This window comes from Arachis hypogaea, chromosome 17 (assembly GCF_003086295.3).
Source record: "Arachis hypogaea cultivar Tifrunner chromosome 17, arahy.Tifrunner.gnm2.J5K5, whole genome shotgun sequence".
Classification (NCBI taxonomy): domain Eukaryota; kingdom Viridiplantae; phylum Streptophyta; class Magnoliopsida; order Fabales; family Fabaceae; genus Arachis; species Arachis hypogaea.
Window position 1 is genome coordinate 129,035,393 of NC_092052.1, and position 72,089 is coordinate 129,107,481.

The window sequence follows — 72,089 nt, forward strand, 5'->3', positions numbered from 1 at the left end:
CTGTCTAAATCCAATACGGATATATTTAATTGAATTTTCTCATAATTTCCCTTTTCGTATTATAAATAAAAGGCATGATATATGTTCACATATAATTTTTATCATAATTCTTATATTTTTAAATTTCTAATGATCACTTGATTGTCAGAATCCTTTGCAATATCCTCATCGCTATTCTATTAGATCGTTCTTAACTGAAAATTTGCCTCCCTATACTAGTTAATCTAACCAAAAATCCAGTTGGTACTCTTCAACATTTAGCTTATGCACGAAGTAACAAATGAGGCACAATTTTTTCTGGTAGCATGCAAAAAAAAAAAAATATATATATATATATATATATCAAAATTAACTATTAAAATTAGTTATTATATATTTATGTATAAATACATATGTAATATATAACTTATTTTTAATATGTATTTTTTATTTCAATGTGTATTTTATTCTAATGACTAATTTTAACTAAGTTTAATATATTTTGTGTACAAATAAAAGCGTATGTGTGCATATATAGTAATTCTTATATATTTTGTGTACAAATAAAAACGTATATATATACTGCAATTTGGATGTTTATTATCTTTTGGAATTGATATATTCTTTTATCTTGTATGTATTGAATTCTATTTTTGTTTAAAGAAATATAGAGAATAATAAAAATAGAATTTTAGATTTTTAGTTATAAAATTTGTATGATGTGAATTACGTCTTTTAAAAATTTAAAATATTAAATAAAATAGTTATATTATTCATACATAAAAAATTAGTGACTAAATTAATTATTTATACATAAAATATATATTAAAATACATAATATACATTAAAAATATATAAATAACATATTATTTATATACAAATATATGATAACTTTTTTTTTATATATATATGTACATAACATTTTTGTAAATGTCAAATTATATGAATGATCCTATAGCTAGCATGCGTCAAAACACTTAGACTTTAAACGTGAATAATAGTGTATAGAGTAATGTTAATGAACATAATTTAACGAAGAGTGTTAGGAGCCAGCAGATTTTATAATTTGTAGTTATCAATTAGTCATTATTAATACTTTTAATAGTATAAGATTATATTTAATGATGTAAAATTATTTATTTTCTTTTTGCTAGTTAAATATTGGACAAATTTTAATAAAAATGCTATTCTTTTAGACTTTCTTATCTACTATTAGATGAGCCTCTTAGTTTAAATTTATATCTGTTCCATAATAATAAATAATATAAAGGAAAAGTATAGGGTACCAACATATTATCTGTCAACTTATTGCTAACAATAATTAATTATTATATTTTAAACACATATATAAAGAGACACATCCAAAAAATATATCTATAAAGACACTTCTATTGAACACAGCCATAAAAAAGATATTTTTATTAGACACATCCACAAAAACACTTTCATTAAACACAGTTATAAATAAGAGTTGGCAAAAGTTGACAGAAATATTGTTGATAACGTAGCGAAATTAATATATAAATCACCATAATATCCGACAGATGCATCAATAAATACATAACATTTCTGTTTCGGAATCATACTTCTTGAGTTCTTGGTCCCTTGACTCCTAGTATTTTAATAGAAGAATTTTTTAATAAATGACTTGTTTAATATATTAAAACTTTGATATTTCTTTGTCAACATGTGTAGTTAATTTTCTATAAATAATTAATTAAATTCTATGAGTCGGATACAGAGATACTATTATCACAAATAAACAAACCAATTATTAGATTGAGCCAACCACTGTAGAAATATTGCTCAAGAACAACCCACCCACAAAACCGTGTTTCTTTATGGAAACATCTTGAATGTAATTTAGCCGATACAGCATATATATAATTAAAATTGATTTCACACACGTTATTTGGCCAAATTTTGAAACATAATTTGTACTAAGCGATAACCTTTTACTTTGTATTACATTCAAAAACAAAAGGCAAGAGTATATATATACCGTGACCAAGAAAATCTACAAGAGAACAAGGTGCTCGAGGACAAACTACACCAACAAACGCCATTGAAGGTTTCTCAACCGTGAAAAGAAAGAATGTCTTAAGGGTTAACAAAAGAAAAAATTGGTGTAAATTTTGGTGTTTGATGCACCAAATTCTCCTTCACGTCTCCAACTGCACCACCCTCCACAGAGTCAAATGTGAATCACATCCTTTACGTCCTTTTCAGATTTTTGCTTTGGATTATCCTCACTCCTCACACTTTTTAACCTTTAGGCTTTCACTAGTGTAGTTTGTTGGAATAAATTATTTTATTAACTCAGATCATCTATATTGAGTCATCAAAAAATATATCATAATGCGGAAGCGTACTTTTAGTAGTAAAATTAGAAATTAGACGAAAGAATTATTTCAGTCTTGTAGTTCTTTTGATCTTCTTCAACCAAAGTCTTTTATATTTCTAGGCTGAACTGCAACTCTTTTGATGGGAAAAGAACAACAAAGACGGCTTTGGTATATTGGAGACCGAAACCCTGAAGGCCTATTTATATTTGAGCATGGCACCCATTAAATCCCAAAACCCAAATAAAATAGTATCTAAAGTCCAAAAGATAATATATCTAAAGAAAAAGTCTAGGGGGCAGCAACTTTGTTAAATTCTGGCCAACATGTAACCAGCAAAAAAAAGTGAGCCCATTGGATGAAATCTCACACCATTAAAACCATCATTGATGGCTATTTGATGGTTACAAATCACAAAAATTGCTGGTCCCTATCATTACTCATATCTAAAATCCAAAAGATAATTATCTAAGGAACAAAAGATAATATCTGGTTTTATTCTCGTTTAATTCCAAATCAAAAGTAATAATGATTTATTCAATTTAGCATTTATAACAATAAATGAGATCACCATTATATAAGTCATTTAATTTGAAATAATAGCTTAATTTGTGATTATAATTAATATATGTATTGCCCACAAACAAATTAAAAAATTAAAATAATTTCCTAACATAGTTTGTTTGTTGTTTTTTCAAATTTAATTTTGAAATAATGAAATTTAATTTTTACATTATCAATTCATAAAAAATTCATTTTTATATATACAGTTTTTAAAATAGATAAGAATATATATATTATAATATTATATTATATTAAATATTTATGTAAAACCTTGTAAGTTATTTGTGTGTAAAAGTTAAACTCATTTTTTCTTTTTTCTTTTTTGTCTGTGGAGGCTATGCCTATATATCTATTTTCAACAACTTGATAGATTTTTTTCGTTTACTTGTTTAAATATTCTTTTAAAGTTGTGTGGCATGTGTCTATACATTTTACGTGCCAACTTGACCTAGACCATGAATGTATGAGATTTGGTGTGTTTGAGTAAACATGCTAATTATTGTTATTTAACCATCACTTTCACGATAGTTAGTATTCTCTTTTAAAAAATGATATGAAAACGGTATTTATAACAAGACCCAATGATATATACTATACATACTTAAATAAAGAATATTGGTATCTAAACTTCAGCAATAAAAAAATGAGTTTCAGGTGTATAAAGAATACTATACATACTTAATTTACGGTAATAATAGAAAAACAATAACTAAAGTTACTTTATTTAACATAGTATCTATAATTATATATATATAATAATATAATTAAATATTTATTACAAATAAAGTTATATAATTATTTTAATAATAATTAATAAATATTAAATAAAATAATTTTAGTTGTTTAGATTAATTTTTTATTGTTTCTCAAATATTATATATTGTTAATTTAAGACACCATCCTAAAAAAGAAAAAACAACTTTTCACTATCCTAATTTTTCGAATTTCAAAACTAGAAATATAAAGAGTTAACTTGAGTTGGCATTGTAGTTGGCTCCCTAAACTTTTTTTGTTGCTAAATATCCACAAGTGTATGTCCACACCATAGCTTCCATTTCTGATGCGAGCAAACTGTGAACGTGCAAAGAGCAATAACCTGCCCAGCAAAGGAAAGAACAAGAATTCTCAACTAACAAGAAACAGATTCGAAGAATAAGTACTAGTGACAAGGCGGAACTAGATGAAATATTAGAAGGGTGCCAAAAATATTTACACAATAAAATAAGACTAAAATAAAATTTTAAAGGAACTAAACTAAAATTTATATATAATTTACATATAAAAAATTAAAATTAGAGGACCATTGTCCTTTTTTTTATATGTAACTCTGCCCCCTGACTAGTGAGCGGCTGTTGGTAGTTGTGGTGTGTCGAAATTTTGAATACTGCCGGATAAATATAGAGTATTAATTTTTAATTAATTATATTAATTTTTTTTGTAAAATTATTATTTTAACTTGATTTTTTAAGAATTTAAATTTTAAAATTTAGAATTTAAAATTAAAAAGAATGAAGCTAAAAAAATTATCTCCCTAACTAACTCATGATTATACGTTGATCTTTTTCACACAAAGTAATAATCAATTCTAGAAGGAATTCGGATTGAAAGGAAATGGCGTTTGTTTGTATACGGAAATCAATGCCTAGAGCTTGTTCATTCTGAACTTCCTACTATCACCTGAGGGCTGAGGATTGCAATGGGAAACGGTGTCGTAGTTTTGATGGAATGTATATATATTGCAAGAATAAGTATAATAATGGAATGATCTTAATCAATTATTTTTTTTTATTTTTTTTAGGATTTAACCTTTAGAGTTAGGATTTAGAATGAAAGTAGTTTAAAAAAATTAACTTATATATTGGCAGAAAAATGACTTTTAGTTAAACTCTTTTTGTGCAAGTGTATTTAGGATTATTCCTTTATCAAAAGATTTCTTGTAAAATCATCAAATGATATTTGTCCCTTTTTTTTCACATCTTCTTTGTATACTTCTTTTTGTGTATGAAAGATAAATCTTTTATCTTTCAATTTTTTTATTTATCATTTTTAATATAAGAAATTAAAAATATAAAAAATAATATAAAAATTATACATATAACACTTGTCGAATTTAAAATTGTAGTTTTATGGTAGCTATTGAATATTTGAATTCTTTTACTAGAACTATTCTTTTAGTTTGGGGATTATTAATCGGTGGATTTTAATATGATTATGATATGTGGCTATAGTAATTATATAAGTATTATTAAAATTAAAGTTATATTTTTTATTTTAGTAATATTTTTTATTTTTTTAAAATATTGTTTAATAATAAAAAGCGTTACTTGAATTTTAGCAATACTCATACTAGCCGTAACATAATTATACTAAAATATACTTATTAATTATTGCCAATACGTTTTATTTATTTATTTTCTATAAATTGAGAGACACTAAAATAAGTGAGATGGCATAACATAGTTGTCTCTGTTGATTATATGGGACAATATTTTTGTGTGAATGATTATTCTGTGTGGGGTAATAAGGGGCATGAATCCAAAAAGAGAGGACGTGAGGCATTGATGCCATGCAAATATGACGAAAGAGGGAAACAGCTTCCTCTTTGCGTGCATGGGAGGGGTTCCTCCGACAAGCTCTCATTCGCCACGTGTAACGTAATCAAATTTGTTTCTTCGTCCTATCAGTAGTTAGGATTGTGCCATATTCATTTTCAGACTATGTAAAATGATTAGTCCACAATTACCAAACTGCCCTAGTGTCTTATATGAATATCAGACTTCTAATTTCATTTTCCAGTTTCTAAGTGATCTCATTTTCCACACACTTCATAGTATTTTGTCTTAAGTTGCTGTTAGGACAATATATCGTTTTATTATTTTGATTTTTAGTAACTATTTGTTTGGCCGTCATTAAATTAATAATTTTTAAAAAAAAAATTATTTTTTATTTTTTAATGTGTTTGATAAATTTTTAATAGTAAAAATAAAAATATTAAAAAATAAAAAAATATCTTTTTTGAGAAGCTATAATTTATTTTTTTTTTAAAGATTTTTTTTTAAAAAAAAGATGTTTTTTACATAATAAATAAACAAAAAAGTATTTTTATTTATTTTATTCAAATATAATTGATAAATAAAAAGATCTTTTTACATAAAATATCCAAACATAAAATCACTTTTACTGTTGTAAAAAATCTTTTGAAAAAATTATTTAAAAAAGATCTTTTTTGAGAATGGCGCGTAAACAAACCCTAAAACTTGGTTGGTTCGATATTTATGGAATAAAATCTATTCTTTTTTTATGGATACCAATTTTAACGATTACATCAAAGATTTCATTTTTAAATGAATAAAGAAAGAAAAAACTTGAAATGTAAATTAAAATTAAATTGCTTGAAATCGAAATTACAAAAAGCGAAATAAATGTCTTCAAATTAAAAGAAAGTAATAAAATTCTTCTAACACAGTTGAAAAATTTTGAATTCAAAAGATAATGCAAAAATATTAAAAGAAGAAAAGAAAACACTTGCTAAGAAAAAATAAATTGTAGAAAAGGAAAATTCTAACAAATTTTAAAAGAAATGTAAAGATAATGGAAGGAATCCTACAGGAAAGAGTCTCGAGACAAACTCAGTAAGTCATTGGGATATAAGTGTGCGTGAGTATTTTTTGAAAACGACACTATAAGAAAATGGAATATTTGTAACAAAAAATTTGTATCAAATTTAAAATTGTTACAAAAAAAATAGTATTTTGTAATAATAATTAGTGATTGTTACAAAAGGATAATGTTTTGTAACAACCTGTTTTATTTTGTTACAAATTATGTTAGTTTTTGTAACGAGATGGTGTTTTGTTACAAAATATTGTAATATTTTGTAACAAAAAAAATAAGTTGCAAAAATTCAAAATATTTTGTAACAAAATATTTTTTTGTTTCAAAAACTCCAATTGTTTTGTAACAAAACAACTTTCTGTTTCAAAAACTCCAGTTATTTTGTAACAAAAAAATAATTTGTCACAAAATTCAATATTGTTTGTAACAAGTTAATTATTTGTCCTAAAATATAAGTATATTTTATAACAATTTTTTTTTCAAAGTGTTAAACACTTTAAGAGTAAAAAAAATTGTGTATATATTTTTTTAAAATAATTTTATTTTATTTCAAAAATTAAAATTTTTTATATAGTGTGTAAGACGTAAAAATTTTAGAAGATCTTATTAAGAGCTAATTTAGATTTATTTATCATTAAGTATTTTAATCTCTGAAATTATTAAATTATTTTTTATATTTAAATTATAAAATTTAGCAAATATAAAATAATAAGAACTTTATATGATTTGGTTTAAATATTTTAGATTTTAGAATTTAATACTTTAATTTTTATAAACAAAGAAAATTAATTATATTATCTCTAATACTTTAATTAGAATATTTTATTAAAATTAATTTGTAAATTTATGATTAAATAATATTTTTTTTAAGATAAAGAAAGTTAATTGTATTACCATGTATTTTCAATTAGAGTAATTTATTAAGAATCAATAAGTATTTTTATATCACAAATAATATTTTAAAATTTAGAGATTAAGTTAGTTTTTCAAATATTAATACTTTATACTCTAATTTTATTAAAAATATTTTACTCAAATTAAATCCAAAATTTCTAATTCTATACACAAACCCTAACCCTTTTACCCCACCGTCTTACTGCCATTCACCACCGCCATCCCTTCCCAAAAACCCAATACTCAACTGCTTTTGAAAACAAACGAAAAGAAAGAAAGAAAGAAAGAAAGAAAGAAAGAAAGAAAGAAAGAAAGAAAGAAACAGAGGGAGCGAAGAGGAGAAAGGGGGAAAAGAAAGGGAGACGTCGTCGCTGCTGCCACCGTCGAGGGAGAGAGAGCACGTCGTGAGCCAGAGACGCCGACAGGGAGAAGAGGAGCCGTTGTGCTCCGCCGATGACCAGCCGCCGTCGAACTTCGAAGAGAGAAAGACAGTGCGCGAAGATGAGAGAGAGGGGAAGCCGATCCTGTCACCGTCGCCGCACCCAGTCGCTGTCAACGTTACGAGAGCTCGTCGCCGTCACTGGCGAGAGTCGTCGCCGCTGCTGTTGCTGAAGCCACTGTCTTCGTTACTTACTCAGTCTTGTCTCTGTTTTTGGTCCTCCTTGTGTGCCGAAGTCGCTGCTGCCGTGATGGGTGGTCGTGGGGTTGCTTGTGCTTAAACAAAGCTATTACTGCTGCTGCTCCCTGTCGTTTGTTCCTTTCAAGTTTTAGTAAGTTGTCCTTGTTCCAAAACTCTTATTGTTACCGTTCTCTTTTCATGGTTGATTGAGAATGCTGAGATGTTAATATCTTAGGGTTATGTCAATACCACTGCAAATTGTTCACTGGCATTGCCGTGCTGATCCGATTTAAGGCTATTGCTGCTACTGCGGGTTAGAACGAAGTTGAAGTCATGCTTAATTTTGTGGTTTTCGACTAACTGAGGTAGGGAATTTATTTTTAAAATTAATATTTTAAGTTATGAATGCCAATAAAATTAAATGAGTAACTGTAAATGGTTTATGATTGCTTTGTGTGAATAATTGTTAGTATTGAGTTGAATCATAGCTGTAATTGGTGATTGGTTTAATGATTTAATGTAATGATTATTGATGATGTTGTGTATTTTGAAGTTATACTTGCTGCTAGTACTTGTTGATGTTGATTTTGTGTATGGAATGTTGCTATGGCTGCTAGAAATTGATTTTATGAATCAGAACTTGAGATATGTTGTTATAGATGAGATGCTGAAGAATGGATGCTGTGATAATATGGTTACGTTGCACCTATGATATGAAATTGTGATATATTGAATTAAGAGTTCTTGGACAACTTTGGTTAGTCAAAAGAAAGTTAGAAATATGATTTTAGATGAATCCTAGGCTTGAATATAGGAATTGGTATGTGAGGTTGTTGGAAATACTTTGTGCAGAATTTCTGCAGAAAATTGCATAATTGGCAGCAGAATGAATGACTTTTTGGGAGTAGTCCAGACCTAATTTTTAGATGAAACTATTTTTCTGTAAAACTTTAGTGTGTCTTGAATATTCCATAAAAATTTCAGGGAATTTGGCCAAGTGGTTTGGAAGATATGATTTTTGAAAGTTTAGTGGTTGCTGCAGATTTTTCTGGTTTTCTGGTTCTGCAGCACAACTTCCAAACGCTATAACTTTTAATTTAAACAAAATTTTGAGTTGATTTCAAAAGGATTTTAAAGATCTATCAGTCTATTTTAAGTGAGTATAAGTTTCATGTTCATATCTATTTTGTAGACTTAGATAAGTCACTTGGAAGGTCGGTTGTTTGCTGAAAACTCTAAACTGGTTTATGAAAACAGGGCTCCACTTCCAATTGATAATTAATTAATCAAATGAAGTGATATGAACCTGAATCCTGATAATGTAAACTTCATTTTTAATTGATCCAATGTTGAATACTGTTGTTGTGTGCTTGTTAATACCATCGATACTTACTGATTTTAATTGTTCATTGCTTAGTCATGGTGATTCTTTTAATTATTGAATGCCAATGATATTTTTTCTTATAAATGATAATGAGTAATGGTTTGGGGTTTGGCTTGAAGCCTGAAACTTAATTGAACTAATTGTATTTGCCCACCTATCTGCAGTGGCTGAAGATGATGCTTTCTTGGTCAAGCAAATTGGCCAGAGTTTCCGATATTCTAAAATAGAGGTATATTCCTCTTCTTATATTCATGAATAGTCAGTTTTGTTCCTTGTTAACATACATGCATAATCTATGTATGGAAGACTAAACATAGATCGAATCTATTTTCTTATCAAGGCAAGAAGGGAGGAACAAATCCAAGCTGCTCATGACGAAGCCATGTTTGGTGCTTCAGCACTTCCACCTCCTACCAGTACTGACAGTGAGCCTGAAAGGGAGAATGAGAAAGAAGTTGATAAAAAAGCTGTTGTTACAAGCCTCTTAAGTGAAACGGTAAGTGGTTTCACTGCAGACTTATGTGGATAAGCATGATGAGTCATTTAAGTAATCCTTGTATTTGTGTGTGCATTTGTTGTTGAATAATTTCTCATATTAAGTTATTATTGCAGCTCTATACTTGCTGTTGGTTGCTGCTGATTTTTCCCCCTCATTGCTTGCTTGTTGAATGATTGTTAAATTCAATGAGAAAGGAAATGCTGCTGAGTTATTGTTGTTTGTGTTGGAGTAGATGATGGTTGCTGAACTGAGATTAGTTTTATTGATAAATCTGTTGCTGAAATCGTTTAGTTTGGCTTGATTAATTTTCTATTGAATTAATGGATAAACTGCTGTGCCCCTGCTGCTTGCAAGTGTAATGGTTATTGACTTCAATGAATAAAATACTGCCTGAATCCATTATCTTTGTTCATTTTACTATTTTGGGTGCTGTATGATGGGCCATTGATTGCTCTTCTGCTGAGTGCTGCTCTACTTCTTGGTGGTTGGATTGGTTTTAATTGTTTCCTCATATTTTCTTGCTGGAATTGGCTTATTTACTTCCTTCCTATGAATTCATTATGATTTTTTGTGTTTTTAACTCTCAAAGAATTCATATGGAATTTGAATTGATTGATTGAAATTGTGAAATAGGCAAATTTACTGCTGAAATGCTGCCGAAATTTATCTTAAGCTGTTTTCAATATTCATCTTTGATTCTATTAATTGATTGAGTTGGTATTTAATTGCTTTTGGTTTTCAACTGTTGCTAAGCTCAATTGATTGATTATCCGGTTAAGTGCTTCACTGTTTTGGTTGTTGGAAGCTGGAAGCTTGGGTTTTGTTATTCACTATTTGGTTGTTGTCCTATTTGGTTGCTCAATTAAACTGCATTGTGTTGTTTGAGCAAACAAGTTCTATTTGACGAATTTCTGTGTCAAAATAGACCATTGTTTGCTACATGATTTCTAATTGCCTCAAGATATTTCTTTTGACTATGCACTTAACTTTTTGTTTCGGATTTTCTTATTTATAGGAGTGCTGAAATGGTGACCACATGCTACTTTGAGGGCTTAAGAATATTTTGATTTATAGAGACACTAATCTATGTTAGAACTTTTAACTTTTGGTTGAACTTGTGCAAGACATATAACTTGTAGAACTAATCAATGTACTCACTAATGTTATTTTGTTTTAAAACAATTTTAGCTAAATGAGGCATGTTTGAATTATGTATGTTTTTACATATTATATAAATGTAGATTTGCTTAATAAAATAGTTAATATATTAGTTAATTAAAAAAAATGTTACAAAATAATTATTTTACTTTTGTAACTAAAGAAAAAAATGTTAAAATCAAGTTATATTTTGTAACAAAATTTTTTGATAGAAAAAATAGATTGTCACGAAAAATACCTTGAAGATCAAAATTTGTTACCACTTTTGTAACGGCTTTTGGTTTTTTGTATCAGAAAAAATTGTTACAAAACATCATATTGAATTGTAACAGTTCCATTTTTCGTTACAAAAACTTTTTGTAACGGGACTTACTGCAACGGTCCCCTTTTTTTTGTTACAAAAAACTTTTGTTTCAAAATTTCGACGTTTTGTAACAATTTTTTTTTGTTACAAATACGCCTTTTTCTTGTAGTGCGAATTCTAACTCTTTGATGTTTCTGGACCTTCTTATTTATAGAACAAGCTGACCAATCCCATTTTGCAAGATGTCGTCCTTTGAGAAGTTTAAAAATAATTGTTCCCGCCAATTGCAAATTTAAATAACCGTCCCTTTGTATAACTTACTTTTGACCACAATATTCAACTCATTGGCTCTATTTTTCAACAAGCTCAAACAAATCGAGACCATCTGTATCAGTTTTCGTCTCTTAATTCGACGCTCCTTATCGAATCAATCGGTCGGAATGTTTCGACTAACAAATTGTCCCATAGAGTTATTATTATCATCGAAATTTTTAAAAAGATAAAAATAATTAATCCTAGATAAATGTTATTTAAAACCGGCAACAAAAAGGAAAAAAAAGTCTGTTTCCACGCAAAATAACTGCCCTAGCACGATCCCATTAATTGCAAACATCATGCACATCATTAATTAATTATATTTTTGTTTTCCAAAACGATAAGTTTAATAAAAAAATATCTCTTCTTTTAAAATTCAAAAATTCCCCTGTTTATCTTCAAAGAGTTTTTCTTTTCATCTCTTTCATAGGGTCGTCAAAATGGGCTAAACCCATCGGGCCAACCCGTTTATCCATTTAAATGGGTGTAAGCTCGTTTAAATTTCGGGTTAAACGGGCTGAACCCGATTAACCCGAAAAAATGACGGGTTAAACGGGTGACCCGTTTATTTTTTTTTCACATTTTTTTCAAAAAAAAAAAACAGCACTTTTAGCCGATATTTCTCCCGATCCGACCCATCAACTAAAAAATTATTATTTTTAAAAGTTTTTGACCTAAAAGTGGTATTTTTTGTCAAAATATTTTTCAAAAAATAAAATTAAATGATAAACGGGCTGACCCGTTTAACCTATCGGGCTGACCATAAACGGTCCGGACTAGAAAATTCTGACCCATGAATAAAGCAGGTTTAAACGGACTAGCTCGTTTGATAGCCCTACTCTTTCATTTTTCATCACCGTGAAAGATCTCAACCTTCATACCTCACCTTCCTTCTGCATTTTCTTGGTATAACCCCTTTCTTTACTCACTTTACTATTAAGAACTAATATCTTCCTCATTCAAAACTTCTAACTCATAGAAATTGAATAACAAAAGACTTTAATCTTTAGGGTTTATATACCAACATATGATTATCTTTTTCATTCTACTAAATTCAAAAATTAATAATTGAATTTACTTATTTTCAAATTGTGCAAAAATGGATACTTCAGCTCCTATGGTATCTCGCTCCTTCAATAAAAGCTAAAGAAAAATAATTTGAAAGACACAAAGATGAACAAGAATCCGCAAAATCCTTCAAACACTCAAATCTGAAAATTCTTTCCATCGATGCGGATACTATCATTGAAGATCCTGAAGATATATACCACCAATGACAAGAAAATCATATTCCCTTTTTTCCGTTGAGAATAAACTTCATTATTTTCTTAGCCCTTTGAATTCTCTAGAACAAGCTAATAAGGTTTTCCACTATTTTTTTAGTAGTGAAAATTAGGATTTGTTAATCAAACAAAACCTTTTTGTGGCCCCTTTTGCCGATCATGCTCAACCATTTAAAAATAACTCTAAAATTTTTTTCAAAAACGCAAATTTTCTAGCTTGGTTTATAATATTAGAACCCTCTAGGAAAAAAGATTGACAACACTAAGGAATTTATGATCTCCTTAAACTCTTTCAATTTCAACCATTGATACACCACAATTATCATAGGGTTATCAGCAATTGGACCTACAGCTACCTTTGACATGAAACCTAACAACAAATATCACATTGTCGAAAAAAACTCTTATACATAGAGAATTTATCAGACAAAATATGGAAGAACAAGACACACTAGTCACAGATGATGAGCATGTAGTTTTCTTGTACTACTGGCTAAATGCTATAGTTTTTTGTTCAAGGAGTGTTTCAATGCAGAAATTATACATTTCTCTTGCTGCTCACATTCATGAGAAGAAAAAAAAATCAATTTGGCCAAGCTCCTTTTAGAAAACTTGTATGATAAATTAGGCCAGAAGGTCGACATCCTTCGTACTAAGTCTTCTGTTAGTGCTGGAGGACCACTTTGGCTCAATGTAGTTTTCGAGAAACACATGAAGCACAAAGGAGGAATACCTCCCTCTGACAGACCAGGTACTGAAGGCCTTCGATTGATTACACTGCAACCAAACTTCATTCATTCTCATTTTACTATTGAACTTTTTTGGAAGGTTTTTTTCAAAGCTATACTTGAGCAAACATTTTCAAAATGCAAATTTGAACTTTGCTCTGTTTGTCGATCGTAAATGTAGGCCACTCTGGTTTCGACGTCCACTAATTCGAAAACATAACGATGAAGAGGCATAACATCTGAATGATGAAATATGGTCCAATTTCCTTTCATTTCAGGTGATACCAACAAGTATTTCTCAGTACAAAAAGGACAAATTTTGAGCTACTTTCCATGCTCCCCATTATGTTACAAGATAAATGGGCTTTTTTCAACAATTTCTGCACAATACCAGAAGAAGAAGAAGAAGAAGACACAAAAATCTTTACTATCAATTAAACAAACTGACAAGGTAACTCTTAAGACTTTCATTCCATCCTCCTTTTTTAGTATAATTTTCACATATTTTATTATTATTTTTTCATCATATCATTATACAGGGAACTTCTTCAAATAATTCGATTGCTTCCTCGAATAATTCGAGCTCAAACAACATTGCTACAGACTCGATGCACTCTTTAAGCTCACTTGCTCGAGAAATTGAGGTATACCGATAACCTTTATTTTATTTCAACAAAATCATAACATCAAATATTTACTTTTTGACACTTGCTTCGAATCTGAATACAACACCAACCAAGACTGAATCTTCTATCAACAAAAACAAAGAGAAAACACCATCCTCATCATCGACTGGACATGTCTTGTCACACTATTTGCAGAATGAAAAAGAGATTGACTAGCCTGACAAAGATGAAGATTTTGGAGACCAGCCAAAACAAGAAAATTCTCCAAAAACTCAATCCATCGAAAATAAAGCTTCTCCAGAAAGTGTCGACATCGATCTCACTACCTTTTCTTCCCCTTCTATTGAGAAGAGTCCATCGGAAAAACCAAAGGAAACAATTGAACCTATCTCTCAAGCTAATCTACAAGCTAGTGAAATACCAGCTCACGTCGATGAAGCCAAGCCCACTGATAAAGCTAATCTCGATGCTGACACTCATCAAGAATGCAATCAACCTGTATTGAATTAAGCTCCTAGCCCACAAGAAACCGATTTAAAAGAACTCCTTTCAGTTGTTTCCAACTTATCTCATAAAGTGGACATGACATCTCAGGAATCATCCAACGAGAGGTCACCAAAGTCTCAACTTCCAAAAGAGTTATCTCCTCATGCTCTTGAAGGTTTAAAGAAGCTTCTTGAATTCTCAAAACATATTGTCGATGAATGGCTAAATCAAGACGACCTGAACAATCTGCTTTTCGACATATTGAGCTCATCCCTCGAGTATCATGTACCTGTCAGCTTCTCCGAGCAAGTAAAGAAGTTTGAGAAAATTATCAATAACTTGCTTATCTCTCACAACAAGCTTGCTGACTACAAAAAGGGAATGACGGACATTGAAATAGAATCTGCGCAACTTGATGTTTCATATGTATCTTCACAAAAAACTTATAAAAAATATGAAAACAACATTGCTCATGCAGCTAGAACTCTCAAGCAACTGATTCGTCGGAAGAAGAACTTGAAAAAGAACTCACTCAAGTTCGTGCAGATGTAGCTCTACTATGAGGTCCTTTCCTCGAAGCTGATAAGAGGAAGAAATATCTTAATCGAGAACTGTATGAAATGAAAAGTACTTAAGATGAACTTAAAAGAAAATACGAGAAGTTACAACTCAAAGAACATGAAGAAATTCTCGTTTTCAGTTCAATTGATGAAGAAAGAGTACGTCTCAAATTTGATTTGGAAGAACTTCTGGAGCCTTATCTATGAAGCAAGTCATGTCTTAAATTACCTTTAGTATTTATTTTCTTTTGTATTTTGTTGTCTTTTACTTTCAACAATTTGACTTTTACTTCAAGTATTATCTTCTAGATGTCGATACTGTTGTAGATACTTTCCACTTGACTGACTTTACTTTACATCTAGTATCCGCATGTTTAATTTTATATGCATTTTCTGAATACAACTTAATCATCTGATAATGTCCTTCTTAATTAGGAGACCACTTTCCATAAATTTTTGACTTCTTATCTAATAGTAAAATAGCTTTCAAAACTAACTCACCAATATAAAACACTTTTTTTTTACTCGTCGGTTATAAATACGAGCTATACTCTCTTTGATGAATAAGATTATCAAGTGCCGATATACTCTCACTATCTAAATCGTTTAATTCATCAAACATTGTATTCCAATAATCCTCGATTAGCAATTCATCTTGCCTCATCACTCTACTAATATTAAGATTAATTTTCAAAGGTAGTATCGCATCATGGCCATAAACCAATTTATAAGGTGATGTATTTGTCGAGCCTCTTGGTGAATTTTGATAAGCCCATAGAACTTGGCTTAATATCTCATGCCAAGTACGAGATTTTTTACCAATATGCTTCTTAATTAAATTAATTAAAATTTTATTCGCAATCTCAACTTGGCCATTTGCTTGCACATAATAAGGGGTCGAAGTCACCATAGTTATATTTCTCGATGCTGTAAAACTTTTAATACGTTGGTCAATAAACATGGTACCTTGATCAGTACTTAAAGTTTGAAAAATTACAAAATGGTGGATGATATGTTCCTCGATAAAGTCAATAATTTTATTTTGACCAGCTTCTATTAAAGGAACAGCTTCAACCTACTTTATAAAATAATCAATCATTACCAAGATGAACTTATGATTTTTTTATGATGGAGGATGAATCATTCCAATCAAGCCCAAAGCCCAACCTCTAAATGGATAAGATTTTATAATCGAATGTAATTCAGAAGCAGGTATTCGTTGTATTACATCATGTTTCTGACATTCTTGACACGCTTTTGCATATTCAATACAATCTTTGATCATTGTCGGCCAAAACACTCGATCACATCGAAGTACCCATTTCATTCTTTCTCCTTCCTGATGGGATCTACAAATACCTTCATGAACTTCACCAAGAGCAATTACTTGTTCAGGTTTGCTAAAAAATCTCACAAAACTTCCTTCAATACGTTTTTTATACAACTCATCACTTATTACTATGAAGTTCATTGCTCTTATCTTGTTTTTCGATCGACCTAAACATTGGGATTCTTTAGATATTTAGAAATTGGTTTTCTTCAATCATTATCATCCCACTCATCAATTGCCAAAATTTCTCTTTCTTCAATGGGCACAGGATCTATTGTACCTCTGCCAACTTTTCTAAAGTTCTAGAAAAAATTTTATATCTCGAAGAAACTTGAGCTAACTCGTTTGCTACCTCATTTCGAACTCTTGGAATATGAATTAATGATATTTTTTAAAATGAAACCAATAACTCCCATGCTATCGACAAATACTTTTGCAATCTCTCACTTGTACATTTAAATTCTTTCGATAACTGCTTTAAAACTAATTGAGAATCTCCTAAGATTTGGACATCTAATGCCCCCTTATTGATAACTATTTCTAACCCCAATATTAAAGCCTCATATTCGGATACATTGTTCGAACATGGATATTTTAATTCAAACAAAAATTTCGATGGGACCCTGTTCGGATATATGATCAAAATACCAACACCAGCACCATCTTTATGCTTTGATCAATCGAAATATAACTTCCAAGGCTCAACATCAACAATATTTGTCCCCTGGTCATTAAGATTATTCGGTCGATCAACCAAAAAATCTGCAATGACCTGACCTTTCACTGCCTTGGTTGGCACATACTGCAAGTCAAATTCTGTCAAAACAAGCATCCATTTTCCAATTCGACCTCATAATACCGGATAAGATAACATATATTTCACAAGGTCTGTTTGTGGAATTGCCTTAATAGTTTTTGCTATCGTATAACACTTTAGCTTTGTGCAAGCATAATAAAGGAAAAGGCATAATTTTTTTAATAGGAGAATATCTCATCTCGATATCGAACAACACTCTACTCAAGTAATAAATGACTCTCTCATGCCCCCACTTTATCGTCCTGTGCTAACATAAACCCAATAGTATTTGTCGAGACTACAACATACAATTTTAAAGGTTACAAGGGATGAACCATAGCCATTATTGGTGCCTTGGATAAATAATCTTTGATGGAATCAAATACTGTTTGATGTTCCTTAGTCAACACATATTGTGATTCATCTTTAAGTTTGACAAAAGGAGAAAAAATTCTGGTTCGACCAAACAATTTCGAAATGAACCGTCGTAAGAAATTGACTTTCCCTAATAAAGGCTGAACTTCTTTCTTCGACGTCGGAGGTGGTAATTCTAAATTGCTTTAGCTTTATTTTGATTGAAAGAAATTCCTTTCTTGTAAACCACAAATCCTAAAAAATTTTCTGCTAACACTCCAAATGCACACTTTAACGGATTCATTTTTAACCCATTCCAACGCATTGTATCAAAAGCTTGACATAAATAATTAAGATATTTATCAATTGAATTCGACTTAACCATCATATCTGCATCGAAAACAACATTGCATCTGAGACATAAGGACATGCCTTTATCTTTCAGCTTCTGATGCGTCAAGAAATCTAATAAGACATCCCCTACTCCAGGATAAACCTATCGGACATTAGCCTCGTATTTGTTATGCAGATTTTTAGCAAATCTTGGTTAGTTCGATGTCTATGGTTTGGGAGCAAAACTTACTCCTCTTTTATGGATACCAGTTTCAACGATTGCACCAAAGATTTCATTTTTGAACAAGTAAAGAAAGAAAAAACTTGAAATGTAAATTGAAATTAAATTGCTTGAAATCGAAATTACAAAAAGCGAATGAAGTAAATGATTTCAAATTGAAAGAAAGCAATAAAATACCTCCAACACAGTCGAAGGACTTTGAATTCAAAAGACAATGCAAAAATATTAAAAGAAGAAAAGAAAAGACTTGCGAAGGAAAAGTAAATTGCAGAAAAGAAAAATTACAAGGGATTTTAAAAGAAATATAAAGACAATAGAAGGAATCCTACAGAAAAGAGACTCGAGATAGACTCAATAAATCGTTGAGATGTGAGTATTTTCTGAAATAGAATTCTAATCCCTTAATATTTTTGGACCTTCTTAATTTATAAAACAAGTTGACCAATCCCATTTTGTCAAATATCGCCCTTTAAAGAGTTTAAAAATAATTGTTCTCACTAATTGCAAATTTAAATAACTGTCCATTTGCACAACTTACTTTTGATCACAATATTTAACTCCTCGGCTCCATTTGTCGACAAACTCAAACAAATCAAAACCCTCTGTATCAGTTTTTGTCTCTCAATTTGATGCTCCCTATCGAACCAATCAATCGGAATTCTTCGACCAACACGTTTTAACTCAACTTTATTTAATAATCTCACAAGTCACAAGTAATATTCCGTTGTAAATTGGTAGTGGTAGTTCATCTCACCCATACCTTTATAATTGGAAATTGATTTCCAATAATGAAAAATGAAGTATATATTCGAAATTAATAACAATCGAACTCTATATTTTTAAGTTATAAAAGATTAGTATGATATTATAAAAATATTTTCTTACAAAAGTTAAATTGATAGAGAAAGCACATAAATAATTATATATTTTTAATATAAATAGTTTGATAATTGATCTTTAAATATATATTATTTTTTGTTTCTGAGGTAGCGTTTGTTTTGAGGTATTGAGACAGAGACTGAGAGACTAAAACTCAGTATCATGTTTGTTGGTTCAGAGATTGGTACTAAAATTTTTGTCTCTGTTACCAAAATTTCAGTATTTCAATACCTCAAAAAAGTGGGGATACAGGGGACTAAAATTTTAGAGATGAAAACTGAAACTTTAATAACATTTTATACCTAAAATACCTTCATTTCAATTAATTAATTCCAATTTTACCTTTTATACAAATTAAATTAGAATTTCATTCTTGTTTCAATTTCTGTCTTCCACTTTGCACGAAACAGAATACTGAGATTTATTTCAATCTCTGTCTCTTAGTCTCTGTCTCTCAGTCTCAATCTTTTTGTCTCTATCTCTCCACCAAACGCTAATACTCTATTATTTTTTAAAAAAATTTAAACAATATAAAAGAAATTAGCCATGGTTATACTGGATAATTTTTTAAAAAGAAAAACATTTTTAGCAACATTAAAGCAATAATACTATTTATGTATGTAAGTATCTTTTCGAACCTTCTATCTGAACATAACTATTTTAAAAACTTACAATAGTCACCATCTGTCATTATTTATTCATCCAATATTCAAAGCACACAATTTATTGAAGAACAGATGCTCGAATTGGTTTTTAAAAAAATTTAGATAAAAAATTTTGATCCCTAATAAATTTGCCTCTTTATCATTTTAAAGGAGATTAATTTATCTTGTAGTAATATTTTTTAAGAACCTAATTGTTTTATAATAAAATTTGTCAGAGATTTATTTGTTCGATCCGTGTATTAAAAATTTAATTGAAAGCGACAGAGTGATCAATCTATTCGACGAGAATAATTTTTAAAAAATTATAAAAAAAAATTATAAAAAGCAAAGTTTCCATCTAAAATTTTTTGGAGATCAATTTATAAGCTTACTCTTTATTTAATTTGAAGGGTAATATGGTCAAGGCACGAGACATTTTATTGAGGATATAGTTTAACCGGATATGGAAGTGTCCAAATCTTTTACCAACCTAATAAAGATTTGCAAAATGTATACTTTAATAGAAATAATGAACAACAAGCTAAACTAAGAAGCAAGCAAAAAGAATAATATTAATGGATATATAAATAGTGTGGCGCAGCCCCTTGTTAGTTTGATTTGGTGCGGTAAGAGTGGAAAAAATTAAAAAGACTGCACAATATGGGAAGGTCTCCATGCTGCGATGAGAGTGGCCTTAAGAAAGGTCCATGGACTCCTGAAGAGGATCAAAAGCTTGTTCACCACATTCAGAAACATGGCCATGGAAGTTGGAGAGCACTTCCTAAGTTAGCGGGTCAGCAAATTATAATTAAATCTCTTATATAAAGTTTACAATATTAATTTCTTCATCATGATGTAGTTTAATTTGTTGATTTTGTTGATGCAGGTCTTAATAGATGTGGCAAGAGTTGTAGACTTAGGTGGACTAACTATTTGAGGCCTGATATTAAGAGGGGCAAATTCTCCCAAGAAGAGGAGCAAACCATTCTCCATCTTCATTCCATTCTTGGAAACAAGTACTTTCCTAATATATGCTTCCCATCTCACTTACACCAATTCTTTTTCTTCTTTTATTTTTGAATAAATTACTATTTATATCCGTGAAAGATCCAAATGTTAACAAATGTATCATATAAGAATAAAACGACAATTGTACCCACGGAAGATAGTTTCCATGTGCCAAAAATATCCTAACGGACTAATTGTGTAACCAACGTCTGGGTACTCTTAGCACACGAAAGTCATCTTCCATGATTATAATTGTCATTTTATTCTTATATGGGTACATTTCTCAGCATCTGTATCTTTTATGGGTACAAATGGTAATTTATCCTTTATTTTTTTAGTAGAGAAGAAATTCAAGGGTTTTTAGTGAGCTAAATTCTATTCTATATAGCTTTTGTTTCATTATTCAGGGATAAAGAAAATGCATAAAAAGTTCTTACTTTTGGCAACAATTATGTTTAGATATATTTTTTTATTAAAGATATAATTATTTATGTGTTAGTCTTTAATAAGGTGAAAATTTAGGTGCAGTTAATTTCACGTAAAGTTGATAATTAAGAATCGTTGAATAAAAATTTAGTCAAATCATTTAACGGTTCTTAACCGTCAACTTCACGTAAGGTTAATTACCGTCAACTTCACGTAAATTTAATTGTACCTGAGTTTTATAATTTTAAAAAAAATAAATATCAAAATTTTTATGACTTAAAAATTTAGAATTTGTTTTTTTTTTTTTTTAACCCGAGTAGAAAGAATGGTTACCAATATAAGAGCAATATTGTTGAACAGGTGGTCAGCAATTGCGACCCATCTTCCGGGGAGAACAGACAACGAGATAAAGAATTTCTGGAACACTCATTTGAAGAAGAAGCTGATTCAGATGGGTTTTGATCCAATGACTCATCAACCAAGAACTGACCTTGTTTCTACCCTCCCATACCTCATAGCTTTGGCAAGCATGATGGATACATCATCATCATCAATTGATGAACATGCTCTGAGCTTACAAGCAGAGGCAATTCAAATGGCAAAGCTTCAGTACCTTCATTACTTACTCCAATCTTCTTCATCAAATTCCAACCTTGCCTTCGACCATAACAATCCCATCAACATCACAAACATGGAACCTCCTTTCAGTTTGTTAAATGTGAAAGAGAATATTAATACTAATAATAATAATAATAATAATGGTCCTTCTTCATTTCCTCCTCATCATCATCATCATGGGAATGGGATTCTTATTGATGATGATAGTAGCTGTCAACCACTCCACTACCACCCAAACATGCTATTATCTCACTTTTTAGACCCACCATCACAACAAGTCTCTTTCAATTCCCAATCATGTTTGAATAATATTAATGAGCAAGGTCAAGGTTCTACTACTAACTATGCAATCATAAGTCAAATGGATCACACAACAGCTGATGATAATTCCTCCTGGATTGTTCCATCTTCTACTTCTCCATTATCATCTATTGCTCCAAATAATAATGGACCCTCTACTACTACTAGTAACAATAATAACAATAATAATAATCCAGGAGATACAAGCAGCACCACTTCTAGCTATGGAGGACCTGCTTCTTCCTCCTCTTCTTATTGGTCTGAACTCTTTCTTGTGGACCCTACTATCATGCATGAGCTACCTTAGTATTATTTTTTATTTTCAGATTATAGTTGGCACTGTATTTGGTGTGTGTGTGTGTGTTTTTTTATTTTATGCCTTCATCATCATCACATTATTGTTTCTTGCCACTTCTTTCAAATCAACACACATCTACATATATATAGGTTATATATATATATATATATTATAGTATGTATAAATATGTATGTATTACATGTATGCGTATTTATATAATTGATACATGTTTGGTGTACATATAACTCTTGGAAAGATTAGTAGGACATAGTATATGAATGTCAATACAATTATTTTTCTCTTTAATTATCTATGTTTATTTGTTATTAAATTAATTAGATTTCTATGCATTGAATTTGAATGAAAGAGGTAACGGCTCAAACTTTTTTTTTTCAAAAGTAATTTTATGATATAATATAATTTAGAGTTTGATCCCTATTTATTTTATAAGAAAAAATTTTGCAAAGATGAATAAATAAAATTATATAAAAAAAATTTATATATCTCCTCTTATTAATTTAAAATTTTTTAAAAAAATAATTTTATATTTTTTTTTAAATTAATTCATTCAACTGCTTAAACCCTATATATAATTTGAAAGGTTATTTGCATAAATTAAATAAATCAATATGTGTTTTATGATTTATACATTTATGCTTGAAATAGCTATAATTATAAGAGATAAACTCAAAGATCAGTATATTTTTGCTTTTAATAAATATTTTTAGCTATAAACTCAATTTTTTTAGTTTAATAATCTAATAACATATTTTTAGTGTATATATTTAAATATTATTAATTAATTATTGATAAAAAATAATATGTTCTATTAATCTTCTAACGTTCTAAATAATGTTAGAATTTCCGATTTCTCATTCCACCAATATCAAGGGGTAGAAACTAGAAAGTGGATCCTGCTTCAAGGAAGGAAACTAATAAAATTCTTCAGGAATTTGACCTTTTTGAAAAATTATTACAACTGGCGCACAATGCACATTGTTAACTTCCATATGAATTATATATCAACAAACATGTATAGTAGTTTCTGCAGTAAAACGGAAGCAAATTAATCATGGCTAATCAAAGGTTTTCACAGTTCTAAAAACCGTGGCTAATGAACCAAAAGTCATGCTAATAAAAAAAAATATTAGAAAGATAATAACATAGAATTATTTTCTTTAATTTAATATTCATAATTATATATATATAATATCTATAATTATATATTTATTACGGTTAAAATAATTTTTTATTTTAATAGTAATTAAAGAATATAAAATATTTTTTAGATAAATTGTAATGATATTTTGATATTTTATTGATATTAAAATATAAATTAAAATTTTTAATTATTTTTATTGTCTTATTTTAATTATATCAAGTATTTAAAATATTTTTTTGTTTTAATAAATAATAATATATACTATATCTAAATTTATTTTAAGAATATATGTTAAGAATAAGACTGGACACGCTGACACGTAATGGTATTTAGGTGTGTTCAGGTGTGTCCGGAGAAGAATTTTTTATTTTTTATTAAGACACGGTTGGACACAGCAGGCATGCGTGTCGGACGAATGTCGGTTCGGACACGACAACTCAGCGAAGTGTCCATGCTTCATAGCATTATTCTAAAAAAAATTAAAATTCTCCTCTCTAGCCACAGTAGTTTTGCGAGCTTTAACTATGATTTGTTTTTTTCCGTAGCTTAAACCCGCTTCTCTTGTAGTGAGAATGTATGGCTGCTATAAATTAAATAGAGAGAAAACAGTTAAGAATTGTTTTCTCATCAACCAACTCAAAGGGTGGTTTACTTAAGAATGTATATATAAACTTAGTTACTCGAATCAAGTATGGGGGATAGGAGAGGTATATCACTCTTGTAAATCATTCAAGTAAAATACGTTCTTGTATCTAGGACAATGAAGGAAATATATTGATATAATTACAATAATTTCTTTGCTTTGGCCTCTTAAATATATTTGCTAATTGATCAGACGGAAGAGTATTAGAATCTTAATTAATTTATTTATTTTCCAATATAGGATAACCAAATTAAGTACTTTGCCGGTATATATTTATAGAATAATGTCAAGTGTACATTAAAATTAGTCAAAAAAATTAGTTATTAATATAAAATATAAGTTAGAATATAAAATATACATTAAAAATAAGTTAAACGATACATATATTTATACATAAATATATAGTGACTTATTTTAATGTATAAATAGTATTTTTTATATTCATATTATACTATAATTATGTTAAAGATATAACAGAAAGTATTATAAATATTTATATTTTAAAATGTTTCCTCAATTTTTTTTTTAAATCTGATATGTGATTGATTTTTTTTTATAGTTTGTCTTATCTTATTTTTTTTGTATTTTAGAGTAATAAGAATCGAAATTTAGATTTCTTTGAGAATAAAGTGACAATTAGGTTATTGAGAATTTTAATTCAGATTAATTAATTAGTCTCTAAAAAAAAGTATCAATTAGGTCTTCTATAATAACAAACGATAAACATATTATATACTTTTGTCTATGAATTGTGTAAAACGAAATCAAATTGTCCATGTATTTTATTATCTATAATGACATGTTTTGTTATTGTCACATAAATATAAGAACGATGTCGTTTTAGATAGCGAAACATTTTTTATCTTTTAAGTTTTCATAACTCTCACTAACTACTTTCTATTTACTACATACAGACCCTAACGAAACAAGTCAAGTTTTACTTTAGAAGTTGTTATCTCTGTAACATTTTCTATAATCAGACACATTACGATAATTAATAGTACACATAAATATTATTGTTCGATTTTACATGATGAATTGACAAAATGACGTAATATAGATTAACATATTGATATATTTTTTTTAAAGATCAATTAATTCGAAATTAAAATTCTCACGAATTAAATTGTCACTCTACTATTTTTTTATCATAAAATTTTAATATTATATTATAAAATCACTTATTTCAAAAATTTAAAATATTAAAAAATATATATAAATAATTTATCTCCAAAAAAATATAAATTTTAGATAAAATTAGACCATGTAGATTTGTAATAACTTATTAAGCTTGAACAATATCAATGAGACCAAAATCTTTTCAAATATATAAAAAAGAAAATCATACAAGAACATGTATATTTAAAAGGAAGGGGAGGGGGATGACTGCTGAAAAGGCAAAAGTAGCAAAAACCTTTGTTTCCAATAATGATGAGCAGTTAGATTTGATTCCTTTTCTATTAAGAAGTTGACTGCTAATTAAGCCTTGGATAAATAAATATATATATAACACCCCTACACTACACAACACAACACATTACAAAGTCTTGGTATTGAAGGTGATGTTCAACACATGTCCATTCACAAGTGGGAGTATATATGCCTTGTCAAATGTACTTGTGCAATCCCATTGGTTGGGGTCAACATTGTCAATTGTCATGGTTGTCAAAGTAACAAAGAAAAATCCATGCATGTGGTTAGGTTTGTTCTCCTTCTTCCTTCCTCTCTCAATTTTTAAGTGTAACGGGAAACTTTTTCACCACCTAATCCTACCCCATGGGTTGTGTACCACTTAAAGATTCTTATGTCACTACCACAATTTAATTATGTTTAGTTTTTAAAATGAGATTTTTAACGTCTAAAGTAAGCGTTTTAGTCTTATAGACTTAGACCCCTGCATGCTTTTTTTATTCGTGGACTTAATTACGGAAAAAACTAAAAAATCAGTCAAATTTATTGGTTTTTTTTTCAGTATTTTTAATTAGTAACTCAATTTTTTTAGTTTATTAATCTAATAATATATTATTGACTAGTTATTAATTAAAAACAATAAATTTTACTAAATTTTTAGTATGACTCATTAAATATTACTATTTAATCATATATTCTTTGATATATCAATAGAAGTTATGAGTATTTGATTTAATCAATCATAATTTTAAAAATATTTTAAACACCATCTACTAATAATAATGACAATGTGTGTATCCACAAGAAGTATTATATATAATCAATTCTAGGCCATTATAAAGCCAATAGAAGTGACGATGTGTCCTGCGAGTATCAACATCAGTGAAGACAATTATGTAATAAACAAACTCATTCATAATGATAGAAATTTATATCTCTAATATATTTTTTATATAAATTTTTTTAAATTTTTTATGAATTGTTTTTAGACTTTTTTCTTTTTTGGCCTAGTGCTAAATTTTTTTTTGAGATCAATAAAGATTAAATTTTAAAATTTTTATTCATAGAAATTTTAATGACTAATATTATATTATAAAATTATTTTTTTTAAAAAAAATTTAAATTAATAAAATGAGATATATAAATGATTATATCTTTAATAATATTTTAATACAGTTTTATTATACATTTAAGTATTTTTGTCAACCAAATCTAATTAAATTGGTCCAAACCTAACAAAAATTACTCACAAAACGTATGTGTGAATAACGTACTTCTTTTTTTTTTCAGCATTTCTCGTTCTTATTCGCGCGTTTCTTTCTCATCGTTATTCTTTTATTGCTACGGCTGTTGTTGCATTTTTTTTCCTCCTTCTCTTTTTGGTAGTTGCAGTATTTTTTATTTCTTCTTTTTTATTTGATTTTTTTCTTCTCTTTTTTTAATTATTTTTTTATTCTTATTGAGAGGATAAAATAAGAAAAATTATGAATAATTGAAACAAGAAGAAGATGATTAAAAAAAAGAAGAGGATGTGAAATTTTGAATTGTATAGAATTTATTCAGAAAAATAGCATCAAAATTTTTTAACTGTGATACAAAAAATTTCTTAATTTTGACATCGAAAATTTTTAATCGTGACACAGGTTCTTATTAAGAGGATAAAATAAAAAGAATGATGAGAATGTGAAACAAGAAGAAAAAAGAGAAAAAGATTATGATGAAGAAGAGGAAGAAGAAAAAAGAGAATTTTAAATTGTGTAGAATTTATAAAGAAAAAAATCCCAAAAATTTTTAATTATGACACATAAAGTTTCTTAATTTTGATACTGAAATTTTTTAATCGTGACATAATTTTTTTAACTAATTTTTTTATCATTGAACTAATTGAGTAGTATTGAACTCATATATAAGATGTCTAACTATTTTTGTGTTCTTTGTAACATATTGTTGTATTTTTTTTATTCCAAAATATATTTGAATGTCTTTTGTTGGTTGAGTGAGTTAAGATTTTAAATTTGTGATTTTTTAAAAATTTCTTGTGTCAAATAAAAAATTTCAGTATCATTTTCAACAGATTTTTTATGTCATTAACCTAATATTCTTGTGTCATTTTTGTTATTATTAAACTAATTCAATAATATTGAACTAACTAAAAAGAAGATGATGATAATGAAAGTAATGATGATGATAACGATAGAGGAGAATGAGAAGAAATCAAACGAGAAAAAAAAAGATAATAAAAAAAGAAGAAGGAGAAGAAGGATGAAAAACGAGGAAGAGTAGGAATAGAAAAAAGGAAAAAGAGAAGGTCATAGAAAAGCGAAGGGATGGTGATGATAATTATGATATGATGATGATAATAGAGGGGAAGGAAAAAAAAAACAAAAACATAAATATACGTATATAAATTTGACTTAATTAAACTTTTAAAAAATAAAACTTTGGTTGTTTAGTAATTTTTATTCTGATATAAAAAATACAAAATAATAGGCATATCGATAGTAAAATAAAGATGTTCTCCGTCTGAACAATAATAATCGTGAGACTATATTTTGGCAAAGAGGTAATGGCCGCCGGGCTGAGGTTAACACAATATGCACATGTGAACTTCTCACAAAACTAAAATAAAATAAAGTTAACAATCTTATTTTTAAACCCCTTCAAAAAAAAAAAGAGAGGCATACATAAAACAAGTTCTCCTAAATGTTTAATTATTAAGCTTTTAGCCATTTAGGTAGAAACATATAAATAATTTTATATTCAACATTGACTAATTATCATATCACTATTAAATGATATCCGATTTTACTTAAAATAAGACTACAGCAAATCTAATAATAGTGACCGAGATGTAAGTCTAAATTCTAATGGATATAGTACATACAAATAATTCGCTTATATAAATTAGTTTATGACTTTATGTTCATAAAAAAAAGGGTAAAAGGTTGCTTAATTAGTTGCTTCAAGAAGTGATGAGCTACTTATTAGTACTAAAATGTTAATTTTAAATTAAATTGATATTAATTTTGAAATAATAATGTGCTACCTACGACAAGTTTTAAATTGTGTATATCTAACCACTCTATAGGTGTTTTACCTAGGACCATCTTATGCGAATCCCTGGGTGTTATCTTCTAGCTATTTATTTACCTTACTTCCTTTCAACCCAAAATTTATTCCTCTAACCACTTAGCTTCAATTATTTGTTATTTTCATTGTACTGTAGTCACCTAGTATAATATAATAATTTTGAGTCTCGCTAGGAAGACAATGAAGTATCTATACAATATGTATAATGGGCTGTTTATTTGGCCCAATATGTATTAATAATGTAAATTAAACATTATTATCCCTAATTTTTAGTTGTTTTTTGTGATTTCTACCCCCAATTTACTCCAAATTCTTTTACATTAACCCTTCGTCACCCACCATTACCTACCCTCCAAAAAATCCCATTGTTTGTTCCGCAGAAAAACCCCTTTTTTCGCCGCCCCGCCGTGTGCGCAGCAACCTGCGTTCTATCGCTCTGTTTCTGCGTGACGTGTAGCTTCCGTTCCTGCCGACCGGAACTGTTGCGCTCCGCCTCCTTGCGCCAACACCCTCACCGGAAGAACCTCCGTCACTCCTCACGCGGCCGAACATCCATGACCTGTAATTGTCAGCGTCGTCGACGTGAGTTGCAGCCCCGAATCCCGCGCTCGCATCATCCCAGCACTGCTGCCTGGGTCTTGTTGAATTACTCGAAGAATAAATATTCACAAAAACTGAGAAAGTGAACATCCAAAATCATACAAAAACGAACATCTAATGTGAACGTGTATAAATCATAACCCGCAATCATTGTCTACAACTAAGCACTCAAGAATATTCATCCACGTTCACAGAAAAAGTGAACATCCGGCGACAGGAAGAAGGCACAAACTGGCTGTGATGGAGGCGTTGGACGTCCGGGTTGCTGCGGTGCTGCAAGCTTGATTCACACAATATGCGCGTCCTCCCTACGTACGGTGGCCTATGAGGACGATGGCGCCAGTGGGAAGAGTGTCGGCGCGATGTCCGACGACGACTGGTAACCGTGGCGGCACTGTACCAGTTTTTGCTTCGAGGAGAGAGTGAGAGAAGAGTTTACATCGTATTGAGAGAGGGAGATAATCCTAATTTTATTCTGTCAAAAATCATGATTTGATTCAAATTTTAAATGAGAAACTACTCAAAATTAATTAATTGCCATAATTACTCAAAATTAATTAATTGCCATAACTAACAGGGATCATGATTTAATTCAAATTTTAAATTGAAAACTACTCAAAATTAATTAATTGCCTCTAATTTAATTTTAATTTTAATTTAATCCCATTATACACATCGTATAAAACATACATTAGCTCCTCGCACTTTTCCTAATATAAATTCTTTACTATGGATATACTTAATATATTGCGCACTGGGGGTACGTTAGACCTCTGCCATTTAATTTCTTTAATATTATAAATTTAGGATGAAGGAAAAGTATAAGAATAATTTAAAGATTTTAGTTAATTTTTTTAAAAATAACAAAAATTTAAGAGTTGGATATTTTTGTGATACAAATATCATTTTTTATAGATATGAGTTTAATTTTATTCTTTTGTAGATAATTTTATAAATATTTTGAACATTCGTAGCTAAATGAAAGTGTGTTTATATTTGATATTCACCAAGCTGTCATATATTTTTATCCGATCCATCACAATTCACAATATATATATATATATATATATATATATTCTTCCAAAGAGAGACCTAATAATATGTCCCGTTTTGTCTTTACATATTGATGAATTTTATAAAACAGTAAAATATTATTTTTGTTCTCAATATTTAAGCTAAATTTTATTTGTATTTTTAACGTTTAAATTATCATATTTGTATTTTTAATATTTATAAAAGTGATTTAATATTATCCTATCATCAATTATACCAATAAATTAAATTATATTTTTCAATTATTCTCACTTTGATATATTCATTCTCAATTAGGCCCCATTTAAATGAATGCGTTTGATTTCAATATTGTACTCACTATTGTGTTCAGGTTCAATTATGTCTTTAAAAAAATAAATTATGTAAATATTGCAGGGATTAGTTTCAACTTTTGATGCGCTATTATCCGGAGTGGATCATCGATTTTGTGCCAGACATTTATATTCTAACTTTAAGAAGAGATTTTTAGATCTCCAACTAAAGTTCGTAATGTGTAATTGACGGCAGGATAACATTGAATCACTTTTACAAACGTTAAGAATTAGGGGTGTTCACGGATCGGATCGGATCGATCCGATTGGATATGGCCGTAAATTCGATCCGATCCGCACAATTTTCATCGGATCGGATCGGATATGATATCCGATCCGCGTTTTTTAGTGCCAGATCCGATCTGATCCGATCCGCAAATCGGATCGGATATCGGATATATCCGCATAATTAAACCTTCTCTTTTTAATCATATTTCTATGTAAAAAAATTCAATAAAAATATTTCTTTTATACTTTTAAACTTATTTATTCCTAAAATATTTTTAATCAAACTCTTTCTAAATAACAAAAATAAAATAATACAATATATGAATAATAATTACTAACTAAAACATACAAACAAGTAAATATAATATCAAACATATATATTTATTTATTTTTAATTATTATTGTGCGGATCTGTGAATCCGCAAATCGGATACACGGATGTAGAGCAGATATCCGCGATCCGATCCGCAAAGAATGCTGATCAATTTCGATCCGATCAATTTGCGGATCGGATCGTATCCGCAATTTTCGGATCGGATGCGGATATTTACCGCGAATCTGCAGATACGATCTAATCCATAAATACCCCTATTAAGAATACAAATAGGACGATTTAAATGTTAAAGATACAAATAGAAATACGTTGTTCTATAAAATTATTATTTTATTGTGATATGTTTAAAATCCTACTTCCCGAAGTGTTGACTCTAAATTAAACTTTGAACATGAAATATCGAACAAGGTAAATTTTGTCTACATTATTATATTGCAAATTCACTTTTACTCTCATCATCTTTTTTTTTTTTAGTTTTTTTCCAATAATGCTATTTTTAGTAAAGAAACAGTTGATTTATATTAAGAAATGATATTTATGATACTTCTTTCTTTTTCTCTCCTATTTATTAAGAAGCTGGCGTGTAGTTTCCGGGTAAAACTGTAATGTTAATCTCAATTTCCCTTTGTTTATAGTGTAATAACTAATAAGTAATAACTGTTGGTAAGATTCACAGTATGCTGATTTTTTTTTATTTTTTTATTTTTTGGGACTTGCTATGCTAATGTTTCAATTATTTTTTCATATGGTGACTAATCCCTTAAAAAAAAAAGTGTTTCTACTTTCACCAGTGTTGTGAATACATGGATCAAGATACTGTGGACTGGGATTTAACTCAAGAGTTGGGCTTTGTTTTCCTTGTCAGTTGTTGGGTTTGGGATCATCTTGTTTTTGGAATGTATATAGAGGCCGCACTGCAAGATTCTGAAAAGTGCACCCAAGTTCAAATCTTAGTTATAAAATCACATGGAGAGGGAAAGGAGTGTGTCATGTGTGTTTTAGGGTATAACTTGTCCAAATATATATATAGGCAAATTTTACTCTATCCTCTCCCAAATAAAGAGTAAATTACCTATAAAATATCTAATAACTATTGAATGAAATAAATTATATCATTATGATTAACACTAATTTTTAATTTAACTTAAGTAATTAAATATATATATTTTTTAATTATAAGAGTTACAAAAGATATTTTATTTTATATTTTTAATTTTTTTTTAAATCACACATATATTAATTAGATCTAACAATACAAAAAATTAAAAAATTAAAAAGAACAAATAAAAAAAATCAAAAGGTCGAATCATAAATTTAAAATAATGAAAAAAGAAGATAAGGTGTTAATTAAGTAAGGACTAAGTCACCAAAAAAAAATTAAGTAAGGACTATAGTTGTTAATAGAGTTGATAATTTGATATAAGAATTACGTAACTTTGTAGGTATGAAATTGAAGTGGTTTTACTATAATTAATTAGTTTAATTGTCAAAACTCAAGTTAAATTAAGAGTTAATATTAATCATTTTAATGACATAATTCATTTCATCTAAATAACTATTAGATTTATCATAGAAGGTAATTACTTACATTTTATTTAAGAGAGAATTTGGTAGAATTTACCATATATATGCCAATTTTTTGGTGTGAATTATTTTAGTGTCAGATTTGTCTAACTATCTTTTTAAGGTAAATTTTTAATATTTTAAAATTATTTATTTTCATATTACGTAAATTAAATATTGACTTTTAATATTTTTTAATAAATTAGACATCAAAATTTAGACACTATATATAACAATTACTATATATATTGAAGATTGTAGAAGACTTAGAGAAGGGGGATTTAATTTATGACCTTCTTTTACTTTAATAAAATGACCCTTTAATTTCAAACTTTAAATTTGAATCTGTTTGAATTTAGCAGTGGAACATTTATGAGACAATTTGGTTTTGTCTCATGAATTTCAAAAAACAGAACAGAGAAGAGAAGAGAAGAGAGAAGCTGACACCATCATGTATCCTGGTTCAGTTGCCTTGTGCAATACAACCTACATCCAGTCTCCACTACAACAGTGGTGGAATTTCCACTATACTTAAAGTATTACATACACCAATTCCAAAGGATTGACACAATCCTTTCCCTCTCAAGTTCTAACCTAACTTGACTTGGTTATGCTGATACCTAACTCTTCACTCTTAGTGCTATCTCAATTAAGAAAGGAGTACCTTACAGGTACGGGATACAAGACAATAGAAACAACCTAAAGAAATCTGAAATTACTCTATACTTTTCACTCAAGTGTATCACTAAGCCTTTTATCACTCTTTGAATTTTTCATAAGCTCTCTCTTTCAGCCTTTTACCACTCAAGAAATTACAGAGAGATATACGTTGAAAATTAAATTACAATCTGTAAAACATGAAGAAGATTAATGCTTCAAAGCCTCTGTTGCTATAGGTTGAACCAGATTCACTTGACTTTGATTTAGTTCTTCATTCTGGCGGAATGCCTCTTTAACTAGAGAGCACTGTCCAAGTTGATGAACTCTTCAGAGAAAACTTCTCAGAACAAAAACTTCAAACCCTAGTTCTCTCTCCTTACCTTCAGAAGCATGAACAATTTTCTTTTGTATCTCCTTGCATGTTGCTGAGTTGCTTCCTTCCAGGTCAACTCTTCGAACTATGTGCTTCACTAACTTACCCTTTCACATTCTTCCATTAATCTTCAAAATGAGAAAATGAAATAGATCTCTTTTGCTTGACCGAATGCCTCAGAACAGCAAAGAAGAAAAGTTTTCAATGACAATCCCACATCTAAATCTTTGTGATACTACTTGGTCCTCAAGAAACAATTTTGGCCTTTGATTCACAGTAGTGTGTCTCAGAAATCATTTTTTCATATGTCTCAAAATGAAGTAGCAGAGAGTTGGAGAAGGAGGAAAGAAAGTAAGATGCATGTAAAAGGAAATGAATCACCTTTAGCCTCTGTCTTAACTTGATATGGTTTGATTTGGGTGATTAGACCTCAACCTTTTTACTTAACCCTTCTCTTTCTTTCTTCTTCGATGATTGACTTAGGAACGAAGCACTCTCTCTCTTCTCTGAGTTCTGACCGAAATGAAAAAGGAATGTTGCTTTGGAGGCAAGCACTTGGAGAGATTAGCTTGAGAGAATTACATTGGGCTTAGGTTGGCTTTGATCCAATTGACTCAGCTGAATTTCTTGCTTTGATTTCTTTGGACTTCTTTTGTTTAGACGGCCCACCAGTAGATTCATTTTGTTCCATATTGGGCTGCTATTATGTTTGCTAATTATGGCCTGCATCACTATCAAAAATAATTAAAACTAATTGGATGATTAGCCTACTAAAAATAATGTTTGTCATCATCAATTTAATTTAGTTAATTTCTTAACTTAACATATGTATATGTAGTAATGTATATATGAAGTTGTTAGTTAAAAATTTTAAGATGATTTAACATGTATATTTGAATAACTTATTATCAAATAACTCTCAACTATCAATTTCATATAAAAATAACTACAAATGTATTTTTATCATAAATTAATAACGGTATCAAAACGAACACCTTTCTAAAATTTATTAGGAGTGTATATATAGGGATTGAGTCTGATTTTTTTTATTAGGTCATATGTTTATTAAATGGATGGTTTTAAAAAAAAAACAAAAAATAAATAGACATTGACCTTTTGTCTCGCGGATATTTAAACTGTGTTTATTTTTAAAAACATGATAAGACAAGACACTGATAAAAAGATACAAAGGATAGAGAAATAAAATTTTGTGTTCTTGTATTCTATTTGGTGATAAACTAGAACAAATTATAAAAAATTATTTTATTTTCATTTTTTTCATTCAAAAAATTTGAGAAGAAAATATAATAATAAAAAAATATGATTATGAAAAATTAACAAGAATAATAAAAGAAAAAATAAAAAATAAGTCGTATCCCTTGTTAATATCTTTGTATCATTCCTGTCATGATGGACACAAAATACACTAATTTAGTGTCTCTGGACATAATGTCTCTATCCATGTTTTGTATCTCTGTGTCCCTGTTTTAGTGTCCTGTCTCTATAAACAAACGCAGCTTTAAGTTTCTGAGGATTTGAAAATATATTTAAGTCCTTGACCTTCTCAAAACTTGGACATATCGATCCCTGGGTTTAATTTGTACTATTTTTAAAAATTCTTCCACGTGTGTATCCGTATATTTGCCAAGTCAGTACAATAGAAGTCACGTTTGATTTTTTTTGTTGTTGAATCTGACAGACTCAAGTAAACAGAGGGATCAATGTGTCCAAATTTTGAGAAGATCAGGGACTTAAATATATTTTTAAATCTTTAAAAATTTAAATATCTGTGTGCCAAAAGGTCAAGAACCTATTTGTCTTTTTCTCTTAAAAGTATTTATGATTCTCTAAGAGATAAATTTAGTTTTTTAATAATTGATATAAGTATTAAAAAATAATTATGTTAAATATACATTAAAAATAGAGTTTTACTTAGACAATAGAACCATGGCTCCCAAAAGATTTTATAAAATATTAGTAATTCTTCTTTTTCAGAAAAAAAAAAGTAACTCATCAATTGGTTAAATTGCTATGCTCTTAAATAACTTATACTATGTTCAACATTTACCTCAACATTCACTCAAATTCTTTACTTTAAACATAATGGGTGAATTGGAATTTTTGACAAATTGAACTTAAGAAATCCAGTATCATTATAATAATTAGTATTCACACAACCTAAAACACAAAAAGCAATTGAAACTCTTTTAGGAAACATATAAAAAATATCTAGACAATTAATTTTTATATGGTACTAACCTTAGTTTAGTATTTTCTTTTTATAGTTAGAGTATTCATTGTCTAAATATATTACATATTGTCTATTTTGGCCTCCTAGAAGCTTTTTTCAAGTTTTACTACACTAGTGTATAAAAAATCAGCACTAAATTAATTATTTGTATAAAATATATATTAAAATATAAAATTTATATAAAAAACATGTTAATCAATATAAGTATTTATACACAAATACACAATATCTAATTTAACGACTTGTTTTCTGTTTGTACATTTTTTATTAAGTAATGGTGTATGTGTTGTGTCTAAGAATGGAAATCATATCCTCTCTATAAATGCGATTATGAAACAAAAGCTCCTCATATCAATGTGAAAACAAACTAATTAAAGGTATAGCATATAGCTAAGTAATGTACCTGTATCAATGTGTGACTTTTAAACTTTGAAAAATGAAACGAAACCTTGTCATAAAAATAAAAAACTTGAAGCGCAGCAATCCTACAAAAATGGCTTAAATTAAAAGAAAGTATATATAGACAAGATGGCCTGCTATTAATTTAATTTGACTTGTTCCAATGGTCAAATGAACTTTCGGTTTTCTTTTTGAATAAAAGTAACTATTTTTATTTGTCTATTTCTTATATTAGATGAATAATATTTGGCGGTCTAATAATTAATAGTAAAATATTTGTTTCAACCAACAAATTGCTTTGTATATATTGAGTGAAATGAGTAATTGAGTACTAGCCTTTTCATAAATTTCTTTGTTTATGATTATCATATAATGTTCACATGCTACAATAGGGTTTATATTAATTTGGGAAAAGGACCAGTTATATTACAAAACGACCTGAAAAATATTAATTAAAAAAATGGATTACACATCTTTTAATATAATTAAAAAGTTTATATATACAATAACAAATCAATATAATTTATATCATACAAAACAAATCTAGTGCCGAGAAATATAAAACCAGTTAAACAACAATAAGGCCCCATCATTTATGATTAAGATTTTTCTTCACCTCGCTATGGTAGCGTTTGGTAGAGAGACAGAGACGAAAAGATTAAGACTGAGAGACAAAGACTAAGAGACAGAGATTGAAATAAATCTCAGTATTCTGTTTGATACAAAATGGGAGACAGAAATTGAAATAAGAATGAAACTCTAATTTAATTTGCACAAAGAATAAAATTAGAATTAATTAATTGAAATAAGAATATTTTAGGTATAAAATATTATTAAAATTTCAGTCTCCATCTCTAAAAATTTTAGTCCCATGTGTTCCTATATTTTAGAGGTACTAAAATTTTAGAGACAGAGACAAAAATTTTAATATAAAAAATTTTAGTATCAATCTCTGAACCAACAAACATGATATTAATTCTCACTCTCTCACTCTCTGTCTTAGTCTCTCAAAATAAACGCTAGATATGTGTAATTTCTTTTGCTGCCTCATTGGGTCATTGTTCACAGGTAGATAATTTGGCAGATATTGGATTCTATATGAAATAATGGTGATGATATGAGTTATTTTCACGTAATTTATGCTGATGAACAATAATTCACGACCTTCGGATAGCAAGTTGACACTGTAGAACAAATGTAGCACAACCATCCTTTATTTTTATATATATATTCCATGAAAACTTTCATTTAGTGGGAAATTATCAATATATTCTCGGTGCCGTATTATGAGAATCACAGGATAAATGAAGCTACAATTCCGGCACAAAAGCCTACCATAGCCTCATCATATTCATATATATCATGAAATTAAATCATACATATATATAATCCATTATTGGCCATCATGGGATCGTGTGAACTATGCTTCGTTTCTTTAAGAATCTTGGGAGGGGTTATCATTTCTTCCTTTTAATTGTTTTCCACTTTCCTACAAGCAATGGCATTGGATTCTACATTTACATGCTAAGCATAGTGTCCAAAGTCAAAACATTAATTAAGTAAACCTTATTCGTTTCCAAGGCTAGAGATCATGTATTTATGTTAATTAATTAAAGCAGCAGCTTTATTTCATATATTTTTCGTCTGTTATAAAATAAATATCCATTTCCAAAACATCAATAACAAAATCTTATCCTATTAAATAATTCAGTCATATATAGATTACACGAGATTATTGAATTTTATATGGATAGATCTTCTTTACCCATTTTATATATAATTTTTTTGAGTCTTCCTCTATTTTTTTGTTCCCTATTTAATTTTCATCTCATCCATCTTCATAGTTGAATATTCTATCAATTTTTTTTGGCATGTCCAAATTACTTAAAATGAGATTCTACTAATTTTTCAATTGTTAGAAACAAGAGATAAAACTGGAGGAAGGATTTATGTGTCTATTCAAGTTGTGTGGAATGATACAATATAGAAGGCTATTTATAGGGGCTAAGAGAATCATAATAATAAAAACGTAATCTCCTATAATAAATATTCAGATATACTAAATAATTCTAATTGATCCTAATTGATCCTAATTATATTCTAACATCCCCCTCAAACTCAAGTGACAACTTGAGTTTGAAACTTATTTAAAACAACGAAATAAAGAGAAAAAAAGCTGCATAAACTGATAAAACGGGTGCAGACGGAACTGCCAGAAGGAAGCGCAGATGGAACTGCCGCTCGTCTGAAGGAAGCGCAGACGGAACTGCCGCTTGTCTGAAGGAAGCACAGACGGAACTGCCGCTTGTCTGAAAGAAGCGTAGACGGAACTGCTGCTATCTGAAGGAAGTGCAGACGGAACTACCAGAAAGAAACGCAGACGAAACTGCCAGAAAGAAACGCAGACGGAACTGCCACAAGGAAACACAGACAGAACTGCCACGAGAGAACGCAGACGGAACTGCCACGAGAGAACGCAGACGAAACTGCCACGAGAGAACGCAGATGGAACTGCCACGAGAGAATGCAGACGGAACTGCCACGAGAGAACACAGACGGAACTGCCGAAAGAGAGCAAAAACTATATGATTTCTTCATGAGAATAGGTAAGCAGCGGATGACAATGATATTTGATCATTCGACTCAAAAAAATACAAGACAGAGAAAATAGGCTAGTTGGTGAGGTGAAAAAGCATCAAAGGAGTGACAAAAGGGAAAGAAGAATGTCATAGAAAAAAAAAGTGCAAAAACTACGATGATTTCATCGCAAGGAAAACAACCTATTCTCTTCAAGGAGGATATCATGGCTCTGATACCATGTTAGAAACAAGAGACAAAACTGGAGGAAGGATTTGTGTGTCTATTCAAGGATTTGTGTGTCTATTCAAGTTGTGTGGAATGATACAATATAGAAGGGTATTTATAGGGGCTAAGAGAATCGTAATAATAAAGACGTAATCTCCTATAATAAATATTAAGATATACTAAATAATTTTAATTGATCCTAATTGATCCTAATTATATTCTAACATCAATAATAGATTTTACTCCAACTTTATCTTTTAAACTGAGTTTGTTTACAGAAACGGGACACTAAGACAGAAATGCAAAGACACAAAATCGTGTTTGACGGATGAAATATGAATAGAGACATTGTATCCAGAGACAAGGCACACAACTTATTTTTTATTTTTTCTTTCATTATTCTTGTTAATTTTTCATAATTATATTTTTTATTATCATATTTTTCTTCTTAAATTTTTTAATAAAAAAATAAGAATAAATTAGATTTTCATAATTTATTCTATTTTATCACCAAACAGAATACAAAAACACTAAATTTTATATCTCTGTCCTTTATATTTTGTTTTAAGTGTCTTGTCTTTCTGTTCTCAGAAACAAATTCAATCGTATATATCTTTATTTCTTACTTTGTCCATACGTACCTGGCTTCATCTATCTCAACACTCATTTCTACCACATTTAACATAACTGATCTAATGACAGTGCGATAACATTTATCTTTTAAGTTTTAGTGATGTCTTTTTCTTACTTATAAAATCAAACACTCTGCTATTTTGACCAACTCATTTGAATCTTATATTTTATATTTTATATTCTCTTCAATTTTTCTATTGTCTTGTATGATACATCCAAAATACTTAAAATGTTTTACTTGTGATATGATATTTCCTTCCATTTTTACTTATGTATTAGTATTTTTTTTCTCGCAAACTGAATTTACATTCCATATATTCTAACTTACTGCAATTTATGACATAAACTGTACACCTCCAAAGTTTCTCTCTATAAATATATTAATTTATTATTTAAATCCTTCTTTTGACAAGATGATATTATCGAGAAAAAAAAATCATGTATCATGGTATAGATTTTTGGATATATTTAGTAAGTATTTCTAAAATTAATATAAAAATATATGAAATTAAAAATAATCTTTGGTGTAGTTCTATATCAATTTAAAAAAAATAATATAAATTCATTTTTTTTTTAACTTTAATGTATTCTAAAAACAAAAAAAATAGTTCTTAGTAACCAAAAAGTTCTCAACATGCATGATGATATATGCACAATCAGACAACATATATGTTACTACATAAGGGTTTCTTTTGTTATATGCATGATATGTTGCTAGTAATTAGAAAGAAGCTAAGTCATAATTAGATGCATACTAAAAGAAATGTAGAATATCACTTTTATATATGTTATGCCGCATATTTATGGTAAAAGTCTCTTCCCTCCTTGCTTTATTAGTTAAAAAAATGCTTAAATTTTTAATTTATGTAAGTAATGGTGTATGTGTTCTATTTAGTAATCGAATCATATCCTCTCTCTAAATAAGATTATCAAACAAAAGCTCATAATATATATCAATGTGAAAACAAATTAAGGCTATAGCAATATGTGACTTTTAAACTTTGAAAAATAAAACAAAAGCTTGTAATAAAAATCAAAGCAAACTTGCAACTATTATGCAAAAAATGGCTTATATTAAAGAAATTATAAAAAAGATGGCCTGCTGTTAATTGACTTGTTCCAATGGCCAAAAATTAACTTTTGGTTTCCTTTTTGAATAAAACTATCTTTATTTTATTTGTCTTATTCTTATATTACGGTCTAAAATTCTTGTTTCAACCAACAAATAACGTTGTATATTGAGTGGATGATGAGTACTAGCTAGCCTTGTCATGAAAGAATTGTAAAAGATGATCATCATTGAATATTGATTATACAATCAGAGTCAAATTCGGACCAATTCAATTCATTGGTCAACGACCTATGGTTTTGATTATTGTAATCACTGAAAATTTCAACTACTTGATGAATAATGCACTAGAAAAACAAGGTCATTTCAATTAAACTACCTTTTATAATTAATCATATTGATGTTGATATATATTTAAGGAAAAGTCTAGAGGACCAACAACTTTGTTAAATTTTGGCCAGCATATAACTAGCAAAGAAAAGTAAGTCATTGGATGAAATTTCACACCATTAAAACCATCATTGATAGCTATTTGATGGCTACAAATCATAAAAGTTGCTGGCCTCCTAGCATTCCTCTTAATATAAATAAGAAATATGAAACCTAAGTTAAAGGAATTATTTTTGTTAATGAACAAAGTATTTTAAAAGTACTTATTATATATATTTTTTTCTTTTTTTAGAAAAAAGTTCAAATGTCCATTATATTAAAATTCTCTAAGATTTTATTTCTTCTATCACTTCTTTAGAAGTTTTAACACGTGTCTTTACTCATTAGCAAAATGGCTAAACCTTGTTGAAAGCCCTCTTAATTAGTATCTATGCTTTTTGATGGAATCATAAAGATTTGAATATCACTAATACCATTTTAATTAACCATGTTTGAAATGGAAAATACGTCTGCAATTCAAAAGATATATTAAAATTAAAAGATAAAGCCAAAAAAAAAATAGTGTGTCAAAGAAAAGGGGGGGCGGGGGGAATGAAAATTAGAAGAGAGGACCCTAGTATATGATATGTTACAAATTACAATAATGTGACACCTAATATTGAGGTCCAAATATCATTAACCCAAAATTTAGAGTTAAACTATTCTGATGAGGTGATAAAATTATAAAAAAATATTATATATATATATATATATATATATACACATATATTCTTAATGTATATTTTATACAAATAATTAATGATTTATTATTGACATTTACGCAACATGGTTGAAAAGTTATATATTTCAAGTTTGCAAATTCTTATAAGTTACATGTATGATGTATCCGATAATAACCCTAAAAAGACACACCCTATCCACACTATTTTATTCTCTTTAAAGAAAACAAGGAATCACCCTGCAATTTCCCTCTGCAAGATCATAAATAAAATATTTATTTTATTATGTTTTTAATATTTAGCGAAGATAAATGGTTGGATAAAGCAGAGAGACAAAATCAGTAAACAATAGAAGCCAGCAAAGTCAACATTGCTCTGTTTTTTCCTCTTCGTATCACTCTCTAATTAAAAAAAGAGGAGTATATATCTTTTGTCTTTGTGAAGTTTAAGGCTTCCGAAACGGTTACATAATAAAAATAATAATAATAATATCAATACACAAGAGAAGGAAGAAAAAATAACACAAGCTTCCTTTTTGTCTCGCACAATAATTATCGTTTTGTTTAGATTCTCCCACAAAAGATGTTCTCCCTCACTCCTTTTACTATGTTTCTTTTTTGTCATAATCATCATCATAGTTCATATATATATAAAGCTTGTGCGAACTAGGAAGCTGAACAGAGGAAAAGAAAGAGAGAAAGAGCGTGAGCATAAACTATCATCTAATCAATTCCCAAGTTGAATTGAATCCTTTCTGAATTTTGATTGGATAGGTGAGCTGAGATTCACTCACTGTTCTGTTCTGTTCTGTTCTTATGCTTTGGCTTTATGGGGTAGGTTTGTTGTTTATGAAAATTCTGCTTTTGACTATTGGATTTTTGTTTTTGACCATGAAGTTATTGAATTTGTAAAAGTGCTGTGATTTCCTGAATTGGGTTTCTCTCCAAATTTGAATTCAAGATGTCTGCAGAGTAGCCTATGCTGAAAAATAACTGAAATCATTCCACAAGTTGCTCCAAAGCTGTTCTTTTTCATGGCTAAGTTGTGCTGTTTCAAGGCTTCTTACTCTCAGGTAAGAAAATGTGACATTATTCTCTAGTTCTTACTGAATTTGATGCATATTCAGTTTTCTGTGGAGGACTATTTCCATGATCAACTTGAATTTAATGTGTTTATATTCTTGTTATCGTTCAGTTACTTTGGAGGCTAAACTTCAGTTCTTTTTCTGAAATTCCTAGTTTGATGGAAAATATTGAATTTTTTAGTGGTTTGGAATGATAAATGATTCAATGTTCCTTTATAATTTATCTTGAATTTCTTTCTAAATCTTGAACTTCTAGCTTGGTTAGCAATTTTGGTGAATAATATTATGGTGTAGGTAGGAGAGATTATTAACCGATTAGTTGCCTCATTAGTTGCATGTCACATCAATCTGTCGTTTCCCAACCACTTTCTTTTTCTTTTTATGCAACTTCTATCTTCTTAACCACAATAAATTTTTTTTTTTTCAACTACTACTACTTTTGTATGCAACTTTAATCTTCTTAACCACTACAGATTGATCTGTTATGCAAACAATGGAGCAGAATAAGAATAGTGACTTAATCAATTTTGATATGTAATGAAATACTTGTTTTGTCTGAATCTTCATGCTTTGGAACTTATAATTGTTTTCAATAATAGTCACTCAAATACCAATTAACTTACAAACCCATTTTCTATTGTTCTTGGAGCACCCATGACCACCCAATAGACCAAATGACTACTGCAATAGCATGTTGTTAATGATATATCATCTGAAAATATTCTTTGAACATGTATCATATTTTATATTGATATTCATTCTATCATTTTTAGATGTTCAAATTATTGCAGATGTTTTGAGAAAGCAAACAAATTGTTTTATTTTGAAATCTTGTTTGGCTGCATTATAGCTTGTAGCAACACGTTCTTCATCAAGCACTGGTAAGGGGAAAAACCATGATGGGACAGTAAAGTATGGTTTCAGCCTAGTGAAGGGGAGAGCTAATCATCCAATGGAGGATTATCATGTTGCCAAGTTTGTGCAGATTCAAGACAAAGAATTGGGTTTGTTTGCAATTTATGATGGCCACCTTGGAGACCGTGTTCCTGCCTACTTACAGAAAAACTTGTTCCCCAACATTTTAAGGGAGGTGGGTTTGTACAATTCCATATGTTTCTATGCTATTCTCCTTGATATAATGAGATAATAGAATGCATTTCTTGTCCCTAAAGAAATGTTTGTTTGAATTGATATCTCAGGATGAGTTTTGGGAAGACCCAACTTTATCGATCTCAAAAGCATATGAGAGCACAGATAAGGCAATTCTATCACACAGTTCCGATTTGGGGCGTGGTGGATCGACGGCTGTGACTGCAATATTGATCAATGGACGCAGGTTGTGGATTGCTAATGTTGGTGATTCAAGAGCTGTTCTTTCAAAGAAAGGACAAGCTTTACAAATGACCACAGACCATGAACCTAACACTGAACGAGGTAGTATTGAGAACAAAGGTGGTTTTGTCTCCAATTTGCCAGGTAACTTTCTCCATCCGAAACAAATACACAAAACATTACATGAATGCAAAGGTGTTTGAATTAGTGATGATTTGAGGATGGCACTAACATGAACAAATTAATGAATGAATGCTAAGGTGACGTGCCAAGAGTGAATGGTCAACTAGCAGTATCACGTGCGTTTGGAGATAAGAGCTTAAAGTCGCATTTGCGGTCAGACCCAGATGTACAAACAAGTGATATAGATGCTGATACTGATCTTCTAATCCTTGCAAGTGATGGACTCTGGAAGGTAATGACAAATCAAGAGGCAGTAGACATTGCCAGAAGGATGAAAGAACCACAGAAAGCAGCAAAGCAATTAACTGCTGAAGCATTAGAAAGAGACAGTAAAGATGACATATCTTGTGTTGTCGTTAGATTTAGATGATCATCATTATCTTTCAACACATACACACATACATACATACATACATACATTCATGCATACATTAGTATATCACATAATTGGTCTAAATTCGTGGTTGAGTCAGTTATGCAAAGCTGTAAAAGTGCCTTTTTTGTATTAGATTTTGTCCGTGTGAGAATGTCCCATTTCTTTATGTCAAAATCTGTGCTAGTGTAGTGATTGTTTGGACGGTGATTGGTCCTAATCCATGGCTGTTACTATCATTTGATACGAATGGACCCTATATATCTTTGATGTTTTGATTTTGGTCCACACGTCTTTATTTTGTTCCATCGTTCCAAATGGGGAAGGGGAGAGGGCTGTGCACCTTGGTCCTTCAGATGGTTTTCCAAGAAATACTTTGAGTAGTGAGAACACTTGGAAAAGGTATCAAGGAGTTAATGATTTCTTAATAATTGATTCATCATGATCTACCTTTATCCCACTTATGAATATTAGTCAATGCTCATAAAAAGATGGAAAGAGAATCAAGTCAGAACAAACAATGCGTCAAGCGTTAGCTATCTTTCTACATCAGGCAGCAAATGAGAGGAACTAGGAAGGGGCTAGTTCAAGTGGGATGAATTCAATCACCAAAAGGGGCAAAACAAGTATTTTAAAATTTAAATAATGGCTCTTGATAACAATGCTTCTATATGATATCTGTTGATGATCATCTTATTAAACTTTTACAAATATCCAAGCAAACATCCAGTACCTGAACATGGTATACAGTCAGTACTCAGTAATAAACGAGGATTTACATTCACTTCATTCCCAACAAAAATTAATTTATCAACTGATGGTCGTCGACTGACCTTCAAGTAAACCTACAAAGTCAAAGAATTACATATTTCAGCTCGAGTTTGCTACATTTTAAACTATACACATTGAAGTCTCGATTTTTCTAGAATGCTGAATGCAGGATTTTATAAGGGACGGAATTACATCAATCAGTAACATAATTTGGTCTCACTACTCATAAGGCTTAACTGAGCACAAAACTACATGCCATAACTTGCAGCCATGCTTTCTTTTAGGATATTCCAAATGTCCAATTTCATGAGGGAACACTGGTTGGTTCCATATACTTACTGGTGGGTACCACGGCTAGTGCTAGCCTCCCCAATTGAGACTGAGGCAAGGGACTTAGAAGCCCAAGCTTTAGCATTCATTGCTCCTTCCTGCAGATTACTTCTCTTGCATGGCTCTTTAAGGCATTTAAATGACTGTACTGTTCGCTTCAGATACACCAAAGGATGTTCCAACAAGCTCCCTAATCTAACGTTTTGGAGAACCCTATTCCAAGCATATTGGATACACATAAGCAGTGTAGGAAAAAATAAGTAAAGTAGTCTCAAAACCACAAATGCAGTGGCCAAAGCCAAATAAGTCTCCTGCCGCAGCAAATTTTCTGGAGATCTGGCCCAAGAAAAGGGGCAACTTTCTTGCTCTGTGGTACCATGACTCTCATGAACTGACAGATGCCCAACTTTATCCAGGGATAGTTGATCAAGTGAATCAACCCTAACTCCTGCAATGACAACCAAAGATTAACTAAAAAGAAAATAGGGATATCATGATCAGCTAAATTCCCAAATTGCATAAACAGGAAAATATTCTAATTGTTTCTAATATTGTTGTGGAACCATTAAGCATGGCGTGTTTCAGGATACGCTTATTTATTTTCCCCCTTTAACATGTAAAAGACACTATTTAATTGCAATACAGAACAACCAAGGCACATGCAGAGCATGAGAATGATCAAATATTTAAATTTAAGCTTAACAAATCTTCAAGCTATGTAAAATAAATGAACCCATAAGCGACAATACCAAAATACAAATACAAATATGAAAGTGACATAATGAATGTTACCGGTAACATCATTGTAGAAAACTACGAGAGAACCCAATATCCGAGATCCGTGATAACGAATGCGCATAGTAGAATTTAAAATGAGTAGTGTAGGGAAACCATGAACACCGTATTTTGATAATATGCTGCAAGAATCAAATAGGCATTAAATGGAAAGAATCCATGAAACTTGAAAGAAAGGAATTGGGACTGAAAACACAAACCTTGGCCTAACAGATGATTCTTCAATAGCATAATGGGGAATGGAAGGGTATAGGGAAGACAGGATTGAGAAAACTGGTCTAAAAATCCGAGAGAAAGGACACCATGATGCATAGAAAAGTACAGCTACATATTCATGACTATTCTTGTGAACCATACTCAATGCCTTCTGCAAAGTAACCTCATCTCCCTGCATAGTTTCAATAGGCAATTAGGCATCATAAATTCATACTTACAATCCTCTATCAGCAACCATAAACATTTGAAAGAAGTTCTAAGAACTGGATTTAACAAATCAAAGTTTCTTTGAAAACATACATGATCGGATAACAGCAACGAAGAAAAATAACATAGGTCTGTTTGGGAGCTATGGTAGTGGGAAGGGCTACGGATGGCAGTGACAAAGCAGAACATGTCTTGTGAAAGTGGATCCTCTCCTTACGATCCTACACACTGAAATATATGACCCTGAAACCCCGGGGTATGGAAGGGCGAGCTGCTGAGGTGTTCCCCACTTCCCCTTCCCTTTCTCTGTAAACTCTCAAGTATAAAGCTCCCTAAAACCACTCCTACTATTCCTTTGGCGAATGCAATCCCTACGGTTTCTAAAATTAGCTAGCCAACAACAAGGCACGTTGATTCACAGTTGCTGAAGACATGAAACCTAAACAGCATAATAAGCAGTTCCAGCTTCCAAATTCCAAACTCAAATTATTGAAAATTAAAGCAATCACAGATTCATCATCTCAATATCACAAAAAGGGTAGTCAAAGCAATAATCCTAAAATTGCAGTATCAACGTCAGATTAAAACGAAATAAATATAAGAGGTAAAGGGAAAGAGAATAATGAGTGACCTCGGTGACACCAGTGTAACGGATGGATCCAACGGAATCAGGGAGCGAGCAGGTCGCATCTCGAAACCCTAATATGAAATCAAAGACTGTCTCCTTCGGACATATGGCGGCGTCGGCGGCAGAAACCGAAACCTTGTGCGGTTGGCCGGTGCAAGAAATGCTCCAACAGAGCAGCGTGGCGACCACGATCTCCGATCCCGAAAACCTCATCATCTCCCTCGTTCCTTTTTTTCCCCCTCGACTAACGAACGAACCAAAAATTGGCACCAAACCGAGCCGAAAAGAGTTTCCAAAAATAAAAAGTTAGGGGGGAAAAAAAAAGAAAAGAAAGGAAGTTTGGGGGAATGGAAAACCCTAATCGTATAGCGTACAGGATTTGAAGGGAAAAAGAGGGGAATGAGGGAGATGAAAGGAAGGTCGTGAAGACAGAGATGAGAGGATCTGACGTGGCAAAATCTGAATGGATAGATTCTTATTTTCTTCTTTTTTTTTCTGAAAAATGAATAAAAAAAAGAGGGGCTGGGTTGGTTTGGAAAATGGGGAGTGGGAAGAAGAAGAAGAAGAAGAAGAAGGGGGTTATTGCTATTGGTATCAGTTGGTGGGTGCGACGATCGGTGGTGGCAACGGCATCACCGTTCAGCTTTTACCAGTGCGTGAGAGTCTGAGAGAGAGGTTTCACTTGCTTGGTTCATTCTTTACCTTTTTCGTCAACAGATTAAAGCACTATGGTTGGTTTAAGTGTCTCGGCATGCTTTATATGCATGTCAGCCTTCACCTTATTTTTTATCTCCCCAAATATAAAAATAGTTAATTATTTATTGGAAAAGTATAGGTAACTAACAATATTTTTGAACAATATGTGAACAATGTGAATTAATAGGATTAAAAAAATAAATTAATTTTAAATTTAATTAGTAGTATTAAATTAGGATGTACTTGATTGGTGATTGTTCATATTGTTCAAGATGGTTCCCTTATTTATTTAACACCGAACGACAATCCATTTTCTCCCCATTAAACAAAATTTGTTAAAAAAAATTAAAAATTATTAGATAATTTAATAAATTTGACTAAATTATTATTTAATAAATTTTTTTTAATTAAAAGTGAGACTGAAATTCACAATATCTAGATGAGTATGAAGAGATTATGTCATTTGAGTTATAACTCGTTGGTAGTTATTATCTAATAATTATTAACTATCACCTTCACATAAAGATAATTACACGTGAAAAATATCTTTAAAAAACATTAAATTTTTGTATTATATTTAATATAAAATATATAAAAATTAATTATATCTCAGCTTAGTTTAAAATAAATATAAAAATTAAAAAATAAATTTAAAGTTTAACAAGTTAAATGAAAATATATTTTTTAATATTATTAAAATTTCAGTTTTCGTCATTATAAAATGATCTACACTATGAAATAAATAAATAAAATTTATATATTGATGAATTTATTTTACAAGTTTATAAATTTATTCCAAATCTTAATGATTCATGAGAATATATATTTTAAATTTTTGCTTACGAACAAAAAATAATAGAAAAAACTACCAAAAATTCTCATAAATTTTATGAATGGTGACAAAAATACTCATAAATTAAAGAAATTAACTATGTATCTATGAGAGATGAGTTATTGGGTTTCGTACAACAAAAATATCCAAATTTTAATTTTTTGTTAATTTTTAAATAAGATTCACAAACTACCCCACCCTAACCTCGTTCTACCGTCACTCCCTCTTTTTCCACTTCTTTCTCTTTCCTCACTTTTCCTTCTCTAAAAAATTCTCAGAGTCACATAACTCTCCTCCTACTTTCTCACTGTCGTCCGCCACCCACCTATTCCATCACTGCCAATCTCCTCCCCTCTTACTGCATCCTCTTCTCACTCTTAAGGTGGCTACAATACCTTCGTCGCGCGCCTATGACCCAACCTAAGGAGAACGTCGCCGTGGCGCGCCTGTCCCAACCGAGGAGAACGTTGTCGTGGCGCACCTGACCCAGCCGAAGAGAATATTGTCGTCGCGCACCTGAGAAGAGAGAGGGGTCATGGTGCTGTCTGTATGCATAAAGAGGGTTCGAAAACTTATGACTAAAGTGGTTGAGGTCCGATCCTCCACCACCACCATTGATTTCAGGCTAGTCTGTTGTAGGAGTAGTTTTGGACTCCATGGCAAAGATTTTAAAAGTGTAGGTTGGGTTATGAAAGGTTGAAAAAGTGAGTTGAGGTTAATGGTGGAGTAGTTTGAAAATTTTATTAAAAAAATTAACAAAAAATTAGGGTTTTGATATTTTTGTTGTACGGAACCCATCTTTCAAGGTACATCGTTAATTTTCTTAGTTTATAGATAATTTTGTCAGTATTCGTAAATTTCATAAGTACTTTTGGTAGTTTTTCCAAAACAATATTTTAGGCCATGAAATAATAATAAAAACTTATGTTTAATAGTAAACTTATCCCGTTCTAGGGGTGTGTATGGCTCGGTCCGGTTCGAAAATCCGGTCCGGTTCCGAACACTTTAAGGGTTAATTTGATGTGATTTCACCGGGTCTAGGGTCGGGTAGGGTCTCAAAAATAGACTCGGTCATTATTTCCAGTCGGGTCTGGGCCATAGCTGGTGTCACCCGAACTCGGTCCGGTGGCCCGGTCATCATATACAATTAATATTTTGTGTTATTAGTGATGAATAAATGAATAATGGTTATTCTTATGTGGAATTTAAGTATTGTAAACCTTAATATTTTGTGTTATTAGTCATTATAAGACTATATGTTTAAAATGTATAAGACTTTAGACTAATACATAATACTGTGTTATTTGTATTAATTTAAATATTTGGTGACTTGGGTATTATTAAACAATATTAGTATTGATTATGGTTATGCTTTAATTTTAGAGAAGAGTTAGTTTTTATTATATTTTTTTAAGTGAATTTTACCATGTCAAATAATGGTTAGAATCTTGAAAATTTGGATATTTTCACATGCTAACTTATAAGAAGGTATTAAGGTAATGTAATATTAACGGCCTGATTTTTACCCGGTATAATCGTAGCCCGAAAGTGTATAGGTTTCATCGGGTCTAGAACCGGGTTCGAGTCTGACAAATAGACCCGGTATATATTTCGGGTCAAATTTAGATCACATCAAACCCAATTTTACCGACCCATTCACATCCCTATCCCGTAGATATAAATATTTGACATGTCCATCTACCACTTCAGAAATCAATCGTAGATCAATTATGATTAGATGGCATAACTATTTGAGTTATCCTTGCACCACTTCAGAAATCATGCATATGATTAATTTGATTAGATGATCCTTGGTGTGTTAAAATTCAACTCAAGCCACTCAATTTGATTAGAGTGAATCTTAATTTTTTTTTCTTTAATTATTTGTTAAAATATTATTTTTTATCATTCAATATCTTTTCTCATATTTTTCTTTTTGTCTCACTTAAAAAGTGTAAGGTAAAAAATCACATTTTACCAGAAAAAAAATTTGAAAAAATCAATTTCCCTATTTGATTCACCCAAAGTTACTTTCATACTCCTTGTTTAGGATGGAATATCATGTTACAATTTTAAAATGTAACAATCTAAAGGAGACTACAATTATAGTTACAAAATTTATTGTCTGTTATCAAATCAAAATTTAGATTATAATCACTTTAGGCTATCTTGAAAGAAATCCTTTCAATATGATATGAGGGACTATCTTTAATGCAGTAATAAAAGGGACTGTCTTTGATTCTTTAAGTGTTAGCTTTTAAAGGGAAATTAAATACTAGATCTCTCTCGACCCTTGAGTTCCCTCATAATTCCATGCTCATCAGTCATCATGCTAAAAAAAAACCAATTCATCTTCCTCATAAGTGCAAGGTTGTAGTAGCCAATTTGTTATGGCGATGAGAACACCAATTAAAATCGAATAAATGTGATAAGGAATTTAAACCAGGCAGTACACATAAGATAAAGAATCTCAAAACAATATCAATAGGATGGTGCAATGGTTATTTTCTTGTCAAAGACCAAAATCATCAGGTAATTTGGAATTTCTCCAAAAAAAAAAAAAAAAATAGGGGAAAGAATAGCTCCAACATATGATCAACCTAACTAACATCTAGAATAGACCTAATTTTGATGTCATTATACCAGTCTACAAAAATGAAAAAACAAAAGGGAACTTCTTGAAAAACAAGCATCTGAGTACTAGCAAGAAGCATGAGAAGCATCACACCAGAACTGCAAAATGATCTCTAATGGAGATGCCACCAGCACAAACTTCTGAATCTATCAACAAAATAATGCTGCCTCCAACCAATTTTCTGTCTAGTACCAAAAGGAAAAGGAATCAGCAGAGAGAGAGAGAGAGAGAGAGAGAGAGAATCTACATCTAGTGTAACTTTGATTTAACAAAACAAAAAACACAGAAAAGCATGCATAAGCAAATATTTCATGCTAACCACTATGTTGTTATCTCATCAAACAACCTGAAAAATTGAACCTTTTTCAGCAACAATTTGATCAAAGAGGTATCGAAGATCCCTAGACACACGAGTTCATCATAAAATAATTTTCTATACACTGAATATAAGGGTGTTTCATTACCTTTTCTAGGCTATCGCACTTCACAGGAAGTTGAGAATATACAAGCAGAGCCTTGTGGTTACCACCAGAGCACTCTGCAGAACTACCAGTCTACCATACATGTTTAATTCAGAAACTTTTTAATCCACTGCATATTTGTTAGTCAGCCTATCTGCACCCGAACTATCTGACTGCTAATGAAAGTCAGGCATACCCATAGAGTTGGTTTGAAGTATGTCAACTTGCTCACTCTTGGCATTCTCTGATAAGCAAGATTTATTTGCATTATCACTTTGCTTATCAAATGGGTTTAAAACACTGCTACCAAGAGCAACAGATTCACAACCTTGCAATGTTCCCTGCATAATGCTTTCATTAGCATATGTATCTATTGCAACATCATTATTGTGAGAACCAAGCCCTAATTGAGGCTCCATGAAAGCAGCATCAAAGGTACCAGCAGAAATATCATACAGATTTTCAAAAATCGAGGGTTGCTCATCATCAGGAGGAGTTAGTAAGTTACATTTCGAACTTGTCTGCAACAAATAGTCTATTCTGTGATTTTGGTCATTCAATGGATTCTTTTCCTCTGCAAAGCTTGTCACAAGCTCAACAGTTGGAGGATCGTGATTATCATTGACATTATTTCCTACTGAAAGATTAGGGGCAACATCAACCCCACCACAGTCAGAGGCACCTTCTGTGCACGTGCTTAAAGAAACATTATTTGTGTGGCCAGTGGGAAGGGAAATTCTCTTGTCAATAGGTAATAATTCACCGTCAAAACAGTCTCCGATAGCAGACTCTGTCAGCATAAAACTTTGCATTCTGTCTGAACTATTTATAGAAAAATGTTTCATTTCTTTCTGAGATGGAGGAAGAGAAAATCCATCAGAACTACTCTGCAATTGAGAATTACTAGAAACATCTTTAACTTCAGACTGATCACTACACAAAATGTGTTGCTTGTCATCCTTAGCAAGCTTTCCATCACTAATCTCTAAATTGTTGCCTATAAACCGTTTCCCCTCAGCATTTGGAAAAGGCCTGTTGCTTCCAGAACCTACATTCTGCTCATCTTCCACTAGTCTCTCAGAAACACCATCCCCATTGTTGTCAACAAGTGTTTGTGCATTTCCCCAGGGAGCAGTTTCATGGCATTTGGTACTAAAATCACTAACACCATTTCTTATGCACGTCACAGAATTCATTTCATCACAATGTTGAATAATACCACTCTCATTATTGGTGACAGGAGTTGGGAGAACCAAAGGAATAGGATTGCAGGCAGCACCACTAACTTCAATGATATCAACCGTGTTCTGATTTAGAACTCTATCTTCCTCAATTGAACATCCGCGAACTGAATTTACATTATGGGTACCATCCATCATGGATCGATAATTTGCAGTTTGATAGTCAAAGACTCCACCAATAAAATCTCCTAATTTACAACCCCCAGCCAAAGAGCTACTGGAATTCTCATTCAGAGTGTTTAGCTTCTCTCTTTCAGTTGATGATGGAACACTAACTTGCGTTTTATGGTGAGATTCTACAGATGTTCTAGCTAAACTTAGACAGCTTGCATCAGCATCAGGCTTTACGTCTCCAGCAGGGCCGTAACAAAGAACCTGCTGGATGGGAGGTGGACAGGGAAGAAAAGAAAACCCTAAAATTTCTGTCTTTCATTTTTGGAACAGAATAAGAAAAACATCACAAATATAATAGCTTACACTTCCAGATGGCACATTGATATTATACTGCGGACTGTCATCGGGATAACTAGATTTTACAATATTTATATCTTCTCCACAAAACGAAAGCAAGTGTGCAGAGACTTCCTTGAACGACTCAAACTGCTGCCCATAAGGGCTGCAAAGCAACAAATTAAGGAAATCCATTAAGAATCTAATATATGTATATATATGTATAAGAAGTTATAACTACAAGAAAGCATATATGCATGTCTCTACCATTAGAATTCAAGTTATGGCTATCACAACTAAATATTTTAATAAAATCTATTTGCCATCCTCAGAAATAATACTTGCAGCATTCTTGTTCGTTAGGGTGTGTTTGTGTTTTGATTTTGGAGGGAAATGGAGAGAAGAGAAGGGTTTGAAGATTCAAATGGAGTTCTCTTCAAAATCAAAACTCATCAACTAACTCCTAAAAAACAATTCTATCAATTTAATCCATCAACCTTCAAATCCCAACAATCTCACTCATCCCTCCATCCATTTTCTAATTTTTGTTTCTTAGTCAATTACTCCTAATTGATGGTAAACACCAACAGCAAATCAAAGAGGAAGACAGAGATAATAGGAGTTAGCCACATCAATTGTTATATTTTCACCAAACGAGAAATATTTTCAATTCATTGTTCAAAAAATAAAGTCAAAATTAATTGGATCAAACACAAAATGTGATGAAATGTCTTCTTGAGAATATCAGAAGTTAACAAAGAACATATTATCCCCCTCTCCCTCCCCAAAAAATTAAAAGAAAAAAAAAACAACAACAATGATTGGTTTGTAAAAACTTCACAATGAGAGTGTAATTAAAACTAGACTCGCTAAGAAAATTGAGTGTCATTCTCCACCGAGTTGATCATGTATAGGAAAAACTGATCAGTTTAAAAAAATGAAATATGCTAGGCTACAATAGCTTGCACTAGAAATATGCTTAGAATTAAATTCTTTAAGAAAGACCCACAAAAATAAAAATAAATTGACACTGGCCAAGCATCACAACAATGCGAAGAAAACAAACACGTGAACTTGAACACAATTCCCTCCAATGGAGAACTGTGAGACCAAAACAATAAAAAAATAAATAAATCAATCAATCAATAAACAATAGTTGAATTCAAGGCTTTGTTTTCTCGGATCTGCAAAGTACTATCACATGAAACCTTGATTGATATTACTAATACTATAATAGTGTTATAAAACTCTAGAACAACACATAAGTCTTGATAACAATAATGCTACAAATCTCTACCTCTATAGGATATATGCAAAGAACTATCACATTACAAATAACAATTCAGGGAAATGACACACATAGGTCAATTTAATTTCCATATACAAATCATTCAGCCGTTGAATTCGAACAATCAATTAAACACAACATACCACACTTTCATGCATCTATAGCTAGCAAAACAATCAAATGAAAGAAACAAAACTAAATAAAAATAAAATGAGCAAAGAGAAAAACCTTACGTAACGGCGACAAACAATGGAAGCACGACCGGCTCTCTTCTTGACAGAAAGCAAGACCTTCCACCCAGCCGGCAAGAAAGAACCAAGCTCACTCGCCTCGACAGTCATCTTCTTCTTCCTTTGACTACTCCACTCTCCCTTCAAACCCTCCAAGAACTCAACAACCTGAGCCTCATTCTCTAACCCCACCGTCCTCTTCTTCACCTCTTCCAAAACCGGGTCAACAAAACCCTCACCATCTTCCTTCTTCTTCGGTGGAGGCGGCGGAGGAAGAGGCGATGCTACTGGCACAATCGCCATCGAATTCTCGTTCTTCCGCGGCCGCCCTCGCTTCCGCTTCTTCATCGCGCTATCGTCCGCGACGTCGCAGATCGGAATGTTCTGGAGCGCGAAGACGTTCGGCTCCGGTGACTTGAACTCCCCCTGGAAGGGGACGAGTGCGTTATAGCCTACGCTGCTGCCTCCTCCCCCGCCGTCTCGCGCGGCGGTGCGGAGAGACTCCACGCCGAAGAGCTTCTGAAGCATTTCTATGATTTTGGAGTTTTCTTCGTCAAGGGGAATGTGGGCGGCGGAGGCGGGAGGGGAAGGGGCGGGTTTGGGTTGCTTACCACGCGGTACGAGGCGAAGGCGGGAGAACGTCTGCTTGCGGCTGCCGGCGGACTCGTTGAAGACGGAGCGGTCGATTTTAGGGATTACGGCGTCGTCTTGGCAACGGTGTTGGGCGGGTGAGGAGGTTAGGGAGAGCGAGTAAAGCTCCGATTGGGAGAGTTGGCGGAAGTCCACGAGATGGAGAGACTCGATTTGAAGGGAGCGGCGGCGTTCCTCGTCGTCTGCGGCGGAGGCGGAGGGCTCTGACGCCGTCGCCATTGCATTTGGGTTCGCCACCGTTACTTTGGTGTGTGCCTCGTTACGTGTGAGAGAGAGAAGCGGAAAGAGAGATTAGGAACTGAATCTGAAATCGAATTGGGGGCGAAAGATTGAATAATTGAAAATTTTCCATATATAAAAATATTAAAAATTGCTACCCTCTCCTCACTCTCAATATTTTTGTTTCAACTCTCCAAATACATTTTCTTAATTTACTTTTTTTTTATTGGTTAATTTATTTTCCTATCACGTGAGTGGTCAGTGCATGCACCAAAGTTAAACGGAATTCATGGGTAAGGGTAACTGTATGTCTGTAGGGATTAAGCCATTCAAGGACGGTTTAAAATGGCTGGGTGAACTGAAGCGGACAACATAGAAAAAATAATTTTTTACTTTTTCCCGAGGGTGATCATGGGCTGGGCCGGGCCGGGCCGGGCCGGGCCGGGTTGGATTAAACTGGTATTATTTTAATATACAAATTTATAAATTTTATATATTAAAATAATAAAATTTTATTTTTAAAAATTAAATTTATCAAATATTATACCATAATTATATTAAAATAAATTATTTTAAAACAAAAATAATACCGTATAACATAAAAAATATTAATTAAAATATAAAAATATAATATAACCTTACTAATTTCACTCTAAAATATATATTTTTATCGTAACAAATAACTTTGGACCAAATTGGATGACCCGAACCTGACACAAAAATAACATCAAGTAGAAATGATAAACCTAAACCCGACAAAATATACAACGAATTCGGATCGGTTTCGGGCGGAATTAGATTTTGGACATCCTACTTTTCCTATAGATATAGTAAAATTGATAATTAAACGCGACGAATTAATCCTTGGCCATCAAAATTTTTTTAATCTAATTTTGATTATTAAAATTTATTATTTTTTGTCATCAATTAATCATCAATTTAATTCCTTTAATTTAATTTCTTTAGTCTGGTAATTTAACAATATATTTTATCTCATACTTTTAAACATTAATGGTTAAATGATGGCCAAAAATAATAAATTTTAATAATTCTCTAGTATTTTTTCAAAAAAAATTGGTAAATTATTTTTCATACTATAATTATATTAAAATTAAATTTGTTTATCATAGCTTAATATATATTTTTTTGTTACATTTAAAATATGAATAAATGGTCAAATTCATTCTTAAAAGATTAATTATTTTTTAAATTGATTCTCGAAAAATTTCTTAAATCAAATTTTTTTTTTCAAAGATTTTAACTTGATCATATTAATCTTTTCACCACTTCTGTTTTTGATGGCATTAGAATTTGTTAATATGACACATTAAATGATACTACAACATATATTTAGTAGTTTTAATTAATAGTTAATATGACAAGTTTATGAAATCAAATCAAATCAATCCCAAATTAAAGAATTTAAATATCTTAAGGTCTCCTCAATTCGAAACTGGTTTGATATATCGTATTAATAGCTAATTAAGATGATCAATTGTGTGTTGTGATTAATATAATGTCACTAACCTGTAACGTTAATAAATTTTGACGCTATTAATAATAAAAATAATAGAAAAACTAATATAACTATCTTAAAATTTTTTAAAGATAAATTTAGTTTAAAAAAATTTGGGACTAATTTAAAGAACGGATAGTTTTTTTTTTTTTTTTGGATAAACCGTATATAATTTCGAATTTTGGATCACCTTTTCGTGGGTTACTTATGGACTTGGACTCTTGGGTCATAACTCATAACTGAAACCATATCTACAGCTGTTATGAATGTGAAACACTTTTGTCCACGGAAGCCCAATATTTTCTAAACAACATAAAACTTTCATCTCGTGTAAGCAAGGCAGAACAAAGTCCCAAAAAGAGAGGTTCCAGAACTTGTACCCAAAAAAAAAAAAAAAGGATGAACGAGTCTATCGATACGTTTTTTATTTTTTATATGATATAATAAGAATTTCATTTTTATAAATAGACGGTACAAAATAACTTTACAAAAAATTTTAATCTCATATTATCACATCATTAAAAATATATAGTTTTTAAACTCAGTTTTTAAAATATCATCTAAAGATATAATATTTAATTAAATAATTATATAAAATTATTTACTTCGTTAATATGTTAAAATTAAACTCAGAATAATAAAAAAATTATACATCTCTATTCAGGGTATTAACCTCAGAGATACAATGAAAACAAATTAAAAAAAAAAACTAAATATAAAATTATAACAAATTAAATGTTAAATTTTTTAAAATATTTTAAAATATTTTTGTAAAAAAAAATAGAGAATATATAAGCTAAGAAGCTAAAGCTATTGGATGAGTGAAAGAAAGATCTTGCTGTTGAAGAAGCACTAATTTTTTTTATTATGGAAGTAGAAGTGGTGATATGATATACCATAACATTGTAATTTTTTGTGTTTTCCAAAATTGTGAAAGTATACAAATCGGAAATCTGATTTCTGTATCTAAAATATTTTAATTTTTTTTAAATACAAATCGAACGGTCCGATTTGTGTGTCTCTCACAAATCGGACGGTCCGATTTGTGTACATCTAGAAATCGAACGGTCCGATTTCTGTACTTCTAATAAATCGAATCGTCCGATTTCTGCTTTTCTAGTCTCCATTTGAATATAACACCTCAACAATCCACATTTTTAAAAAACACCACTACCACTCCAATATTAAAAATAAAAAATTCGTTGAAGAAGATATGGGGGAAGGGAATTAGAGTATTGGACAGAAGAAAATTGAGTGGCTCTTGAAATCTCAAAAAGCCGAAGAAAACAAGTGGCAGTGGACAGAGAATAAAAAATATTGAAGGTATTCCAATTTCCACAGAAGATAGCATAAGACAAAGACGTTGGTTAAGGTTTGTGAAGGAAGGGCAACTACTTGATCATGATTCGTGAGGCTGGCTGCCATCTTGTACCATTTGTACGTACTACGTACCGCACACAATAATTGGCGGTTCCCAACTTCCATCCATCTACAATATGCGATGCGTTTGTTTTTTTAGAATAAAATAAAATAAAATATTAAAAATAAAATATTAAAACATAAAAACATAAAATTTAATATTTTTATATTTTATTTAATAATAAAATAAAAAATATAATGTATTTTTATTTTTTATTTAAAAAATTTAAAAAAATATATAATAATAAAAAGTATAATTATAAAAAATTAATAAAAATAATAAAAAAAAATAGTATTTTTTGTTAATATTTTTGTATTTTTTTATTAAGATGAATATAAAATATATTAATTTAGTATTTTTTGTTTATATTTTATCTATCAAATATAATTTTATATTTCAGTATTTCTATCTTAATGCCTCATTCTTATAAATAAATACAATCTTACATTTACAAATCACAATACTCACTCCAAGTCTCTAATCAATTTTATTATTAAAAAGCTGTGAGCTAATTGTCTGGCTCTATTTATTATTAGAAGAATTTTCTTAGTAGGTATTGTATTCATTTTACATTGAATCCTATATTAATTTATATATTGTTTTCTATTAAATTAACTTTTATAATTAAGTTCAGATTTTATAAAATAACTTATCATAATAAGTTAAAATAATATCTTATCTTATCTAAAGATTAAACACCTTGCTATTTGTATATTTATGCATTATATCTTTTGCTTATGTCTCCTCAAAAATGCAATAATTACAAAGAAAAAAAATTAATTTGACTAATTTTTGCAAAATGTTATAATGAATAATAAAAAATTAAAAATTAACAAGTAAACCCAGAAAAGGACAAATAATTACAATAATAATTACAAAATAATTATAAAAAAATATATTCTAAAAAGGAAAATAAATTAAAAAAAAAAGAATAGGAAAAACAAGTAAATGAATGTAAAATGTGAATATATATACATACAAATAAATAGTCACCAAAAAGTCACCAAAAAAAATAAACAAAAAATTAGCAGAGATTCTCGGCATCAAATATGTTAGACTTCAAGATAAATAATTGGAATATTAGTGATAGTTAATAGATCAAAGATATAAATTTTTAACTACATTAAAAAAAAATAATGATAAAATTATAGTTTTAAAAACGTTCTTTACTATCTGTTAGTAGATGAAAAATTCTATTTAATATTGTTATTTCAATCATATCTATGTATATGCAGAGTTATTTTAAATTACCAGATTCTTTAATTGATGAGCTATACAAAATAATGATGTAATTTTAATGGGACAACATTACAATAAAAAAGAATGCAGTTAATTAGTTGGGATAATATGAGTATACCTAAGGCACATAGAGATACTGGCTTCAAAAACCTAAAGACGTTTAACCAGACAATGTTTGCAAAACAAGAATGGCGCTTAATCACAAAAGAACACTCTGCCTTTCAAAGTTTATAGAAGTAGATAATTCAAGTACTCAATTTTAGGCTGAGATTGGCACCAACCTAGCATGAGCATGGAGAAATCTTCTAAAAGGTCATAAGGCATTAGAGAAGGGTATTAAGTGGCCAATAGAAAGAAGTAAAATTGTTAGAATCAAGGATGATCCTTAGTTTGGTGATAGCCTCTTTTTAAAATATCCCCGACAGCAACACAGATCATACTTTATTTATTATTATTTTTTTTAATCAATTTTGCAAGGTTTTCGACCACAAAGAGAGAGGTGACATCATTATATATGCCAAACAACACAACACATCCTTAACCAAAGTATATGAAGGATCAAGCACAATACAACACTTAAAACAAAATACCATCTATCAAACTCAAACCACCACAATCTCAAACAAAATACAAACCACTCTACTATAGAAGAGATGTCTTATTCTATACTCTAAAGTCTCTTCGGCATGACTATCAAGACAAAAAGAGAATAGAACCAAACACAATCCAGAAAAATCTGTATTGCTAGCAGCAACTACTTTACCAGAAACGGTCACACCTATAAATTTTTTGACAATCTTCGAATTTTGCAAAGTTTTTCCAAGTGCTGAAATGCTTGAAATCATTCAAATTTGTAAAATAAACTTGTAAATTTTCTAAATTATGTAGCAGATTCAAGAATTTATTTTTTTCAAAATTAAAGTTTCATTCTTTGTAGTCTTTTCTTAATGCCCAATCCACTAAACTTTGATTATTTGACATCACCTGCAAGTCTTTAATTTTACTAATTGACTCTTCCAAAATAAATTGTATCACATTTTTCACTCCCTGAATTTTAGCTACCACTAATTTACTTACATCACAAAACTCACAGAAAAAGCCACCAAAAAAATTATTTGCATTTATAAGATATCCTCCCGTTGCTACCATTTGTTTTTCATAGATAAAATCAACACAAAGCCACCAATGCAAACTATTTTGGTTACTCCTTTGAGTGATATTTCTCTTCATACTTATTTTTCTTCACCTGCCTCCTCTCTTGCTTCTTCCCTTTGATGTAGCCATCCTACTTCTTCCAATGATATTTTATTTTCTTCCAAATGTCCTCTACTTGATCTACTTTATTATGGAATATCTTTTGATTTCTTATTCTCTAAACCACCCAAATAACCGCAAACCAGAGATTGATCCATCTCCTCCTTCCACACTTAGTCGCTTCTTAATCGCACCAAGCCTCCAAAAATTGTTTTAACTCCGCCAGTTTAACCCACTATATCCCGCCCTCTTGGAATGCTTTTGCCCACAAAAATTCCACCAACTTGCAATGAATAAAGAGATGATTTTCATCTTCTTCATGTCGTTCACACAGTCCATAAGTAGTCTCACTCTCTCCTATAATATTCAACCTTGCTATCCTTTTTCTTATGTTCAGTCTTCCCAAAATCGCAAACCAATACATCATTTTCACCTTTGGGGAATAGCTCCTCTCCATATATTATCAAAGAAGTGTTTAGATTCGGCAAAACCAAGGATTTTTTCCTCTACAACATTTATCATTGATTTGATAGTGAAGCTTCCATCTGTCCTGGACGTCCACACAACTTTATCCTCTGTACCTGCATTTAAGAAAATATTTTGCAAACAAGAATGTAATTCCTTACAATGTTTACGCTCCCACTCAAAAACGCTCCTCCTCCATCGAAGGTTCCAGTTCCATAAGAGACCATCCCAAAAACCACAATTGCAATCACATCATTCTTGTGACTCGATATGACAAAGAGTCTCAAAAATTTATCTTTGAGACTAAAGTCTCCTAGCCACCTGTCCTCCTAGAATTTTGTTTTATTCCCATTTCCTACACACATCCTTAATCTATGACCCGCAATAGTCTTCATAGGGACATTTTGCTTTACCCACAATAATTATATTTTTTCATGGTCCAGCAGAGTTAGGGACCTTAAAGTCGTGAAGAGATTCCTTTAGCTCCATATCATTGCAAGAAGCCACGATTCGCTTGGGATTTATCTTCCTCTGCATATCTCTACCACCATTTGAAAATTAACGCTGCATTTTTTATAGTAATGTCCCCCTCCTAAATCTACATGTTCTTTTGGTTTTTGAATCTAAATCCAACTAATCATTGACATATTCTTTTTACCATCCTTCTCACCCTAAAAGAATGCCGATTGGAGTGCAATTATTTTCTTCGTCACTGCTTTAGACATCTTGAAGAGGCTCAAATAGTATATTGAGAGATTATTTAAGACCGCCTTAATCATTGTTAGCTTTCTAGCTCTAGATAGAAGTCCCGCCTTCCATTTGGATAATTTCTTCTCTATATTTTTTAGCACCGGTTTCCAAGTTGCTAACTTCTTTGAATTAGCAGCCAGCGGGATGCGCAAGTAAATTACAGGTAATATGCCCATAGAACACCTCATTTTATCTGCCAACAGTTTCACTTCCGATACTGCCACATTTACCGGAATTAAAGTAGATTTATGATAGTTGATTTGCAAACCCGACATCATACCAAAGCAATCAAGAATTCTCCTATAGTTCTCTAAAGTAACACGATTAGGGGGACAAAAGAGTACTGTATCATCACCGAATTGAAGATGGAACAAGATAATTTTTTCTTTCCCAATCTCCAAACCGTTAATGAACTCTTTTTCTCTTGCCAAGTGCAACATTTTATTCAACGTTTCAGCTACTAAAACAAAAAGGAAGGGTGAGATAGGGTCACCTTGAGGTAGTCCTCTCCTCATTTGGAATGGCTCAGTTGGGATTCTATTGACAAGAATTTACATTGCTGCTGTTTTGAATAGTCCTTGTATCCATCCCCTCCAAATGGCACCAAAACCCATGCGTTCAAGAACAAGATCAAAAAAGTTCCATCTAACAATGTCGTACGCTTTTCTAAAATCTAATTTCACAATGATCCCTTTATTTTCTTCTTTTCTATCCATGCAACTCTTTCTCACGCAATAAAGGCTCCATCTAGGATTTGTCTATATTGTATAAAAGCTGTTTGAACTTCACCCACCAAACTTCCTAATACCGCCTTCAACCTTTTTACCAGAATTTTTAAATGGTTTTATATATGCTTCCAATCATACTAATAGGTTGAAACTCCTTCATCTCGCTCGTGGTGTCCATTTTTGCAGCTAAAGTGACCCAAGTCACGTTCAACGATCTCGGTAAGAAACCAAATCTGAAGAAACTCGTCACTGATTCACTAAACTCTCCTCCAATAATTTCTCAAGTTTTCTTAACAAAGTACATATTAAAGCCATTAGGACCAGGTTCCTTTGTAGAGCCACAACTCCAGACCTCTTCTTTGATTTCTTTCATTGTGGGCTATTTTTCAATCTCATCTGCCTGCTCACTAGATATTCTACTCAGCATTCCTTCCTTGATCTTTATCTCTGGCATAACCTCTTAGTGGTATAAGTTCATGAAGAACCTTTGAGCTTGTTGTTTGATTCTTCTAGGATCCCTTACCCTTTGACCACGGTATCTTAGCTCCACCACTTGTTTTCTTCGATTTCTAATTGTTGCCATAGTATGGAAATATCTTGAATTTTTATTCACCTATTTAATATATTTCTCCCTCAACATTTGCTTCCAATATTTCCTTTTTCTCTTATACCATAACTCTAGTTGACCCGTCAATGCCCTCCTTCTACTCAGATTGATCTGTTCCTCCTCCCCTCTCTCTAACTTGATCTCCACTTTGGCTATTTCTTTTTCAAATTTGTTTATCCTTGCATTGATGTTCCCAAAAACTTCTCTATTCCATCTTCAGATGTGCTTCTTCAATAATTTCATCTTGTCTTGAGTTGGAATGTTACCCAACTTGAGTCATTCTTCTTTTATCATTGAAATAAATTTTGGATTTGAGAACCAAACATCTAGAGACCAAAAAAGCATGGGTTCCAATCGATAGAATCTGGTTTTAGCCATAACAAAACATGGTCAGATTTTGAGCACTGCACCACCTCCAATTTGGAATGTGGGAACTTTTGAATCCACACTGGGTCGACACAAATCTTATCCAATATACTCGCTTGACTTCCCCTTCTCCACGTGAACATCTTACCTTGTAAAGGCAAGTCCACTAAATTCATCTCTTCCATCCATATTTTGAAATCTATCATACCTATCTCACTGCATCTTTCATTAGAAGTTAACACTTCATTATAGTCTCCAATAGCAATGAAGGGGACATTCATACTTCTTTTTACTCTAATGATCTCCTCCCATAGAGTTCTTCTTTTCCTAACAGAATGATCGCCATAAACAACCAAAATTGCTATCTCAAAATTTTTCTGCTTTAATGTTCCCCTAATATAGATCTATCTACTGCCAACTTTCCTTTCTAGATCCGTGAAGCTATCTTTGTATCAACTAAATCCAAAACCCATGGATTATACTTTTTCACCATCTCTTTCATACAATCTAACTTTTCTTTACTCCTTAGGCCTCTACAGTTCTAGAACACAACTATTGAGTCAAGATTAAGTCACCAACCTGATTTAGAGAGGGTTTCTTTTTTCCTCTGACCATTGTTTTAACGTTGATATCTTCAGGAATCTTTCTTGAGTTTTTTCTTACTTTCATCAGGAACTTCACTAGTTCATCCTCGTTATCGCATTCGATCATAAGTTCTAAACCCATTCTCCATGATTTGATTGCATCCCTTTCAATGTCGTCTTCCTCATCTCCTTCATCAACGTTACATTTAACCGTTTCTTCTTTTTTGCAAAATTTTCTTCCCTCACTTCGTCTTTTCTTGACCTTTGTTCTACCTCCCTTCTCTTTTGTGGATCTATTTTTTTATCTATTTTTTGCAATCACTAATGAAACCCCCTTTCCCATCGTTACATTTGGAGCTTTCTTTCTTCTTCCTTTTTTTTCTAACGTTGCTTCACGTGGCTTTCTTTTTTTTCCCTTGTGATTACTTTCTTTAGCTTGGGCCAATTCACATCTTGTTTCTTCTTCAGGGGCTCCCATATTCAATTCTCTCTTTTTAATGGACTCCTCAAAGCTTGGCGGTAGAGTTGGGCCAGAAAAAGACTCCTCCCCCTTTAGCCCGTACTCCTTTGTTTGCTCATCATGACTTGGGCCTCCTTTTAGACCCCATTGAGTTTCTTGGATAACTTCAAGAGAGATCCTATCATCAAAGATATATCTTATGGATCTAGAATTTTTAAGCGGCATTAAAACTTCTAATTGTTGCAAGTCTAAACAAACACCCCTATCTTCATGTGCTTCCATATCTTTATGTAATAGAATTTGGTCATCATTTAATTCGCTGCCCTTCACATAAATATTCTTGATTTTCTCCCCATCTTTTGCCATGTCATCATCTTCTTCCTCAACTCCTATTACTTGACTTTCTATCTTCTCCTCCATTTTTGATCCATAAAGTTCTTCATTATTTTGCTTTTCCATCTCCGCATCCAATCTGTTCTCTGTTTCCCAAATTGTTATCTTTTCCACCCCCCATGTTTCTTTTATAAAAATTTTAAATTTATCACCATCCACCACTAACATTACTCGGTCATTAATCGGTAGACCCCAGGACGTGTCCACCAAAGCTTTGATTGAGTCAAGGTTGTGTCGTTCCATCGAGCTTTCCTCTACTTTTAACACTGTACCCCAAACGGCAGCAATTTTGTGAGCGTTCTCCTCACACCACGCATGAAAAGGAATCCCAAACATCTCAATCCAAACTTTGCGAGATCTATTCATTTCACCCACTGTCCATCGTCTAATTTCTCCGAAATAATTCAACAAAAAAGGCGAGTTAAGAGCTTTTAACATAATTTTTCTCAGAATCGAAAACCAACAACATCTTGAAGGATCCTAAAGGCTTCACTTCCTTCAACGTATGCCAGTCCTTGAACAAAATTGTGGTTAAATCTTTTGCTTCCAAGGGAATAACTGATTTCTCAATAATACTTTTTTTTCTAACATATTCACCATGTTGCTATCTGACCTTCCTCTTATCTCTTCAAGCATAACTGAGGCATTTTTATTTTCCTCTCTATCATTCATTATTCCTTCCTTGATCGGTTGGTTCATCAGGATTTCCTTGAAAGATCTTTCATCGATGTTCTGCTTCATTTTGTTTCTTTCTTCATCCATCTCACCTTCTGAACTTTTCTTTGAGACTATAGTTGTTTTATCTTGCCCCAATTGTTTGTCTCCATCTAATCCTCTTTTATATCTTGCCTCCGCTACTAGTAGGGATGCTCCTATCACTCTCCAACCATTGAGTTCTCTAGCCGCTCTCACCGCATGGTTCTTGTACGCAAACCTTACAAAAGCAAATTTGAGTCTTGTTTTTTGCCTCTGTTTTCTTGAGAGATAGACATCAACTACCTGTCCTTGTTGGCTGAATATCTCCAATAACTATTGGATTGACGTGTCTTCATGTAAGTTGTCTACGAACATCGTAAATGGTCTTTCTTCTAGTTTCATAAAGCTCTCAGACACCTTTGTGTTGTCTTTGTTACTTTTGATTACTCCTTGGTGTTTATGTGATCTATCATGTGGGACTGGACTCTGATGATTTGTTATCCTTCTTCTTACCTCTACCTATTAACTCCTTGAATCCTCGTCAACACTTTGTTTTTCTCTCCTTACTTAGAACCTAATTCATAATTTTTTTTGATGTGGTGAGAACAATTTGCCAGGCACCTATATATGACATAGGAGGAGAATAAACTAAGCTGGAACAAGGAGAAAAATAAATTGTATTCAATGTCTACATGCTATGATATTGCATTCTACTTCTACCATGTTCATAAACAACAACTAGATTTCAAATTCAGAGAGAAAAAATAATCTAACACAATTTAGAAACTCAAATGCACACAAAAAAATTAGCTAGAGTATTTTTATAAAATTTAAGTCACAGTGACTTACATACCATAAAGATGTTCCACACCAGATTGACCCATGTCTCAGCACTCTGTCAGTGATGCCACCAGCACCTATAAATTTGTTCCACTACTTTTTCACCTGCCCATCATTATTTGCAATCTAGTCTAAGTTCGAACAACTACTTATTCCGACGAATCCACAAGACCAACCACTATGAAATGGCTCAACTCAAGCTTTAACTTCATCAAATTGAGACTGCACAACAAGAGACTATTAACCCGGTTTCTCTTCACACTATAGAGATCTGGCTCGCACAAAATCTACAGATTTTTAAGGCAAATACTTCTCATTGGAGAACATTTTGGCTCAAGTAGAAATTTTGGCTATAGAGTTCACGAACCGTCCCTTTTCTTTTTCTTCAATATTTTTTAATGCAAAAATCTGCTTGTAATACTTATGTCAATTTTTTTAATATTGGGCCAATTTTTGTGTATTTACTGGAAATGGCCCGTTTAATGTGTAATCCGGTTTTATGAGAAACAAAAATGGAAGGGCCAAAATCGCTGGGTCCAGTCATCAAGCCCAAATGAAAGGGGCGAATTGATGGCTGTTCCCAAAAAATTCAAGTACAGCGTTGGATCGGAGATAGAGACCCAAATTCAGGGACAGTTTCAGAACTTGAATAGAAAATGGGGCCAATGAGCCTTAGCTCACATGGCATATCTCCCCCTCCCCACCTTAAAGGTCTAGGGTTCAAACCCTAGAAATTGTAATTGAGGAAAAAATGTGATAAAATATGTGAACGAGTGTGTGGGTGTATTGTGTACCTAGCATTGGGGGTTGTCCAATCCAGTGACCAAAAAAAAAAAAAAGAAAATGGGGGGAGCGTGTGAGTAGCCCCGGGGGCGAATTGATGGGGAGAGGACAAATGTCCACAATGCAACTGGCCATGAAGGGGGGAGACGCATGGCTGATTGGGCAGATTGCTTTGTCTCTTTCTTCATGGGTTCACTCAACAAAGTAATTGAAAATTGGATGGCAAGTAGTAAAGTCACTTTCATTTCTTTAGTTACTGAAAAAATTTTATAGGGAGGGAGGAAGAGTTCTATAGATGGTTCTAAGAAAAGTTTCTCTGGAGTAGAGTAAAATTTTAATATTAGAAGAGCGAAGCAAAAATGGTGCTTCGTGATCTTACTAAACCTGAAAAACACATTATTCAATTTTTAGATCATCCTATATATATAATTTAATTTATTTAATATTAATTTTAATTAGTGTTAGTGTTGACTATATTAGTTAATATTATTTAGAGATTGTTAATGTATTAGAATTTGTTAGTGTAGTTTAAAAATTTAGTTTAGGTAAGATATTAGTAAAATAATCAGTGCTCTAATTTTTAAATGGTAGAATATATAGAGTAAATTTTTTTTTAAAAATATTTTGAGTTAATATAAAGTTGATATAATTAGTTAAAATTTTAGATTTTGTACTTAAATTTATTTTGTAATATATTTAGGTATAATAGAAATAATACGTAATTAATAAGAGTGGAATATCAAAAGTTGTAATTAATATTTTTTTTAAAAAAATGAATACTAACGGTAATAATATGTGTAGAATGAAAATATTAAAAGTTATTATTAATATTTTTTTAAAAATAAGTTTAAAAACGTTTACTAGTATATTTACCAATATTCGTTAAAATATGTTTATTAAAAGTTATAATTCTATTACAAATAATAATAATAATAATAATACTAGAAGATAGATAGTATGATTTTTATTGTTATGTTGCCTTGTTAAATTTTAATAACAAGCATGAATGTTTTTTATTATCTTAATATTTTAATGTATTTTATTACATTAATATATTTGTGTGGGAACACTGCCTTTTTAAAAAGGAAACAAACTGTTATTTAGCCTAAAAAAACGATAATTACAATAGAAATTTTTTTATAGGATTAGTTTTTTAATAAGTTTAATTACATGAATAATTAAATTTATATAGGAATAGTATTTTTCACATATGTAGCTACTGTATTCAAATATTAATAAACACAAATCATTCAAAGTTCAAAGGTGAGAGTTATAATTCGTTTGTTTTAAGTTATATTTCTATTCCAATTATAAAAAAAATTAAAGATATATACTTTAAATTTAATTTTTATCATATTTTTTTATTTGTTGATCAGGGTTTAAGATTATTGAAATTTAGACATCTAAACGTACCAGAATCATGTGATTCAATTGCTACTAAACTTTTAAATGAGACTGAATTTAGACACATATCTTGTATTGGAAGAGTACAAGAGTATTCAGCAATATTGACAACATTGGTTGAAAGATGGCATTCAGATACACACATTTTTCACCTTCTGACTGGTGAATACACGATAATTTTGGAGGATGTAACAATAATTCTCGGCCTTGGAAGCAATGGCATGCCAGTTTTAGGGTTAACGATAAATAGTCACAGCCTCCTAGCGGATGAGTGCATGGATCAGTTTGGAAGTGCACCCATAGGGAAGGATTGTCGGGGAAGTTTCATTAAGTTGACCTGGCTTAGGCGGTACAAAAATAATGTAGACTTGACTGATATTGTTACTATACAAAGGTATGTAAAAGCTCACATTATGATGTTATTTGGTACGACCATGTTTTGTGATAACTCTGGTACCGGAGTCCATTGAAAATTTCTACTGTTGCTCCGTGAATTTTACCGGATAAGAGAATTTAGTTGGGGTTCGGCATGTCTTACCCATATGTATCGATCACTGTGTCGAGCATCACGTTTTGATTGTAAGGATATAAATGGGCCGGTGCTTCTCCTCCAGTTATGGGCTTGGGAGCGGATGCCTTTACTAGCTCCGATTCCTCGAACTCCATGGTTTCCACTAGCTTGCCGGTACGTGTTACTTTGTATAATGTGCATAGTTTCTAAATTCATGCTTTTCCTTTGACTTAACAGTGTTTCGACAGGTGGGTTGATTGGACATCTCCGTCGAATGATTATAAAAATTGGACAACACGACGATTTAGGGAGTTATTGGACACGGTGGATGATGCTGTTAGGTTATAGATTCATATCTTAACTTAGTTGTCATTTAATGTTCATTTATAATGCTTAGCATCTGTTTTCGATAAGATGTGATTTTTTTCCATGTTGATGCAATTTGTATGGGATTTATACAATCAAAACAGGCTTCCTCCCCACCTGGTGCCGGCAGATATCTGTCATGATGGATTATGTTGGAATGCAACGGTCCCTTTGATCTCATTTGAGTGCATGGAGTGGCATCCAATGGATAGGGTGACGAGACAGTTCGGTATGCAACAAGGCATTCTGGGAGTCGCTGCAAGGGATCTTGGCGGTGCGCATAACAATGTGTTGACTGGACCGAAAAATTTGAATTGGATTGTAGCGCACAATAAGTGGATATCAATATGGCAGGACCGATTTGATCACCGACTTACTAATCTTAATCCAATCATTACTTATGATGCGAATGAGTTTTATATAAGTTGGTACAGATGTCAATTTTCAAATCACTTGTTGTTGGCCGCAGTCAATACTCCTGGTGAACAATCAGTACCACCACATCCACAGTCACAAAAACATCCACAACAAGAAGTTTGTCAGGGTCTTGAGATGTCGTCTTTAACCAAGTGGACCAACAACAGTTGTTTATCTCTGAAGAGGATCAAGCTGTCATGAACCAAATTTGGAGGTTTCTTGATGACACAGATTAATCACAGTGAGGCAATTATCCAGAAGAAAGTCAAATCTTCCAACCTCAAGACAATAGGCCATTTGAAATGGTGCCTAGACGTATGTCTTTAGATTCTAGACTTCACATGCCGTCGATATCCGGGCATTCTGGGGATCCATCTGGGGGTCGTTTCTCC

At 31.1% G+C, this 72,089-nt stretch overlaps 4 protein-coding genes across 10 annotated transcripts; 2 read left to right on the top strand and 2 right to left on the bottom strand.

Annotated features, from left to right (window-relative positions):
* Nucleotides 1-20,535: 20,535 nt before the first annotated feature.
* Nucleotides 20,536-22,805, top strand: LOC112767327 (transcription factor MYB53). The gene is made up of 3 exons (XM_025813193.2): nt 20,536-20,726; nt 20,820-20,949; nt 21,728-22,805. The coding sequence occupies exons 1-3, from the start codon at nt 20,594-20,596 to the stop codon at nt 22,590-22,592; spliced, it is 1,128 nt and encodes a 375-aa protein (XP_025668978.1). The 5' UTR covers nt 20,536-20,593; the 3' UTR covers nt 22,593-22,805.
* Nucleotides 22,806-42,455: 19,650 nt separating this feature from the next.
* Nucleotides 42,456-45,534, top strand: LOC112764649 (probable protein phosphatase 2C 10). 3 transcript variants are annotated; one of them, XM_025810359.3, is made up of 5 exons: nt 42,456-43,049; nt 43,173-43,348; nt 44,211-44,450; nt 44,560-44,836; nt 44,953-45,534. In XM_025810359.3, the coding sequence occupies exons 2-5, from the start codon at nt 43,310-43,312 to the stop codon at nt 45,243-45,245; spliced, it is 849 nt and encodes a 282-aa protein (XP_025666144.1). In that variant the 5' UTR covers nt 42,456-43,049; nt 43,173-43,309; the 3' UTR covers nt 45,246-45,534. The 3 variants fall into 3 exon arrangements, with proteins under 3 accessions (XP_025666144.1, XP_025666145.1, XP_025666146.1); XM_025810360.3 differs by having other exon boundaries at nt 42,699-43,109; nt 43,237-43,348; XM_025810361.3 differs by having other exon boundaries at nt 42,729-43,049; nt 43,237-43,348.
* A 379-nt stretch (nt 45,535-45,913) lies between these two features.
* On the bottom strand, nt 45,914-48,929 carry LOC112764647 (5'-adenylylsulfate reductase-like 4). 2 transcript variants are annotated; one of them, XM_072223603.1, is made up of 5 exons: nt 48,199-48,922; nt 47,661-48,006; nt 47,345-47,532; nt 47,142-47,266; nt 45,914-46,797 (listed from the first exon to the last, which is right to left on the bottom strand). In XM_072223603.1, exons 2-5 carry the CDS (start codon nt 47,754-47,756, stop codon nt 46,355-46,357), a joined length of 852 nt encoding a protein of 283 aa, XP_072079704.1. In that variant the 5' UTR covers nt 47,757-48,006; nt 48,199-48,922; the 3' UTR covers nt 45,914-46,354. The 2 variants fall into 2 exon arrangements, with proteins under 2 accessions (XP_072079704.1, XP_072079703.1); XM_072223602.1 differs by lacking the exon at nt 47,661-48,006 and having other exon boundaries at nt 48,199-48,929.
* Nucleotides 48,930-52,184: 3,255 nt separating this feature from the next.
* Nucleotides 52,185-57,093, bottom strand: LOC112764646 (uncharacterized). 4 transcript variants are annotated; one of them, XM_072223600.1, is made up of 4 exons: nt 56,027-57,093; nt 54,538-54,676; nt 52,823-54,435; nt 52,185-52,539 (listed from the first exon to the last, which is right to left on the bottom strand). In XM_072223600.1, exons 1-3 carry the CDS (start codon nt 56,896-56,898, stop codon nt 52,996-52,998), a joined length of 2,451 nt encoding a protein of 816 aa, XP_072079701.1. In that variant the 5' UTR covers nt 56,899-57,093; the 3' UTR covers nt 52,185-52,539; nt 52,823-52,995. The 4 variants fall into 4 exon arrangements, with proteins under 4 accessions (XP_072079701.1, XP_025666140.1, XP_025666139.1 ...); XM_025810355.3 differs by having other exon boundaries at nt 52,185-52,543; XM_025810354.3 differs by having other exon boundaries at nt 52,823-54,438.
* Nucleotides 57,094-72,089: the final 14,996 nt, after the last annotated feature.

Coding starts and splice junctions, on each gene's coding strand:
- LOC112767327 (XM_025813193.2), top strand. CDS start 20,594: ATGGGAAGGTCTCCATGCTGCGATGAGAGTGGCCTTAAGAAAGGTCCA. Junction 20,727..20,819: donor AGCACTTCCTAAGTTAGCGG/GTCAGCAAATTA, acceptor TTGTTGATGCAG/GTCTTAATAGATGTGGCAAG. Junction 20,950..21,727: donor CATTCCATTCTTGGAAACAA/GTACTTTCCTAA, acceptor ATTGTTGAACAG/GTGGTCAGCAATTGCGACCC.
- LOC112764649 (XM_025810359.3), top strand. CDS start 43,310: ATGGCTAAGTTGTGCTGTTTCAAGGCTTCTTACTCTCAG. Junction 43,349..44,210: donor TCAAGGCTTCTTACTCTCAG/GTAAGAAAATGT, acceptor GCTGCATTATAG/CTTGTAGCAACACGTTCTTC. Junction 44,451..44,559: donor TCCCCAACATTTTAAGGGAG/GTGGGTTTGTAC, acceptor TTGATATCTCAG/GATGAGTTTTGGGAAGACCC.
- LOC112764647 (XM_072223602.1), bottom strand. CDS start 48,411: ATGATGAGGTTTTCGGGATCGGAGATCGTGGTCGCCACGCTGCTCTGT. Junction 47,267..47,344: donor GAATCATCTGTTAGGCCAAG/GTTTGTGTTTTC, acceptor TGATTCTTGCAG/CATATTATCAAAATACGGTG. Junction 46,798..47,141: donor TTTCTACAATGATGTTACCG/GTAACATTCATT, acceptor TTGTCATTGCAG/GAGTTAGGGTTGATTCACTT.
- LOC112764646 (XM_025810354.3), bottom strand. CDS start 56,898: ATGGCGACGGCGTCAGAGCCCTCCGCCTCCGCCGCAGACGACGAGGAA. Junction 54,677..56,026: donor GTTTGTCGCCGTTACGTAAG/GTTTTTCTCTTT, acceptor GTTGCTTTGCAG/CCCTTATGGGCAGCAGTTTG. Junction 54,439..54,537: donor TCAATGTGCCATCTGGAAGT/GTAAGCTATTAT, acceptor CCTCCCATCCAG/CAGGTTCTTTGTTACGGCCC.